The following is a 72,089-nucleotide window of genomic DNA, read 5'->3' as shown; positions in this document are numbered from 1 at the left end:
GAGAATGAGTATTCGTTTGCGATTTGACTTGATTATAATCTATATGTGGGAAAGTTCACTGAGGCATGACATAAAAGTTGTTAACTCACCATTGACATTTACTTGTGTTGGTTATTTCTTGTTTGAGTGTGTTGTGTTCGTTGTGTTTGTTTAAAATCTCGTGCTTTAACCTATTTTGCTCGAGGGCGAGCAAAAGGTTAGTATGAGGGGGTTGATATGTGTCGTTTTTACGTGTTTTATTGCATTGGTTTAGTTGTGTTTGCACTGTGCATGCATGCATTTCTTTTACTTTTTGTTCATTTTCGAGTAATCATTTGCATTTTATCATGTCTCACTTGTATGTGATGAAATTGGAGGAAAAATGGTCGGAAAAACCAAGAATGAAGAAAAGTGTAAAGTGTCGAAGACAAGGAACTTTGGACAGAAAGTTCGGCGCTCGAGCGGTAGATTTCTACCGCCCGGGCGCCACATTTGACTAGCAAAGAGAAGAAGACAGAAAGTTTGGCGCTCGGGCGGTACATTTCTACCGCCCGGGCGCGAGAAGGTGCATCCGAAGACAGAAAGGTCGGCGCTCGAGCGGTAGTTTTCTACCGCCCGAGCGCGAATGCTGCATGTGCCAAGGAGAATTACAGAAAGTGTGGCGCTCGAGCGGTACTTTTCTACCGCCCGAGCGCCGCCTATTTTTGGAAATTATCGTGCGCGATTCTCTACCTTATTTTGGAGGTGTGGTTGATATGGTAAGGCTATTGCACGTTTTTGGGGGATTATTCAGACGGATTTGCAGGAGCACAAGGAGTTTTTGGAGAGCCTTTGCACTTGGATTGAAGATTCGACGGCTTCCGGGCATCGTTCTTCGCGGATTTCGTCACGTCTCGTATTTCTAGTTTATTTTCCGTTGTTTAAATATTGTTTTGCTTATTTTCATTATGAATTCTAGTAGCTAATTTTAATATTTGTTGGGATTAAAGGGGATCCTACCCCAAACTTTTAGTTGATTAATTTATATTTTGAGTTGTGCTTTATTCTTGATTGTACTACGATTTTTGTTGTGTCGTTTGAGCGTAGCTAACTTTTACGACAATTTTATATCACGAGTGAGTTTGAGAGAATAACTAGTGATAGGATCGAGTAGTATAATCTGCGGATCTACAATTTGCATAGACATATGAAATTGGATACGTGCCGATAGTCATAGTCCTTAGGGTCGAAAACTAGGGGATTTCATCAATCGAAATGCGGTTCATTATTGATAAATAATTAAAGACATTTAATTACTTCATTGAGTGAATTAGTTTGCCATAGCTCGAGAGAGTGTGTTCAATTGAATAGGAAATCCTGTCGGAAGCGTAGAACACAATCGAACGAATTAATTAATTAATAAGGGGTAGGTGAACCAGAATTCCCAACAAATTCTTTTATCATTTGAAATTTAATCCATTTATTTAGCATTCATATTTCATCATTTAATCTTTGAGCTTGTTTATTTAAATTTTCTTGAATTTTATTAGTCATAAAACAAACAATCAAATTTCGTCGCTAAAGTTTTAATAACTAAAATAATAATTGTTAAAGACAGTCTCCAGTGGAACGATACTCGTATTCATATACACTATACTATTACTTGACATCGTGCACTTGCGATTACATTTTGAGCATACAAAATCATATTTTCTTGGGGAATTCATAGTGCAAGTTTTGCTCGATCAATACCCACCCTTGTAAACATATAAATAAGTTAATTATGCGTTTTAAAAGTAATCTAATCATTGAATAAAAATAACTGTAGTTACACAAAATCTAAACATATAAGTTAATCATGTGTTTTAAAATTCATTTAATCATTGAATAAAAATAATTGTAGTTGCACAAAATTTTATAATATGACTTTATCAAGGAGTTACTATTTAAAAATGAACACAATCGAATATATATAATTCTGACAACCATCGGAGTATAAAAAAATCATGAACATGTGAAACTACTGTTTAAAACCCCTGACTACTAATCATATATGCGGAAGAAATGCAAGGTTCTCGGATTATCAAGTGCACCCCCAGCTCCGCCTACAAAAACTTCAACGTTTCCATTCTCAACATTCTCATGATCACCTGTACCAATCACACCTAGTGAGTCTAAAGACTCAACACACATAAACCATAATCACAAGTAAATATACATATCAAGCAATAGCGAAAAGTACTGTAATTAAAATAAGTTTCATGATCTTAAAAAGCATGAACTTAACCATAACATAAACATATCCAAATCATGTTTCATCATATCATCACAAACTTGATCATTTTCCTTTATTGAATTCAGATAATTAGTTGTGACTTTCGTATCAGTTCTAAATCAATGGATCCATCTACGTATAACCACGGTACCCGGTGACGGAGACAGTTTTACCCATCCACTGAGCCTTGGACTTACATGTTCATGTTCGTGTTAGTCACAATCAATTCACCTCCTTAAAAAAACATGTTATTGTATTCATCACTGTAAAATTCATGCATATACATACGTTTTCTTAAAACCAAGCAGTCAACGTAGTATCAAGAATTAACATAAAAATCAATGTTCCATATCAACATATACATTTTAATTATGCAATATCTGTTGTCGGGGCACCGCCAGGACTGGTAACTTGGTGCACCCAAACATTTCAAACTACTTAAACGTACTTCTAATCATTCTTTAGACGTATTTTGAACCCCTTCATTAACCTCTATAATTCGTTTCAAGGCTTAGACAGAAGTCCCGTTTAACCCGAATAAACCCGAGACTTAATCAAATTTTAACCATAGTTGAACGACTCCTAACCAAGCCTCGTATGACTCAACTTAAACCATTTATAACCACATACATGTAGCTATAAATCATTGGAACCCCCAAAGCGAGTAATATCCACAAAAATCTCGGAAATACATGTACTGTACTGGCGCCTACGCACTGGCAGTGTAGATTTGCGGTGCTGGGTAAGTTCCTAGGCGCCATGTACCAGCGCCAAAGCCATATTCATGCATTCTAGTAATATAATTAAATAAACATGAAATCATGACTTAAACATGCATTTAATGCAATTCAGATAAATTAATTAAAATCCATAAGAAATTTGATAACGTGCATGCATAAGATTCACGTGGACCTGACCTTCAAATTTTTTTTGGACGTTATAGTAACGCCCTGAAAATTAAGGTCGAGAAAATTCGATCGGAAGCATAACAAACTATGAGTACTCGAGATCTAGCTCGATAACGATTAAAACGAGTCGAATTCGACTTCCTCGGACACTTAGCAGAGTAAAGCTCGATGTATAGTCTAATGATGTGTGCGCATCAAGTAGTAGCACGTTTAATCAGTAACAAGCAGAAAATAATCTCATAAAATTAACTTCTACTTAAAATCATTTCAATAATAAAAAATTATTTTTTGACTATTTCTTCTAAACAAACACTTGCTTTAAACACCGAAAAAATAAAAATAAATAAAAGAAAACATAAAGTTCCCTTAAATAGGCCCCAATTATTACTATTATTATTATTATTATTATTATTATTATTATTATTATTTTAATAAAGAAAAAATATAATTAGAATTTTCACTTCCTGGAAATCTTATTTTCCAAATATATACCATAAGTAAGTTGCCATAAAAAGGAAAACAATTTGGATTACAGTCGTCGATCCCCTTCCGGAAGAAAATTCGAAAGAGATAAAGTATTACAATAATTTCCATTGGAAAACCAAAGAAAATAAAATAAAATGGAGGAATTATTGTAAAATCTTCGCTTCAAGATAAATGGAGGGTTGTCAGATAATTAAATAAAGGTATTTATTTAAATTTCAATTTAGTTTTGAATTATGATGGTTAGTGACATAATTATAAGATACATGATTTCATAATATTTATAGTTTTAATATAACATATGATATTATCTGGTAAAAGGAAGATCGACAGTCGTGACCAATTTGATAGGTATATGTTAAGATATTTGACATTGTTGTGATTTAATTATTTGATAATTATTTAAAGTGAGTCTAGTTCATAGTCTATGATCACCACTTAAATTTGTATCCCAATATGCCATAAATATTTAATGTAAATATTAGAGTTAGTGGAAGATCAATATTTGAATATGTGGTTAAGATCATGTAGGACCGAGCGCTTGTCGCTTTACCAAAAGCTATATCTGGTGGTAATGATGCAACTCAAATCTTTTAAACCGCACAACAGCTCAAGCATTACGGTTCGATCACTCTACCAAGTAAGGACAATTATTGCACCCAACAATCTCCCTCCCAATAATTGAACTTGTAAATGCCCGTATTTCGTATTCATATTTTAGTGGAATTATAAAAAATTTTCTAAATAAATAATTATCTTGTCTCATTTATAAAATAAACATGTACATAATTTTAACTTTAATTTAACAGCGGAAGCAAATATTGTTTTCAACCAACAATTTTAAAAAATAATCCAACGTAAACATCAACTTAAAAATAATCCAACGTATTAAAACTGATTTTGAATAATGAAAGGTGCATAAACTAAATCATGAGGTCCTCGGGTTTACTACTGTTGTCCCAAGATCGCTCACTGGTCCACGCCCTCCGTCTCGACCTCATCAGTACCTACAACAATCAAGTCTAGTGAGTCTAAAGACTCAACATGTATATATCGTGAATAACAAGTAAATATATCATAAAATCGCATGCAACGTAAAAATAAAGTATTGTAAAGCGTACGGTGAAAATCGTATCATGAATAATTATAACTACGTGCATATCTGAAAATCATACGTAAAAGCTTTGCTCAATAGAGCTCTGTCATATCATATCATAATTTTCTGGTAGAGATAATGTTTCTAAGCAAGTGGCTCATAACATAACGTGAGCGCCTGATCAGACTAAACCATAGTATACTGGGCGGTAGATATCAATCACAGCCCTTGGATTGGATGTCTGTACCCATACATAATCATAAACCGGTCGTAAGTCACCGGGCGGAGAGGTCCTCGGTTGCGCCTACCAACTTCCAAACCCATAAACGTAAGGTGGCCACAAGACATATAGCATATATCTCAAAAATAAATATTTTATATTTTTATGCACGTAATATAATTATAACCTTATTTTACAGGATGAGTTGGATCGCTCACAGGCTTGCTGCGACTTACTACTAATATGTGACACATGCAATAAATCTTAACTTAACAAAATTTTAACAATAGCTAGAACCAAAAACGAGACGATTCGGACCAACAACTTGATTTTTAACCATGGCTTCGTACCAACCCGAACAAACATTAAACCGACGTTAAACCATGATTAAAAATACCCAAAACATACTGAAAAATATGCACAAGGACTGTAAAGCACGAAAATAGGTAAATGGAACTCAAAAACATAAAACACTCTTTCGAGAGTCATTTTGGCACCTTTCACCATAAATTCTCGTACGACCTCTAAACTCGACCAAATCACAAACGGCCAAAAACATGACTTTCCTAACTCATTAAGGTAGTGTCCAGTCCAAGGCCATGGGCTAAAAGCCAACAAACAACTCAAACCAACCTCATAACCGAACTCATAGTTGCTGTCAAAATGTAGCCGTGGCAGTTGGTGTATATGTGAAGTAAACACTGAAAATAATGGTTCTTGGATTGAACCATCGACCCAAGACTCTTACCAACATCCTAAGGCATGACTTGGACCATGGCCACGGGCTAAAAGCCAACCACAACCCAAGCAAACAACTAGGACATTACTAAGCTTCTACCGAGGACACAAAATTCTGTGCAGTGAGATGTATTGTTCTATTGTCTTGTGTCATTCCAGTGATCATTTGATCGACCATGGCTCGATCTAGACATGATGGAGTGTTGTATGAACCATGGCTATGGGCTAGGAGCCAAACATAATTCAAACCACACAACAGAAACCGAAACCATACTCATACAAAAAAATCAGAAGTTTAAAACCCATGAGCACTTGTCATGTTTATGTAAAAATCTGAGGGATCTATGAAACAAGCTTTGAAAAGATGGTTTGGTCATGTCCTAGACATGATAAGGAAGGCTTCTAACCATGGCTACAGTCCCTAGGATAGCCATGATTCGAACTCACTCCTTAACCAACCAAGAGAAGAAGAAACGCGATTCAATTCTGCACCTATGAAGAACTTGCTGTCATTTCTTTGTTCTTGAGTGTATGGACCGAAACAATTGAACCAAAAGCACTCTAACACATTCTAAATTATGCCTAGAAGCAGCCTTGGTTGCCTGGAAACGAAACAACTCCTGAAACCAACAAAAAATACAGCAACCGTGAAGCACAATCAAAAGCTGCTGTATAGATTTTTCGAATACTTGCTGTCCAAATTTCATTTTTGCCTCATAAATCCTGAGTATGCAATGTTTTAAAATATATATAGGACTTGATTGAAGAGAAAGGAAACCATATATACATGCCTGGAATTTGTTTTGACAAAAACAAATCAATACGACAATACGACGCGACGGAACGGAGTTGGACTTCCTTCTTGTTTCAGCTGTTGCTATCGTGATTCCTAAGCCGCTGGTTCTCTGTTAATTTCGAAGGTGAGGGTGTAGGCTTGTTAGGCAATGAAGAGGAGTGTTATAGGAGGTGTTAAAGGTGTCATTATAAGCATTATGGTGGGAGTTACAAGTCAAGGAGGTGAATGGTTTTGAATTGTTCCTTATTCCCCTTGTTGCCGTTGGTTTCTTGCACTTGTTTTGCTGTATATTTTCTATGATTTCCTTAGTAATTAGTTGGGGAGAAATGAGGTGTAGTATTGTGTTTGAATTACTACTAATTAGTGAATTAAAAATGGGAATGAATACTCCATTAAGTGCAATTATGAGTGGTTTGAATGGAGAGTTACCAAACCTTTGAAATATTTTAAATGTTGGACCCATTATTATTACTACTTTGCATGGTATTTTATTGTTTAAATCTTGTATTTTACTTGCTTAAAGTTTAGCACCCTCATTATATATTATAGTGAATTTACACATTACATTTAGGATAAATTATTGCATGGCATTCATGATCTCAAACTTAAATATTCAAATGCTATGATTAATTTCTTGAATATTTTATACCTAGATTAATTCATCCCCATATGTTTACATATTTTAATTTAAGCTTTAATTAAATATTAACCTAAAGAACTTAGTTACCATCTTAGCTCTAATTAATTTATTAAATCCCAAGGACATTCTTTTTCTTTAAATTAAATTATTCTTTGACTTAAATTAAATTTAAGAATATTTTCTTATTATTAATCTTATCTCTAATCTCCAGACTCCGGTCCGACCTCGCGTATTTATTCTGAAAAGATAAAACTAAACATCTACCTTTAAAATAAATAATCATGACTTAAAATTATTAAAATAAATCAAACACTTCATATTTATATAAAATATTAATTTTTAATTTAAATAGTAGCAATTATGCATGACTTATACGTAATCTGATTTTCGGGTTCTTCAGCACTCCTTGCAATCAATGGGAATCGAACCCGTGACCTTGACTATGATACCAATTGTAGGACCGAGCTCTTGCCGCTTTACCAAAAGCTATAGCTGGTGGTAATGGTACAACTCAAATCTTTTAAACCACACAGCGCTCAAGCACCACGGTTCGATCACTCTACCAAGCAAGGACAATTATTGCACCCAACAGATCATCAAGAGTTTTGAATATTGATGACATTTGAAATATTATAAGCTAAGGTCGATCACTCTACTAAGAAAGGAAAATTATTGCACCCAACAGATCCTCAAGAGTTTTGAATATTGATGACATTTGAAATATTAGAAGCTAAGGTAATATTGCATTTGCACCTCCGCATTTTCCTAGAATTCGGACTTGGATCTATATTTGGCTCATACAGATCAATTAACTCTCGGTTATCGATCATCTTTTATTATTTATAATGCATGTGATGTTTTATAAACAATAAACATGTGTATTATTTATAAAATAACAATGACTGTATCAATCGGGCAAACATACAAACAAACACGACACAAGATTTTAAAATTAATGATGAGACAAAAATTTCAAAATTAATCTCATGAATAAAATTAAAAATTTATATCAAGTCGACAAAAGAAAATTAAACCGAGCTTAAATTTTCCTTGACTTCCCAATGGTGATTTCATGATGAACGTTACCTATGGTTAGTGTCTGACTTATATTATTGGGGATGCCGGACGCCATAAAGATTGACTTCCAATGACATACTTAATGTGAACTACGTAGAAATACCATGATTTCGGCTCATATTATTGGGGATCTTATGGAGATCATCCACTAAGGTTCAACATTGATGGATCATACATAACACGTGAAGAGAAAGTGCATCATATTATTGGGCTCTCATCGAACACGAGGCAAAATACATGAAGACTTAAAGGAGTTGTAATTGGGCTTTATCTTTGAAAATTATGATTGGGTGATATTGTTCGAGATCATAATTTAGCAACTGGCCTTTGCGTACTCATTAAGGAAATTGAATTTCTCGTTTTCATTAGAGAGTAGTGAAAATATCAAAATAGCGAGAAATAATTCATAAAACAAAAATCATATTTGATGTCTTATAAAAAATTTATTCTATTTTCATTTCAGCATATTTACGATTTCATCATGAAGTCCTCTATAAGTTATACTCTATCAAAATAAGCTAACCAGACAGAATTACCAAGACTGGCTGAGGAATTTAAAATTGTTTTAAATTCCAAAAAAATAGAATAGGTTTTCAACAAGGCGGATCCAATAGAGGCTACTTCCAATGCCCTTGCTGAGGAATTGGCTAAAGTTGACAAATGGTAGGACCATGACTTGCAAGCTAGGAGCTATACATCATGCCTTCGAGAAGGTACCTCGGTCCAGATTATGGTTGATGTGTTGTCGCTGATAAATTAGACTTAAATTCCTACTCTCTAAATAAAATACAAGTGTAATGATGAGTATGGTCGAATCCACAGGGAACATAATATTTATTTCTTTCGACGAAAGACAATAAAGAATGGAAATTTTTTTGATCAGAAATAAATACTACAACTAATTTAGCTTGCAAGAAGAAATAAACAATCAAGAAAAATAACAATGAAATATAAAGTTAATATTACCAAACTTGATTTAGTGGGTTTCCATTGTTCAATTGTATCACTGGTTATCGGCTAACATAATATTTATTCATGCAGTTACAAGAAACTAACCTTGGAATTAAAGGAATAGCCACTAAATCCTTGTGTTTTCCTAATTTAATTTAACAAACCCAGCATTCAGTCAAATTTTATCAATAATCAATTGGGTTCGATAGTGTTCCATATTAATAAAAAATAGCATTTCAATTTTGTGAAAAAAGTTAATTCATTTATTTTCGTTGATTTATTTAGATTAAATATGTTATGATAGCACAACACACCTAATCTAATGCTACTTATGTACCAATCGTTAATGAAAATTACAGATAACAGAATTCATGGATAGCAGTAGAAAATTATATCGAATTAAATTGTCATATTAATCAACATATAACTTTCATAGAAATAAATCATAGACTAACAAATAATTGATCAAACAAAAATATTAAATTGAAGTGCAAAACGCCTCACAGTGATAAATTGAAATAGTAAAATTATCCATTGAATCAGAAATAAAAACTTAGCCTAGAGTTGCGGAGAGAAGATGAGAAATTTTTAGCCTAGGTAGAGGGAGAAGAGAGAATTATCTTGTCAAATTTTTGTGTGTGCCTCATTCTATACTTCTCGTATAGATGGTTAATTGGGCCAAAGGGAAAAGCTCATTAACAAAAAGAAAACCTAATATAGAAAATTTCTAAAAAAAGGGATATAGAGTTTTTATGAAATAAAACTCTCTCTAATATTTATTTATCTCAATAACAACATCCATTTCCAAGAATTATTTTTAATTCAAATACCATAATTAAAACTTTAAATTTTGGCATAATCTTAACAAATTTAGAGATTCACTTCTTGAAATTCTGCCAGCTTCAGTTTCACATACAACAGAATAACAGTCAAAAGGCGTGATCACGCTTTGTTCCATGACTTCTTCTGTTTTTGTCCTTCTTTCACAGCTTTACCTGGACAACTTCAAATGTGATAAAAATTATTTCTTTAACTCAAATTTTCTCCAAGACCATAAAAATTATTTTTACAACAAATAACAGTAAAGTGTATCAATTAAGGATGTTGGAAGTGAAAATAATGGGAAATATGATTACAAAAATACAAACTATTATGAGTCTATCAATGGTATAAGGATGATTGGACTCATCGAGAAGTTAGTGGGCCTGGACCTTTTCATCCCAAACAAATTGTCCGCGAATATTCTATTGTTGTCATTATCTTCCTCGTTTGATGGGTTTGTGGCAAACTTCAATATGAACAAATTGGAGGCTACTCTTGAAGAGTTAGTCAATATGCTTACCACATATGAAGCGACCATAAAAAAAAACATGTTTTCCTAGCTGGCTCCTCATCTGAGACAAAGAAAGGATCACAAGGGAATGTTATGATTCTTCCTAGAAACATAAACCCTTTAAGAAGCAGGCTTCAAACACTTCTAAAGACCCAAAAAGCCCAGTAAGACAAAAGATATTTTCTTCCACTACAAGAATCCTAGATATTGAAAGCACAACTGTAAGAAATATTTAGCGTAGAAGAGTTATGGCAATCGATTGTTTTATATTGAATTAAATAACTTATTGGGCATCAGATACTTGATGTGGCTATCATCTACGCAATGATTTTCAGGTGATGACAAGAAGTATAAGACTAGAGTCGGTGAGACTTCTTAAGGACGAACAATGGACAAGGGTTGTTGAAAAGGTCGTAGGGCATGTTTACTTATTAGCAAATAATAATTTTAAGTTACTTTTGAAATATGTTTTATATGTTCCTGACTTGGTTAAAAACATTGTTACCATTTTTATGTTTGATAAAAATGAATTTTTTTGTTTATTTGCTAAAGGTGTTTGTAATATTTACAAGAATGAATGTTTCATTGGAACATATAAATTACAAAACGATTTCTATAACTTAAAAAAAAAATATTCCAACTAATGTCCAAGTGGATATGATTTCAACAACAAACAAAAGAAAACAAGATAGTCTAAATAATGCACAATTGTGGTCCGCTAAATGTTAGTACGAGATATGGGCAATCTTACTTCATTATCTTTACTTATGACTTCTTAAGGTATGAGTATATGTGTTTATTGAAATACAAATCTGAAATTTATGAAAAGTTTAAAGAATTCAGAGTTGAAATAGAGAAATGAAAGAGTATTAAAACACTTCAATCTAATTGAGATGGAGAATACATAAGTACTGAATTTCAAAACTACCTTAAAAAGAATAATGTTCTCTCACAATGGACTACACCTGCCACACCTTAGCTCAATGGTATGTTAGAACGTCATAATCGGACATTGAATAACATGATTCGATCTATGATTGGATTTATTGAGTCGCCATACTTTTAGGGATTTGCACTTGACATTGCGGCAATGTCGTTGAACCAAGTCCATACACAGCCAGCTGCTAAAACTCCGTATGGGATATTAATAAGAAAGCTTCCCAAATTTTCTTTCCTGAGAATATAAAGATGTCCTGCATGTGTGAAGTAGGCGGTGAGAGACAAATTGGATAGAAAAGGAAATTTGTGCTAATTTGTGAGATATCCAAAGAGTTAATTTAGATATTATTTCTATGATCCCAATGAAACAAAGGGGTTTGTTTCAAGGAATGTCACCTTCTTGGAGAAGAAGTTTATATTAGATAGAAATAATGTTGTAATCAACTAAAGTATGATTAGCCAGTAAATTCGTCACGAAGGATATGTGTAAAACATCCCATGCATTATGAATACATATCTACAGGTATAGATAAAAAAGAATATAGTGACTCACCCAATCCAATTATATCGATACCAAACTTAAGAGATTCTCTATAGAGGAGTCCAAGAGAGGATATATCTGAATGTGTCATGGTGTGACTCTATCTAGGTTTATGTGCCTTAAGACTAACGATGAGATAGAAATCATGAGCTGCATCACCTATGCGTATGATGTTGGCAGATAATTTATGGTATGATATCTAATTAACTTGATATTGCATTTACACTGAGTGTTGCAAGAAGGTATCAGTAGAATCCAGGTCCATTGCATTGGAAAATCGTAAAATATATTCTTAAGTATTTAAGTAGAACTAAGAATTTTTTCGTGTTTTATGGGAGTGGAGAATTAAAATCGAAAGGCTATACTGAATCTATCTTCCAATCAGATGTGGATAAGTTGAAATCAACTTCTGAATTTTTATTCAAGCTCAATGGTACTGATGCCTCTTGGAAGAGCTCAAGTAAGACACCACAACGGATTCAACCACTTAAGTCGAATACATACCTGCATCAACTGCAACAAAAGAGACTGTTTGAATGAGGAATTTCATTCAAGAGTTTGGTGTAATTCCTTAAGGAGATGATCCAATCCCACTCTACTTCGACAACACCGATGACATTGCTGAAGCAAAGGAACCGAGGTCTCATCAGCGATCCCAATATATAATGGTTCCTGATAAGTGCAAGATTTGCGCTAAATTTATATTAGAATCCATTTTTAATTATGCTTGTTTCATACAGAATTATGCGTTTTTGTTTTGTTTTTGTTGTCATTTCAGGAATGGAGAAAATAGTGGACACGAAATCAAGTGGACTAAGAAAACAGAGTAGTGCGCAGCCGAGAGCACACCCACGGACAGAGGTGTGCGCGCGACCGCGCCACTTCATGCGCAGCCGCGCGCACATACACGCAAGTCATCAACCCGAGAGGCGCGCGCGGCAACGCCACTTCTCGCACGGCCGCGCGCTAAGGAGCATAGGCGAGAACCAGTAGCTTGCACGCCTCCGCGCAACATCATGCGCGACCGCGCGTGCACAGAAGAACATGAAGTCCCGAGAGGAGCGCACTGCTGCACCACAACTCGCACTACCGCGCGCGCGTAGCAGCAAGCCACACGACAGAATGGCACGCGCAATTGCGCGAGATCATGCGCCACCGCGTGCGCCGAGCGTCCAGAATCTTATAAAATGTGCGAGTTAGGTCAGAAAGAGGAATTCAGCCGTCATTGGAGAAAGGCTCGAGAAATCGGAGCGCATACACGAGACGAAGATTCAGAGTGCGAAGAACAGTCACAAATACGAAGAACAACGGATCTGGGGACGGAGACGACACTTCGGATTTGTTAACTTTTCTTTCGTTTCTTTATTTCATTGTGTAGCGATGTCTAGAACTACGAATATGTCTTGTTTTCGCTTTGATTTCGTGATGAACTAAATTTTCATTCTAGAGAATGACATAGTTTTGTCTATACGATGATTTGACGTGTATATTTTGATGATTGAATTCGTTTTTGTTTAATTGTGTTCTCTACATTTATTTCACTGCAATTTACTGACCATAAATTGTGTGTTGTCTGATTAATTCTGCAACTCGGGAGAGGGACTAGGATTATAGATCATTAGAGATGCATCATTGAATGTTTATATCGTTCGGAAGGCATATAACTTTAACGAATCTTCGGTAAGAACATGGTTTGCATCTATTAATCAAATTTAGATTTTTATTAGGAATAATGGAATCGAAAGTTGATTGATACAATTTATTCGTCACTTGAGAAAGAGGGAATAAAACGAGTAAGGGTTCTTGGCTATTAAATAATAGGAATTCATGAATTTAAATCCAACCACGAAGAATTATCGTGGAAACTTAGTGAAATCATTCCTCTAGATATTTTCTATCATTGATATTTCTCCATTCGGTAATTCGACTTATTATTTATTCGCAATTGAACTGTTTAAACACACCATTTCTTTTTTATTCTTCTAAATAAAATCGTGTATATTTTAATTACGAGCATTGATACATTTTTACAATTACACTCCTCGTGGGATCAACACTTGCACTCATAAATACATTTTACTATAACTTGACGTCGTGTGCTTGCGAGCAATCAAGAAAACATGCAACAAGTTTTTGGTGCCATTGCTTGGGAGTGTCAAAATTTAAATTTATATCCGTATTTTTACCAATTAGTCTAGATTTTAATTTATATTTTTTTATTTTATTATATTTTATATTTATTGAGTTGTCATTTTTTTTTCTGCTTTACAGTGCATGATAAGATCGCAAAACCCTGAATTGCTTATCTTTGATCCGGAGATTGAAAAAACTGCAAGAAGGTTAAGAAAATCAAGAAGAGAACAAATACAAGCAATGGCTGAACCCAGAGAAAATGACAGACAAATCCCGCCAGAGGCTATTCCTATCAGAGATCACTTCCGACCAGTGATCAACAATCATTACTCTGGTATTGCAAGAGGGACCATCAATGCCAATAATTTCGAGTTGAAGCCTGCTCTAATCAATATGGTTCAATAAAACCAGTTTGTTAGAACAGCCACTTCTGATCTTCATGTTCATTTGAAAACCTTCTTGGAGATCACAGATACGGTAAAAATTAATAATGTTTCTGATGATATTATTAGATCGCGCTTGTTTCCATTTTCTCACAAGGATAAAGCTAGAGGATGGCTCCAATCGCTTCCCTTGGGAAGTATCACGACATGGCAGGAGCTGGCGACGAAATTTCTAGCAAAATACTTTCCCCCTGCAAAGTCTGCACAGTTGAAGATTGAGATTAGCACGTTCATGCAGACTGATTTTGAGCAATTGTATGAGGCATGGGAAATATGCAAGGAACTGTTGAGAAAGTGCCCGAACCATGGCTTCGAAGACTGGTGCAGATTGAATTATTCTACAACGGTATAAATGGGCAAACACAAGGAACAGTGGACGCAGCAGCTGGTGGCACGATCTTTGCCAAATCTCCCGAGGAAGCTTATGACTTTCTTGAGCAGATAACTATAAACAGCTACCAGTGGCCATCCTAGAGGTCAGGAGTAAAGAGGACAGCGGGGGTTTATGTTGTGGATCCTATTACGTCACTCACTGATCAGGTATCTACACTGACCACTCAAATAGCAGCTATGAATAAAGTGAGCACATAAGAGACTGAGAATCTATCGCTTGTTGCTGAAGAACCATCTCTATCTGAAGAAGATCAGTATGTCAACAACAGAAATTTTGGTGGATTCGGAGGATATCAAGGTAACCCTCCCCCTAATACTTATCATGTAGGATTGAGGAATCATGAAAACTTTTCATATACGAATAATAAAAATGCGTTGCATCCTCCACCAGGGTTCAATAAATCAAAGGGGGAAGGAAAGCATTCATTTGAGGATTTGGTAGGAACGTTTGTTGCTGAGTCGGGAAAGAGGATGGCAAGGACTGAGTCTCGTCTTGATAAGATGGAGACTCACATGGGAAATATGGGTGCCACAATGAAATCTTTGGAAACTCAAATTGGACAGTTGGCTACCGCATTGAGAGATCAGAATAGGGGTCAATTTCCTAGTAACACCGAAGTTAACCCAAAAGAGCAGTGCAAGGCAGTCACTTTGAGGAGTGGAAAGGAATTGGAGGTACAAAGTCCTAAAGAGAGAGTGGAAAGTGAGAAGACAGTTGAAGAAGGTGTAACTGAGAGACCCAAAGTTGAAGTTGAAGTTGAACCACCTCCAGTATTTAAGCCAACTCTTCCATACCCGCAGAGGTTCAAAAAGAAAAATTGGGATGATCAGTTTGCAAAATTCTTAGAGATTTTTAAGAGTTTTTGGTTTGTTTTTGTTGTCATTTCAGGAATAGAGAAAATAGTGGACACGAAACCAAGTGGACGAAGAAAACAGAGTAGTGCGCAGCCGAGAGCACACTCACGGACAGAGGTGTGCGCGCAAGAGCGCCACTTCATGCGCAACCGCGCGCACATACACGCAAGTCAACAACCCGAGAGGCGCGTGCGGCAGCGCCACTTCTCGCACGGCTGCGCGCTAATGAGCATAGGCGAGAACCAGTAGCTTGCGTGCCACCGCGCAACATCATGCGCGACCGCGCGCGCACAGAAGAACATGAAGTCCAAAGAGGAGCGCGCGGCTGCACCACAACTCGCGCGGCCGCGTGCGCGTAGCAGCAAGCCACACGACAGAATGGCGCGCGTAATTGCGCGAGTTCATGCGCCACCGCGTGCGCCGAGCGTCCAGAATCTTATAAAATGCGCGAGTTAGGTTAGAAAGAGGAATTCAGCCGTCATTGGAGAAAGACTCGAGAAATCGGAGCGCATACACGAGACGAAGATTCAGAGTGCGAAGAACAGTCACAAATACGAAGAACAACGGATCTGGGGACGGAGACGACACTTCGGATTTGTTAACTTTTCTTTCGTTTCTTTATTTCATTGTGTAGCGATGTCTAGAACTAAGAATATGTCTTGTTTTCGCTTGGATTTCGTGATGAACTAAATTTTCATTCTAGAGGATGACATAGTTTTGTCTATACGATGATTTGACGTGTATATTCTGATGATTGAATTCGTTTTTGTTTAATTGTGTTCACTACATTTATTTTACTGCAACTTACTGATCATAAATTGTGTGTTGTCTGATTAATTCTGCAACTCGGGAGAGGGACTAGGATTATAGATCATTAGAGATGCATCGTTGAATGTTTATATCGTTCGGAAGGCGTATAACTTTAGCGAAGCTTCGATAAGAACATGGTTTGCATCTATTAATCAAATTTAGATTTTTATTAGGAATAATTGAATCGAAAGTTGATTGATACAATTTATTCGTCACTTGAGAAAGAGGGAATAAAACGAGTAAAGGTTCTTGGCTATTAAATAATAGGAATTCACGAATTTAAATCCAACCACGAAGAATTATCGTGGAAACTTAGTGAAATTATTCCTCTAGATATTTTCTATCATTGATATTTCTCCATTCGGTAATTCGACTTATTATTTATTCGCAATTTAACTGTTTTAAACACACCATTTCTTTTTTATTCTTCTAAATAAAATCGTGTATATTTTAATTACGAGAATTGATACATTTTTACATTTACACTCTTCGTGGGATCGACACTTGCACTCATAAATACATTTAACTATAATTTGACGTCGCGTGCTTGCGAGCAATCAAGAAAACACGCAACAGTTCCGCATAAACCAAGAGATTGTGAAAAGATGAGATATATCAGTAGAGAGAGTCGTCTCTGCACATAACGTTCTTGATCAACTAATGAAGCCCCTGCTGGGATAATTGTTTTAGAAGCATCGTGAAACAATGAATTTGAGATCTATGGGTACTTGGCTATATGGAAAGTGGGAGAATGTAAGAGTAGATGCCCAGCGAGGCAACTTGTGCTTGCACTATATTGACTCATATGCAAAAATAATATTTATTTTAATAATATTTTACGATTTTAGGTAATTATGACATTTAATTTATTTTCATGCTCATGCAAGATGCATAGATAAAGTACTTGAATATATAATAGGTACCATGAGTCGGCCTCTCAACTTAAAATATTGAAACTTATTAGGAAACATATTGTATATTCTAAACTGCTTCATAATCAATTCAGTCACCTAAAATAAGGATAAAGAACGCTCGAGTTTGAGACTAGTATTTTTTATTTAAACACCATGTTTCATTGGTAATGACATGTAGATATTCATTCATACAGATGAATGATCATTTGATGATGTACTAAACAACTAACTCTCAGATTTTCCAAGTGGTTATCACATATTGACTGGAAAGTTCAAAGTTATGATTGTACACCATTAGTCATTTGACCCGAGATAATGTGGAGGCTCTGTGTACTAGTATGCACTTTGATCTATTTTCTGACTCCATTAAGGGTCATTAGGTGGCGATGTTGAGTGTAGTTTCGAAATACGTAGAAGTCAATACATTGTAGTTGGAGATTCAGCACTCACCCATGCGTGAACTTATCTCATGTAATCTGATAGGTTAATAGTGCAAGGATTCTCTAGTCATAGTAAGACACATGCATTTTGAAAAGGGGTTTCCTCAGTTTCACGTGATATCATGTCATTTTTATTACTCAAAGATACATCACATCGTTATCGAATTCGTTTTCAACTCTCGATATACCAATAGTTGCACATTTGATCAGGATATATCTGAGTTGAAGGGACCGTTCTTCACGTTAACCATAACTTAATGTTCTTGCAGGTACTATCAGTGATATCTATGTGATCATGTGACGATGCTACTAGACGCTCTTACCATGATCCGATAGGTGCAATCAAACTTGATTTCCGACGTTCTTGATCAAGGGATTGATGAAAAGTATATGGCTAATTAGGGTCAGCTCGATTAGGAAAAAATGTTGTTCTCAATCACATGAAGTTATGAACCTACGACTATCTGTATTTCTAAACCATTGAGGTTCATACAAATATTGGATTATGTGTTCCTGTTGAGAAAGTCAAATTCAAGGAGCGACTGTAGTTTGATGGAGATAAAAAAATATTGCTTATAAAGGAGTTTATATGTCGATTCCAAATAATGGAAAATGTGGAAGATAGCTTAACAACAAATTATGTGAGGAGAGTGATACTGTATGTTTTAGTGAAAGAGTTAACAAAACTGGCTGCTGTAAAAATGGATAAGTGGAAAAATTTGTCCTTCGAAGTTTTCATTTTTCATTATATGAACTAGAATTGTATCGTCGACACATCAACGCTGTATTATCGTTGATCGGAACTATAATGAGTTTACAATTATTTATTTATGATCTATTAATTAAATAATAATTTAGTGGTGGTGACTACTAAGTGCAAAATGCTCACGGAACATTCTATAATAATAGACTAAATAATTAATAATTAAATAAAAATTATTTAATTTAAAATATAATTAAATATATATGTGTGAATCTGTAAATATGTAAATTGTATTATCAATAGTTGCTAATAATTTAATTATGAATGACATTTTCCAGAGTGAAAAATACATACATGAGAGTTTTTGAATAATGAAAAATAGTATTTTGATGAAAGGAGAGTCATGATTTCATCAAGAAGAGACTCTTAATATATGTGACATAACATTTTTTTTACACAATTCGAAACCCTTTCCTCCACAACATCGTCGTGTCACTATATCGCCGCTGGAATTTTGAAATTCTGGCGATCACATATCGACACAAAGTTCGTTTAGATTTCTATTGTGGTCTATACGAGAAATTCAATTTCTGAACGCAGAGATTGAAGGTGGTTGATTCCGGTAGATTGTTCATAAAAATTTATAAGAAAAACCAACTCCGCTAATTTCAGTCCGGTTTAGTGTTCATTATTCATAAATTCAAATGTAAATCAAATCTGAAAGACATATAATTTATTTAAATCATACAATACCCAAGGGATTTTTGATTGACAAAATACAAAATTTTTAAACTTTCGCTGCTCTTTGGTATGATAAAACGGTACATCGATATGGTGGGCATAGAGGTGGCACTGCGGGTGTGGAACATATCAAAGTTTGATATGCTGGCTCCACCCCACCCTAACCATATCTGTTTTCATCTATGAAGTGACACTCATCTATTGGATGTACAACTTGGATATGTTTCATCACATCCAACATATGAGTGCCAACTCGTTGTGGGCACCAAGGTGAGCACCGTAGCCACATCTATGCCCATCTATAAGGAGACAATCATATATTTTATAGTTTCAATATAATATCCAAAATTTCAAAATTACTATAAAAATGAAAAAATGTTGTAATTTTTGAGCCTGCCTATAAATATATACAAAAAATTTTGTGAGACGGTCTCATGGGTAAATTTTGTGAGACATATCTTTTATTTGGCTCAGTCATGAAAAATAACTTTTTTATGCCAAAAATTTTATTTTTATTGTAAATATGAGCATTGTTGATCCGTCTCACGAATAAAGATCAGTGATATCGTCTCATAAAAGACCTACTTAAGGGTATTCATTTTTAGGTTTATTACAAAAAAAATTAAAATAATTTTTTTTAAAGAGCCAGGTTATACTAAAGGAGGGAAAATTGCTTTATACTTTTTTCTTCATGTTTGAATCTTTGTTGGTTTGATCATTTATGTCATTGAAATTAAATTTTAGTCATGTATAGTTCATTTTAGGTATTTTCTTTCGCAATTTTAGTCTTTTTTATATGGAAGGTGCTTACGTGACACTTGAAATACTATTCATCATGTTAGCGCCAAATCATTTATGTCATCGAAATTAAGTTTTAGTCATTTAGAAAAATTGTAAAAACTCTAATATAACATATTAAAATTGAAATTTGAAAACATTATATTAGAATCAAAATCACTAAGAAAAAATTATATAAATGACCGAAATTTCAGTTTTCCTCTGAATAAATTAGTAGAATGCTCATAATTTGTTGTCTTTAACACATTAATTAATTGTACTAACAAATACAAGGCGACAATAATCATTGTAAATTCAATGGAACATTATGAAGCATAACATATCTATATATATAAAATTAACCAAACTTGTTAGCACTATCGGAGTCAATGTTCCTTAAACTTGACAAATTGGCATTTAATTCCTGTAAAATCAAATTATTAGAAGACATGATTTGAAGGGGCCATGTTCATAGTTTTCTTTCCATGACAATTAGGACCCCACTTATATAATGTAGAATTAATTAGATGCCAATTTATTATGGTTGAGTCTCATGTGAGACCGTCTCACGGGTCATAACCCGTGAGACGGGTCAATCCTACCCATATTCACAATAAAAAGTAATATTCTCAGCATAAAAAAATAATATTTTTTCGTGGGTGACCCAAATAAGAGATCCGTCTTACAAGTACGACCCGTGAGACCGTCTCACACAAGTTTTTGCCATTTATTTAAGAGCTAAACCAATCACTTTTGGCAAAAACTTGTGTGAGACGGTCTCACTGGTAGTATCTGTGAGACGGGTCTCTTATTTGGGTCACTCATGAAAAAGTATTACTTTTTATGCTAAAAGTATTACTTTTTATTGTGAATATGGGTAGGGTTGACCCGTCTCACCGTCTCACAGATTTTGATCCGTGAGACGGTCTCACATGAGACCCACTCATCACTTTTAAGCATTAGCAAAAGCATTCATTTCCCATCAATTTAGATACATTCACTTTCATGTATTATCGAACGAGAAAAAAAAATTAAATAAAAAAATATCCTGGAAATTGGAATATCATAATAAGTTGGTTATTTTTGTACATTTGGTCTTACTTCAAAGACATGTATTAGATCATATATAGTAACTCCGACATCATGTTAACAACATTTCATCACTTCAACAAAAAAAAAAAAAACTACTAAAAGTGCGAGCGACAAACTTTTTATAAAAAGACCGAATTTCGAATATTTTGATTACTAAAACCTAAAACAAGCTATAATTTTGGACATTTGTCCAAAAAATCTCTTATAATTTAATTCAAAATGATGTGATCAATAATTGGTACTCTTTTAAATATATGAGTAGAGAACATAGGACTCGATGGGTGCACAAAAATGCCAATCTTTTCATGTATATTTAAAGGCAAGTGGGGATCATTTCCAACGATTCCTTTTAATAAACTAATCATCCAACTTGCTAATTAATTTCTAAAAGTATAATCACTAATTAATGGGCACATGTAACCAAAGTTATCCATTAAAAAAATTAAAAGCAATTGCCTATATCAAAAATAACCAAAGTACAAAAATAAATATATAACATTAAAGAAATCGGCAGTCATTCCTCTCCATTGATTTTCCTTTCCCCTGCTAATGTTATTTGTCAATTTCTTTATATTACAAGCTGAAAATTTAAAGATTATCTAATTAAGAGTGTAATTTAGTACTAATTTATTATTGTAATCAAATAAAACAACATGGTTAGTCGATTCTCCCATATTTTTTAAATTTATTTTATTACAAGGAAATATGTTTTTCCGTCAACGTATCTCGTCGATAGATGTTTATATTGAGAGATATTTATGTAACTGTTAGACATTTTTTTGTTTCTCAAACAAGAAAAAATAGAAACTTTTTAATTAAAAATATACTCTCTTTTAGTTTTTGTTTTTTCAAAAAAAAAAATTACATTCTCTTTCTAGGGTTAGGTTAGGGTCTTCTCATGGGTAACCATTATATGTTGTTATTCTTTTCTCTTGAGATCCCCTCCTTCCTTCCATCTACAAGAAAAAACTGTTCTTGAATTATTTCAGAAAAAAATAGCTCTGGCAAGCAGATTTTTCCAAACCTGGAAAAACCCAAATCTTTTTCTTGGATGAATAGTAAAGAATTAGGGTTGCGGTAATCAACCTGAGATTCAGGAATGACGAAAAAGAGAATAGTTGTTCGAAAAGAAGCTTTTCAAAGGGCTTGCAGCTCTCAAGTTTTCAGGACCGTACGGTACGCCGAATGCCAGAAGAATCATGCAGCCAATATAGGAGGATACGCGGTGGACGGATGCCGGGAATTCATGGCGGCGGGCGAGGAAGGTACGGCGGCCGCGTTCAGCTGTGCCGCCTGCGGATGCCACCGGAACTTCCACCGGAGGGAGGTAGAGACTGAGGTGGTTTGTGATAGTTCTTCGTCTTCACCTTCTTGATTAAAAAAAAAAACACTCCAACATCAGATCATTACAAAAAAAAATTGGGTTTACCAAAAAAAATTGTTTCTCATAAAAAATGATTTAGAGACACAAGATTTACGGATATTGTCTTCCAAGTATGAATATGCATATATATGTATTGTATTGAAAAAGAAAAAATATACTCGAGCTAGTGAGAGAACTTTGGGTGCGCCAACATGTTTGTTCCCTCTGATTCAAAAAAATAGTTTTGGCCTTCCCTCAAACTTTTGTGGTCAAGGGAGATTTCATGGTCGTCATCGAGATCGAAATCGAGCTCAAGCTCAAGATCCATTACAGATCGAACCAATAGGTTATTAGATTCAAGATGTACATGAATAATTATCTGAATTTCTTTCTTTTGGTTAAGTTCATGTTCTTGTTCAACTTTGAATATTATGATCTTCAATTCTCCTATCACCAACAGTACTTAAAACTATAAAATTTCCCTCAAAACTATATTCCACGTTACGTGCTGTAGAATTTTATGAATTTAATACATACGAAAGATTTAATCTTAATTTTTGTTAACCCCTAAGTTCTGTCTCTGCTCCATTGCAGGTATTATATGATTTTCATAAATTTCCTGTAATAAATAAAAGCTACCCTACAACTTTTTTTCCACATTTTCAAAGGTTGTTCGTTTAAAAAAAATGGCAATTTGATACGTACGTTTAGCTTAGTATAGTTTAGGAAGCCATTCACAAGTTCGAACTCATGAAATCACTCGTGATGATCATCACGAGCTTGTTTTTTCTCGAGTCAGGATCGATCTTTCGAAAACCGGGATCGATCAGGCTTACCCAGTTTCATGTTCTTCAACATATTTGCTCCCCTATTTTCATTTGAAATTAAACCGATCAGTATATCGATCGATTTCGAGCTGACGATCCTCATATATCCTTCATTCATATATACAATATTTTTCTAGTATATCTCTACAAATTTCAATGATATGGATCCTCAAATACAGTTGTAATATCTCTACACCAAGCTGTGTGTTGAGATTTAATATTATTTCAATCCAATTAACCCAAAGAATAAAATAGGTTTTGGAGCCTTTACATCGAAGGAACCAAGGGACAGGATTATGCAAGAAATCCAACTGTCCATCTTCTCTAGGAGGACAACATTTTCAATTTATAAATACATCATCTTTTAATTTAAAACATTCAATTTTTTTTATATTTTTTTTTTGGTTATATAAATTAAGCTTAGGCCCACATGTCCACTCATGTTTTCTTGGCGGCCTTTTTAATGTAGTATCTTTAATTTATTTAATAAAATAAACAAGACCAAAAAATTGTTGAATCACATAAAGTTGACTAAGCTTTCGTGCTATAAAAATAATGTATTATTTCAATATATCCAAATCAACCTTCATAAATTCACTCATTTTATGCAATATCTTTTGTTATTGTGGGGACCCGGACGCTAATCAAGTTCTTAATCATCATTGGGACTAATTAATCAATTATAAAACAGGGTCTAAATTTTTTTTTTAAATGCGGAACGTAGTGAAATCAAACTAATATACATATCAGTATAAAATACAATACAAGTCCTGTACTGCATGCATCCAAAATAAACTAAGGTTCAACATCTAAATATCAAGTGTAAAAACCCTATATACATCCAAGTCCGAAGTTTCCACTCTATCACGATCTCTCCTCATCTCCTAGACCCTGATCATGTCCCACCTGTTGTCATGTACACATACAGACAAGACAACAGCCGGATAACTCCGGTGAGAATAAATCCCAGTATAAATCAACGAAACATGCAATCATATAAACAAATATAAAGCATGTAATCAGGTAACAGTAATATGTATCAAAATCTGAAACATAATTACAATTCTGCAATTCAGACTAGACTCAATCCTAGTCTAGGGATCCCGGTTTCCAGATGTGGTGTTCCTATATCGAATTCCGTAATAGAAGGAACCTTGATCCTATTACTCGATATAACCAAATATGGTGTTCCTATATCGAATTCCGTAATAGAAGAATTCCAATCCTATTACTCGATATAACCAAACATCCGGTGTCCTGACCTAACCGTCATGGACTGTAGCTCTATCGCTAATATTCCATCTTGAGACATCGTGCAATGTGCCCGTGGTGATTCCACCACTATCAGGCACTTCTGTCACAAGATTACTCGTCTGATACCTGCAATCTATAACTCAAGAGAACAAGTATATCAATCAAATCAATGCAAATATCAATGCAATAAAGTAAAGTATGTGATTTAGGGAAACTCAAGTCTAATCCGACTTAAGTCGATCTCCCAATACCACATTGACTTATACCTTTCTTTCGTCGGTTTCTGGCTCAGTCGAAGTCCTGAATTCACAGTCTGTCTGGCAATGACAATATCAATAATATCATGTCAATATACCTTTCAAATCAATAACAATCTGATCAATCTTGATTTAATTCAAAATCAACGACATAACGGTACAATTTCAATATCCCCGTCAATACAATATCCTCAGATAACAGTTATAATCCATAACTCATATCCAATACAATCCGTAATCCAATCATAATTCAAATATGTCCGGTATATATCAATATACCCCAGAAAATTCATAACAATTCCATAATCGATCCGTTTCTTAATCTGACTTCGATTCTATGACGTCTAATATGTCAAGAACAACATATATGAGTTCCATTCAATTCTGACAATATCATAATTCTAACACATTTCAAAATGTAGTAAAACTTACGTTCAGTTGTAGCCTACGTTGCTAGGAACTCAGTACCGAAGTCGGATTCAAAATCAGACGGACGGATTTCTCAGAGAAGGCGTAAGGATTTTCTGTGAACTTTCTCCTGACCCTACTTCTCGGTTCTCCCTTTTTGAGGAAGATTAGCATGTGTGTGTATATATATATATATATACCAACGTTGCATGATAGAGAAACGTGGCACAATTTCATGTATCTTGATCGGCACTCGAGCTGATTAATCTTTACCGCTCGGGCGCGAAGCTTTCTGTCCGAAGCATTTTCCTAATGCACCTTGGCGCTCGGGCGGTCACAAACTACCGCCCGGGCGCCACATCTTCTGTCCAAGACGTGCTTCTATGGAACATTGGCGCTCGGGCGGTCATTTCTTACCGCTCGGGCGCCACTGGTTCTGTCCAAAGATTGCACCCTTCATATAAATCTTATTTCGTGTCCCGATTAATCCTCTCATAATCATATCAATTATACTTCAATAATTACAGATTATTAGGATTAAATTTCCGGGCATTACATTTCTCCCCCCCCCCCCCCCAAGATACGATTTCGTCCTCTAAATCACAGGCATTTCATTTGTATCAATAAGGAGTATATACACAAAGCTGTATAAGAAATTTACATCAGTGAAAACAATGCTGGGAATTCTTGTCTCATATCAGATTCAGTCTCCCAAGTCGCTTCTTCTACGCCATGACGAGTCCATTGAACTTTCACAAGAGGAATCGTCTTTGTTCTGAGCTGTTTTTCTTTACGATCGATCATCCGGATCGGTTTCTCGACATAACTCAATGTCTCATCCAGCTCGGTCTCGTCTGGCTGAATCACGTGAGAATCATCAGGGAGATATTTCCGCAGCATCGATACATAAAAGACATCATGTATTCCAAATAATGAAGGCGGCAAGGCGAGTCGATAGGCACGATCTCCTATCTTTTCAAGAATCTCATATGGACCAACATATCTTGGAGACAATTTCCCTTTCTTGCCAAATCTGACAACACCTCTGAAAGGAGAAATCTTCAGAAATACTCGGTCTCCAGTCTCAAATACCAACGTTCGTCGTCTGAGGTTGGCATATTTGGCTTGTCGGTCTTGAGCTGCCTTCATTTTCTTCTGAATCAACTTTACTTTTTCAGTCATATCTCTGATCATATCAGGTCCAGTTTCAGGAACTTCAGAGTTATCATCCCAGTAAAGAGGGGATCTGCATTTCCTTCCGTACAACGCTTCAAATGGGGCCATCTCAATACTCGTTTGATAGCTATTGTTGTACGAAAACTCGCAAAGTGGCAATGCATCTTGCCAATTAGTGCTAAAATCAAGCGCTACAGCTCTCAGCATATCTTCCAACGTCTGAATCGTCCGTTCTGACTGTCCGTCAGTCTGTGGATGATATGCGGTACTCAGATGTAATTTCGTTCCGAGAGCTTGCTGCAAACTTTGCCAGAAGTGCGAAGTGAATCGAGAATCACGGTCTAAAACAATCGATTTCGGCACTCCATGCAATCTAACCACTTCTCGGACATAGATATCGGCCATCTGATCATATCTATACGTCATTTTGTATGGAATAAAACATGCAGATTTGGTCAGTCGATCAATCACGACCCAAATCGCATCACAACCTCGGGAGGATCTCGGTAACTGCGTCACAAAATCCATGGAAATGTGATCCCATTTCCATTCAGGAATGGACAAACTCTGCAACAATCCTCCTGGTTTCTTTCTTTCAGCCTTCACCTGTAGGCAATTCAGACACTTGGCTACAAAGTTAGTCACATCAGATTTCATTTGTTTCCACCAATATTGTGCCTTTAAATCATTATACATTTTCCTGCCACCAGGATGAATGCTAAAACGACTGTTGTGCGCTTCTGACAGTATTCGCTGTCTCAATTCTGAAACATTTGGCACAACAAGACGATTATTCACATACAAAATACCATTTCTCACCTGATATTCCGATCGATGTCCCGCTCTGACCATTGCAATCGAATTCTGTATGTTCTGATCACCTTCTGTGCCTCTTTGATTCTCACTATCGATGTCGGTTCAGCTCGAATCGCACATAATCTCAGAGGCTGACGATCTATTTCAAAAGCTAATCCAGACAAACAGCAGTTTTCTATCAAATTCGAAACACCTATCGTCGATAAGGATAGTGCACATATCTTTCGACTCAGCGCATCTGCTGCTACGTTGGATTTCCCTGGATAGTATTTGATCTCACAATCAAAGCCTTTCAATAAATCCAGTCATCTCCGCTGTCTCATATTTAACTCTGATTGTGAAAACAGGTATTTCAAGCTTTTGTGATCAGAATAAATCTCGAATTTCTCACCGTACAAATAATGTCGCCATATCTTCAGTGCAAAGACTATGGCTGCCAATTCAAGATCATGAATTGGGTAACGAGATTCATGGGGTTTCAGCTGTCTTGAGGCATAAGCAATCACATGCCCCCGCTGCATCAATACACAACCCAATCCTCGGTGAGAGGCATCGCAATAAACGACAAAATCACCAGTACCTGAAGGAATCGTCAATACGGGTGCACTGGTCAATCTCTTTTTTAATTCTAGAAAACTGGATTCACACTCTTCTGACCAAATAAATGGAGAATTCTTCTGATTTAACTGCGAAATTGGTTTGGCAATACTCGAAAAATCTTTAATGAATCGGCGATAATATCCTGCCAAACCCATAAAACTGCGAATTTCCGGCACAGAGGTAGGTCTCGGCCAAAAAATCACTACCTCAACCTTACTGGAATCAACTGATATACCGTCTCCCGATATAATATGACCCAGAAATATCACTTGTTTCGACCAGAACTCGCATTTCGACAGTTTAGCATATAATTTCTCCGCCCTCAAAATTCTCAATACAGTCCTCAGATGATTAGCATGCTCAATCATATTCTTTGAATAAATCAATATATCATCATTGAATATGATAACAAAATCATCCAAATATTTCTGAAAAATGCGGTTCATCAATCCCATAAATACCGCCGGTGCATTCGTCAAACCAAATGGCATGACAATAAATTCATAGTGTCCATACCTGGTTCTAAATGTTGTCTTAGATATATCAGAGTCCCTGACTCTCAGTTGATGATATCCAGATCTCAGATCGATCTTGGAATATACAGATGACCCTGCAACTGATCAAACAAATCATCAATACGAGGCAATGGATATTTATTCTTTACCGTTGCCTTGTTTAGCTGCCGTAGTCGATACAAAGTCTCATCGACCCATTCTTCTTCTCACGAACAATACTAGAGCACCCCAAGGAGATACACTCGGTCTAATATATCCCTTGGCCAGTAAATCCTCAAACTGTTCTTTCAACTCTTTTAATTCGATCGGTGCCATCCGGTATGGAGCTCTCGAAATCGGAACTGTTCCTGGCATTAATTCAATGCTGAAGTCTATCTCTCGAATCGGAGGCAATCCAGGAATCTCATCTGGAAAGACATCAGCAAATTCGCACACCACTGGCAAATCCGCCAATGATGGGCTCGATTTCAGTAAATCAACTGAATATACCAGGAATCCATCCGCTCCCTTCTGCAATAATCGAGTCATATTCATTGCAGATATCAAAGGAATTCTAGCACGAGAACCTTTACCATAAAATTTCCACTCCTCAGCCATCTCAGGTCTGAATCGAACTATCTTGTGGAAACAATCGACTGTAGCTCGGTGCTTGGTCAACATATCGATACCGACAATACAATCAAAATCAGATAAACCAAGCACAATACAGTCTAACTCAATCGTATGCCCATCGTACTGCAGTATACACGATTTAACAGATTTTACAGATATCAAACATGTTCCTAACGGAGACGTGGCAGACACTATTGCAGACAATGACTCAATAGGCAAAGAATGAATCAACGCAAATCGCTCAGATATAAATGTATGAGATGAACCTGTATCAATCAGTACATATGTAGGATAACCAGAAATAAAACAGTTACCTGCCACAACATCATCAGGTGCATCCTGTGCCTGCTCCTCGGTCAAAGCAAAAACTCTGGCCTGCTGTCTCGGAGGCTGGCTCACTGTCTGGCCCCCTCCTGGCCTCTGCTGTGACTGAGTAGGCGGTGCTGGCTGAAAATTATGCACGGCAGATGGTCGTCTACCTGTCTGAGCTACTGATCTCGATGACTCAGCTGCCTGTGATCCCTGGGCACTCCTCTGGGGACACACTCGAGCAAAGTGTCCTTGCTGTCCACAAATACGACAGCTGCCAACCATTCCTCGGCACAGATCTGTGGAATGCCTCCCTCCACAAGTACCACAGTACGGTCCTGTATAGCTCTGGCCTGACTAATCTGTCTAGAGCCACTCGAACTGGATGAGCTAGTTCCAGATTTCTTGAATTGCTTCCCTCTAGCCCTCAAGAAATCCTTCTTCCTGCTACTGCTGCTGCCACCTTCAAATCGAGGAGGTGGTTGTTGCTGTCCCGATACTGGAAGCACAAACGAAGCCTCTCTCTGTCTCATCAGACCTGCTTCGGCACCCTTGGCTCTATTCAAGGCATCGGTGAAATTGTTTGGCCTCCCGGTATTCACCAGGGTGAAGGTTTCAGGATTCAGGCCATTTATGAACTGGTCCGCAACGGCCTCATCATGTTCAGCTACATGGGGAGAAAATCGGAGCAGTGTAGAGAACTTAGCCACATAGTCCTCAATGTTTAACTGGTCTTGCCTCAAGTTTGCAAATTCGACTCCCTTGTCCTTCCTATAAGATACTGGAAAGAACCGTAGATAAAATTCAGACTTAAACACATTCCAGATAATGGCCGTACCTCGTTGTTCCAATGCCCGTTTCGTCGTAATCCACCAGTGTTTAGCAACATCGTGCAACTGGTGTCCGATCAGTTTCACCCTCTTTTCCTCAGTATATTCCAATGATTCAAACATCGCTTCAATATCGTCCAACCAACTTTCACATTCCACGGAATTCTCCGTACCTTTCAAAGTCGGTGGATGAAAAGACTGAAATCTTTTCAACAGTTTCTCCATCGGTGTAGGAGTCACATCCATGGGAGGATTCGATGTACTCCTCTGTTCTGGTATTCTTCTCGGAGGCATATCTGAAATCAAAAGGATTAGCAACCCCAACCCAAAGTTCTATTTCAGTCCTCCTCCGATCATCTTACTGCTGATCTAGAATCGGCTATGATTCATTCTTAATAATACATGTTTTCAAATCAAATCAGACAAACAGATAAACATGCATTATAAAGCAGTAAATCATGCTAGCAATCAAAAGCAGGAAAGAAAACACATTCTACCCCGCTCACTAGCTCCTATCTCAGTCTCAAGGATCTATCGCTCTGATACCACCTGTTGTGGGGACCCGAACGCTAATCAAGTTCTTAATCATCATTGGGACTAATTAATCAATTATAAAACAGGGTCTAAATTTTTTTTAAAATGCGGAACGTAGTGAAATCAAACTAATATACATATCAGTATAAAATACAATACAAGTCATGTACTGCATGCATCCAAAATAAACTAAGGTTCAACATCTAAATATCAAGTGTCAAAACCCTATATACATCCAAGTCCGAAGTCTCCACTCTATCACGATCTCTCCTCACCTCCTGGACCCTGATCCTGTCCCACCTGTTGTCATGTACACATACAGATAAGACAACAGCCGGATAACTCCGGTGAGAATAAATCCCAGTATAAATCAACGAAACATGCAATCATATAAACAAATATAAAGCATGTAATCAGGTAACAGTAATATGTATCAAAATCTGAAACATAATTACAATTCTGCAATTCAGACTAGACTCAATCCTAGTCTAGGGATCCCGGTTTCCAGATGTGGTGTTCCTAAATCGAATTCCGTAATAGAAGGAACCTTGATCCTATTACTCGATATAACCAAATATGGTGTTCCTATATCGAATTCCGTAATAGAAGAATTCCAATCCTATTACTCGATATAACCAAACATCCGGTGTCCTGACCTAATCGTCATGGACTGTAGCTCTATCGCTAATATTCCATCTTGAGACATCGTGCAATGTGCCCGTGGTGATTCCACCACTATCAGGCACTTCTGTCACAAGATTACTCGTCTGATACCTGCAATCTATAACTCAAAAGAACAAGTATATCAATCAAATCAATGCAAATATCAATGCAATAAAGTAAAGTATGTGATTTAGGGAAACTCAAGTCTAATCCGACTCAAGTCGATCTCCCAATACCACATTGACTTATACCTTTCTTTCGTCAGTTTCTGGCTCAGTCGAAGTCCTGAATTCACAATCTGTCTGGCAATGACAATATCAATAATATCATGTCAATATACCTTTCAAATCAATAACAATCTGATCAATCTTGATTTAATTCAAAATCAACGACATAACGGTACAATTTCAATATCCCCGTCAATACAATATCCTCATATCACAGTTATAATCCATAACTCATATCCAATACAATCCGTAATCCAATCATAATTCAAATATGTCCGGTATATATCAATATACCCCAGAAAATTCATAACAATTCCATAATCGATCCGTTTCTTAATCTGACTTCGATTCTATGATGTCTAATATGTCAAGAACAACATATATGAGTTCCATTCAATTCTGACAATATCATAATTCTAACACATGTCAAAATGTAGTAAAACTTACGTCCAGTTGTAGCCTACGTTGCTAGGAACTCAGTACCGAAGTCGGATTCAAAATCAGACGAACGGATTTCTCAGAAAAGGCGTAAGGATTTTCTGTGAACTTTCTCCTGACCCTACTTCTCGGTTCTCCCTTTTTGAGGAAGATTAGCATGTGTATATATATATACCAACGTTGCATGATAGAGAAACGTGGCACAATTTCATGTATCTTGATCGGCGCTCGAGCGGTTAATCTTTACCGCTCGGGCGCGAAGCTTTCTGTCCGAAGCATTTTCCTAATGCACCTTGGCGCTCGGGCGGTCAAAAACTACCGCCCGGGCGCCACATCTTCTATCCAAGACGTGCTTCTATTGAACTTTGGCGCTCGGGCGGTCATTTCTTACCGCTCGGGCGCAACTGGTTATGTTCAAAGATTGCACCCTTCATATAAAATCTTATTTCGTGTCTCGATTAATCCTCTCTTAATCATATCAAATTATACTTCAATAATTACAGATTATTAGGATTAAATTTCCGGGCATTACAGTTATTGCGGCATATTGGTCACTGAATTTACTATAACATTTATAAGAAATTTATGTGTATATATATATCCCTATAGGTTTGTTGACTATTTTACAAATGGTGGTACTGCCCTTATCTTATTAAATAAATTAATTTTCAAATTACTATAATACCATATCTCAAAAAATAAATTAACATATGTATCTAGAAATTTGACAAATAGTTTTGATATTATTGAATCGTATCTTTTTTAAAAAAAATAATACATTATACAAACAATAATTTCACAATTTTTTTTTAAAAAAAAATAGATTATTTGTAGTAGTATAATTGTTCTTGTTAAAGTACGTGTCTAGCGAGTCAACTTGTAAGTGGAGCTTTATTGATTTTTATGTAAAAAAATATTTATTTTAATAATATTTTATAGTTTTATCCCATTATGACATGTAGTTTATCTGTATATACATGTAAGCTGCATAGATAAAGCCTTTGAATATAATATAAGTATCATGAGGTACGGTGCACAAGTCACTTGGATCATGAAATTCATTAGAAAGTGTAATTTATATTCTAAATTCATTTCTAGTTGATTCAGTAACCTAAAACAGTGATAAATATCGTTCAAACTCGATACTAGCATCTGTGATGTTAACTTCATGTTTCATTGGTATCGGCATAGAGATGTCCACTCATACATATAAGTGATCATATGTTGATTGCACTGAACAACCCTACCTTGGACTTTCCAAGTAATTATCATTTATCGAGTGGATTAGTTCGCGATTATAGTTATACAAAATTAGTCCGTTGACCTGGGACAACATAGAGGCTCTACGTACTAGCACTGCACTTTTACTTGTTTATTGACTCCAGAAGAGTCGTCAGGTGGTGAGATTGGGTTTAGTCCCAACATACGTAGGAGGCGACGTATTGTAGTTAGATATTCACTGCTGACCTACATGTGTTGATATCCAATGTATCCTGATTAGTTAATAGTACAAGAAATTTCCGGCCATAGTAAGACAAATGCATTATGAAAAGATGTTTCCTTAATTGTACATACGATGCCACTATGATTACTCAAATATACATCACATTGTTATCGAATTTATTTGAAACTCTCAACATACCAATGGTTGCGTATTCGATCGGGATATATGTGTTGAAGTTACCGTAGTGTTCGCTAACCATAATTTATTGGTTTTTACATGCACTATCAAGGATAACTAGGGGATCATAGTGTAATGCTACTAGACGTTCTTATAATGATATGAATGATGCAATTATACGTGAGTACTTCTGCCGTTATTGATCAAGTGGTTGATGAAAATAAAAAGGTTAATTAGGATAAGATCTACATAAAGATCATCCAGTTCAAGCTTCTTGTGTTATTTTGATTCCCTCATGGTCAATGTCTTTACGTCCCACTCTCTTGACAGAACTCGTATTACCTTCAAAGCAAGCTCACGATTAGTATATTCTTTGTCAAGAGCGAAAAGTTCAATAACAATGCTACAAAATTACTCAGCAAACACATTTAGGTTGGGTCTTCCCCGGTTTTATTTTTCCATTGTAAAAATTTTGTATGGCCATAGTGCATTTGTTCCCTTTAGTTTGGTCATTCCCTTCACACAACTGAGTCAATTTATCTCAGATCTCATTTGCAGTTGAACACATCTTGATTGTGCTAAACATGTTATTTTCTAGAGTCTTGTATAGAATATCATTGGAAACGTTATCTATATATGCTTTCTTCTTTGCTTTAATTCATCCACTCAGGTCAACGCTTCTCCACCATCTGATCTCCATCTTCTGTTATTGCGATTGCGATGTTAATTAACTTTGAGGATCTTCATGAGTCCATCTATGATGATATACCACATGTTGTCATCCTAGGTAGAAAGATTTGTCTACATACGAATTTTTAATCATCATAGTATTCTTTTGAGAACATTGAAATCTCGTTAAAAGAAGTCGTGAATATATTTATCATAGTCGAGAAAAACTAGCTCTGACACTTATTAAGATCGTGTTTAGAAGATAGAGGATACATTCTTGAAACTCTTTTCGAAATATTTTAGTTTGTGAGGCACATTTATTATAATTACAGGTAATTATCAAAAAATATTGATTAATTTAAAACTGCAACGGAATATGGTTTAAAATAATTGAAATGAAACTCAAGGCATATAAAAAATTCGGCATGACCTCTCCGTAAATAGAACATACCAAAAATTTAAAATACCTATAAAAGAAAATGACTCAAGGAAGACGATGATGTACTCATAAATAGTTACACACAAGCGCCAACTAGAAATAAATCAACAATTCACAAGAAGCAGTTCAATAAAGTCTCCAAGGCTGTCAACAATATAAACTAAATCAAAAATCACAACAACTTCAAATAATCATACTGATGCATGAGACATCTCCCCGGTAATTAAAATAAGAAATATAGCTGAGAAGAACTCTAAATAATATATATAAACTAATTAGGAGACTCCAACATCTGACAACCTAATAATCATATCTCACTCAACAGGCGGCAGCCAGTGATCTCACGGAAGTTCAGAGGCTGGAGCTTGCTAGAAACTCGCTAGAGAAGCTCTAAACTCAGCTGAAAGTCTACTGAAACACAAGGAAGGTGTAGGGCTTCGACTAAAAACTCAAAGGTCATAAAATACCCCAGAAAATTAACCAAACTCTCACCTAAATCAAATCAAGAGCTCGCGCACAACCAGCTGGGAAACAAGACTCGCGCTTGGCTTTGATTTAAATTCGATCTTCTTCATTTCAGGTCGTTGTTGGCTGTTCAGTCTTCAGCTCCAGCTCAGGGTGGTCGAGATCCAATTTCCGAGCAGTGCGATGGTTGTACGAATGAGCAGAAGGTGGCCGATAAGTTCGGTTGGGAAAGGGTTTCAATTTTTCTTCTTTCTTCACTAATAATAGTAATTGGGCCAATTTATCCCTATTTTGTATTTATTTGGCTCTTATGTATTATTTAAACTCCAAATATATTTTATATCATCTAATTTTCTTATATTTTAAAATACATATTTTTAACACATTTACTAAATTTATTTGGCATAAATATTATTTTAACTCCTTAACTCAATAATTATTTAATTATGTCAAATTAATGGATAATTAATTTACAAGGCCTTACACAGCTTAAGATGGTTGTCAAACTAGAATCAACAGTTGTCAACCATAAAAGTCTTTTTTTTTACCGGAAAGATGCGGCTGGACCATTAAAAATGATTTTCAAAGTGCGAAAAGATGTGGCAGAATCTGGATAATGATATATTCAAATTATTAAGCTTTTAACAAATTAAATCAAATAACAGTAAATAGGATAATGAAAGCAACACAATAGATATTGAGTGAGTCTCATGTGAGACCGTCTCACGGGTCATAATCCGTGAGACGGGTCAACCTTATCCATATTCACAACAAAAAGTAATACTCTTAGCATAAAAAGTAATACCTTTTCATGGATGACCCAAATAAGAGATCCGTCTCACAAATACGACCCGTGAGACCGTCTCACACAAGTTTTTGCCATAGATATTTACAGAAGTTCAAAGATTTATTCCTTCTAAATATCTTTTTCTTCCATATAAGAATTAATTCATTAGAAGACTTTAATTTTACAACAGTTTGTACAAATCCACTTTAATTTAAAACTTATCTCTTGCCAATTCGTAGTACTACTTAAACAACAATACATCATTGTAAATGTAAATGAATCCTCATAAAAACTTATCTCTTGCCAATTCGTAGTACTACTTAAACAACAATACATCATTGTAAATGTAAATGAATCCTCATATTCAATCGATTCAACAACTCTTGACAACAATCAAACAACGACTTGAGAAGTTACGAGAAGCCCTGGTTGATCCTTGATGATATGTAATATAATTGAACATGATGTCATGTAAGAAGTTTAAAAACGTTTCAAATAAGTGTGTTCGGAAATATTAAGAAATTTGAGAGCTTGCAGACTTGTAAGTTGCTTTGGGCAGCCTCAAATGAATGAAAACACTCACAATTTATATTTGCCCTTGATTTTAATTTTCAAATCCTTGCAACATTCGACTTCTAATTTATTTGATGCAAAAGAAAATTTGTTAAGTCATTTCTTGATTCATCGTACTCTGCATTAAATGATTTGTTACCGCTTTGCCATAAATGGTAAAAAATGGCTCCGAAAAAATTTATATTTAAGAGAGAGAAGACTGCAACAATTCTTTTCATTCAGTTTTTTTGATGATCTTGTTTCTTGTGCATTGTTGTTTAAAAAAATCTTATGATATAAATAAGCTGGTAGGTAGGATTGTTTTGAACTTTGTGAAGTCCAGATCGAAGACCAAATGCACTGAGGCTTGCAGAGTTCGGTTGAGCTTGAGAAAAATCTAGTTCGATAGTAAGATGTCCAATTTGAATTATTACGACTGGACATATAATACAATTGAGCACTTATATGATCCAATATTGAGTAGTCCAGTTTTGGAAGACAATGCGGTTAAACTTCTTGAACTCCAGTCTGGTACCTGAAAACACATTAAAAGGCAGCTGAATTCTATAACAATTTGTTTGTTATCGTTAAATTTAAGGAATTATAACCCCACATTTTTACTAACTTTTATATAATATTACATCTTTTTATTTAATATCGAGTTCCTCCTTATTTTATTTAATATTAGATATCACAAAAAAAAAAAAATCTGCTATCACCCATCAGTAGTTGCACACAAATTAAAATTATGTCTGTTTAATTCAAATCTTATCAAAGTTGAAATGATCACATTTCTCATTTAATCCAAATTTATTTTAAAACAACTGATACTAGGATTTCTCTTCGGTTAATGGCAAAAACTTGTGTGAGACGGTCTCACGGGTCGTATTATGTGAGACAGATCTTTATTTGGATAATCCATGAAAAGTATTACTTATTATGCTAAAAGTATTATTTTTTATTGTGAATATGGGTAAGGTTGACCCGTCTCATAGATTGTGATCCGTGAGACGATCTCACATGAGACCTACTCTCGGTTAATTGGTTGCCTTCAAAAGTGAATGCATAAAAAAAAACAACTGCGATAAATTCTGCTAGCTGTATAACGCCATAATTAAATTTTAAAATATAATATATTAAATTTATTATTTCCACCCTAATAATTAATTAAAGTACTTAAATTTGAATTACTAATATATGGTTTATTTCAACTTGTTAAAAGTAATGTACATATGCAAATAATTAACACAAATGGTAAAATATTTGACAAAATTTTATAGAACTTTGAAATAAATATCGAGCCCAACTCAATGGCGCATTTTTGTCCGTTAAATCAAATTCGGGACGCCCGATCAAATACCAAAGCCCGAATTGTCCGTTAAATAAAATTTGGGAAGCCCGGTCAAATACCAAAGCCCGAATTCACGTTTTCCAGTTGGTTGGAATCTCCACCAAATTCCATTTAACTGAGTCTCCATTTTATGATGAATATGCACATCGAAATTCCAAAGTATTAGGTATATCTAAAATAAAGTTTTCTTTATTTGATAAGATTAACAGATGAATTATTTGATCGCTAAACTTATATATGAAATATTGTCAAAACAATCTTACGTATTTGTCTATTTTGTGTTTTGGTCATGTATTATGTTTTAGTTTTTAATATTTTTTGTTGGAGTGCTGACGTGACGTTATAAAATATTGATATGACACCAGAAAACGATGTCATGACACCATAAAATTCTGCCTTATCCGAGAACAAGTGAACAATCTATCAAAAAAAGAAAAATAATAAAAACATAACCTAATTTATTGTACCAAAACTCAAATCTGAATATTTTCATGACTAAAATACAAAATAGACAAACTTGATAGATGATTTTGGCTATTACCCTTATGTAAATATATGGATATATGTACGAGAAAACTATATTTCTGGCCTGTAATTTATATTTTTTTTTCTAGTTTTAGTCAAGTTAGCGTTGAATTTAGTCTAGTAACATGCATATTTTTTTTTATTTTTTGTCGTGTTACGACGAATTTTCATTTTTACTCTCGTAATTTTCATTTTTTGTCATTTAATTTGGTCTTTTTATTTTTTTTCTCGGAAGCTGACAAGTTGATCGAGACATGATTAAAAATAAAAATTCATAGTTCAGAACAAAAAATGAAAAAAATTCAAAAATAAAAGACTAAAAATAAAAATTTATTGTTGACAAGATCAATTTTTTTTTTTTAAAAAATACAAATTACACATAAAAAATGTGTACTTTTTTCTCGTATACCCACATAATGAAAAACGCATTGGTCATACGTAGTTGCGGACACGCAAATAGCCTTCTCGACCTACTCTACCAGTTGTCCCCTTTGATTATATAAATAATATTATGTATATTTTATATTAGAGTATGTCTTTTGTGACACGATCTCACGGATCTTTATCTATGAGACAGGTCAACTCTACCCATATTCACAATAAAAAGTAATAGTTGTATCATAAAATATAATACTTTTTTATTAATGACCCAAATAGATATCTGTCTCACGAAATAAAACTCATGAGACCGTCGCACACAAATTTTTGTCTTTATATTAATATATCGTGGCATTTAAGTCAATTTGTTTTGTATTTAAAATAAATACGTAGTACAAATTGTATCAGAGAGGATTAGAAACTGGGAAATACACGAGATTCTCCGCTCCAGCTGAAGGTAATTTTTTTGCCACCTTTTTCCTTTTTCAGTTTTCAGTCAATAAAAATTATGAATCTTGATGATCCAAATGAATGAAAAAGCAACAAACATTTACTGTTATGCATATGTTTATTTCTGGGCTGAACGGATTCTTGGCGTATTATTGTTGTTCATATTTTACCAATACCGGTCTTTGTGCATATATATGAGCGTGTGTTTTTTTTTTTTTTTTGCGGAGCTGTAAATAATGAAAACACTAAATGGTATCTGTGTTTTTGTTTCACATCTGCAGGTTGAATATTTGGATAATTTTACTGTATTTGCGTATGTGTTAAAGAGGATTTTTGAGGTGACAAGAGATTTGAGTTCTGATTTTTGCTTGGGGGGTTGATGAAGAAGGAGAGTGATTGTTGGAATTAGGATAGTAAAAATATCAAATTTGTTAAGGAATCCCTCACCTTGCAAATATCTTTAGAATCCCTCTTTAGTGACGGCAAGATTTTTTGGTTTTTGCATGTAGCCTCCAAAAATATTTATTTATAGTTTTTTATTGAAGATTGCCAAATGAAATTTGGGATTTAGGATCCGTATGTAAAGTAACTTTTCCTTTGATCTTGGTAAAAAAATATAAATTTTGTTCACTATTTAAAAGATTAAGCGATGTCTTCGGTTTCAGTAAAAAGAATGATACCCTCAAGGCTTCTTTCATTCCTAATTGCATTTTCGGTGTCGCTTTTGATAATCTCTTCGTTGTCCCTTCTTGAGTTGAGTGACGATTCTTTCATAACTAAATCAGTTCTTCAGTTTATTTTTGTTAACAATGCATCGACTTATTCAAAACCAAATGTTCCCATGTCCCTGATCGAAACTTTTGAGATAAAAGACATTGCTAGTGAAGAAGTGGGTAATCAAGTTTCTAATCCGATGAATAATGTAGAGGAACTGGAGAAGTATGAGAGGAAGTTATGTAACAAAGGTCGGGCTCGTCTTAAGGTGTATATGTATGACTTGCCTACTGATTTTCACTTTGGGTTATTGGGCTGGAAGGGAGGAAAAAATCAGATATGGCCTAATGTGAGTTACAAAAATTCAATACCATCTTACCCTGGTGGTTTGAATTTACAGCATAGTACAGAGTACTGGCTGACTCTTGATCTTCTTGCCTCGGTTACTGAAGATGTAACGAGGCCGTGTGGTGCAATTAGAGTGCACAATTCAAGCGAATCGGATGTAATATTTGTTCCATTTTTCTCATCTTTGAGTTATAACCGACATTCGAATCGTCATGGGAAGCAAATGCTAAGTGTCAATAGGTTGCTCCAAGAACGACTGGTGGACTTTCTGAGAGGTCGGAAAGAGTGGAAGCGATTGGGTGGGAGGGATCATTTGATTGTAGCCCACCATCCAAACAGTATGCTGGTTGCTCGGAAAAAGCTCGGTTCAGCAATGTTTGTGCTTTCAGATTTTGGGAGATACCCAGTTGAAATAGCAAACCTTGACAAGGATATAATTGCTCCTTACAAGCATATGGTAAGGACAGTTCCATCTGTGGATTCAGCTACATTTAGTGAACGACCCACGTTGGTGTATTTTCAAGGAGCAATTTATCGGAAAGATGTAAGTTTCTGTATCTACTTTGCCATTATTAAGAAACTCTTTTGATATTTGTTTTGGTTATGATTAATGCTCGTATGACATGTGGTTCAAATTAGCTTACCACTTATCCTTAGATGGCTGGCTTGAATAACAAATGGTAATTGTGCTTGATGTGTTTTTTCTTTGCTTTCGGGAATGTGGATTTGCTTATCAAAAGTGTAAATGATAAGGCCATCTATCTTTTGTTTCGTCACCCAAGATTTGTGAAAACTGAATCGTAACTGCCACATATTCCTGCTCTGAGATAGCTTACGCTAGAGTGCTTGGAACAACTAATACTAACAAATATATTGTATTCATGGATATTTGTTGGGTGCTCAGGGTGGTGTGATTCGACAAGAACTATACTACCTTCTTAAGGACGAGAAAGATGTACACTTCGCATTCGGAAGTGCTCAGGCAAACGGGATAAAGCAGGCTAGCAAAGGGATGTCGTCGTCCAAATTTTGCCTGAATATAGCTGGAGATACACCTTCATCAAACCGTCTATTTGATGCTATTGCGAGTCACTGTGTTCCTGTCATAATTAGTGACGAAATTGAGCTACCATTTGAAGACATCCTCGATTATTCAGAATTCTGCATATTTGTACGTGCTGTTGATGCTGTGAAAAAGGGTCACCTCCTGAGTTATCTCAGAGGTGTCACACGAGCAAAATGGACCAAAATGTGGGAAAGACTGAAAGAAGTTAGCAAACACTTTGAATACCAATATCCAAGTCAGCAGTGTGATGCTGTCGATATGATTTGGCAGTCAGTTAATCGAAAAAAATCATCCACTCAGTTGAACGTTCACCGGAAGAATAGGTACAGAAGATCTCAGATTGTCTAAGGAACCAACTGACTTCATAACTGCTCGCTCGGAATCAGAAATACGGTATTTGCATTAACAAGTTTGGTGGTAAGTGCTTGAAAATATGAAGACTAAGTTTGATTCTCATGTTTATGTTTCTCTGCCTCTTTACCATACCATTTTTAGGCACATTGTGTTGAAACATTTACTCAGACAAATTTCATATGGGATTCTTGATTAGAATTTGTAGATCAAGTTGTTGGTTCTTATTTTCAAGTTGGTCTAACAAACGAGAATTATGGCAAAATCATCAAAAGCTAGAGAAATATCAAAAGGAGATTTGAACTAAGATTCCATAATATCTGATATAATTGTTGCATACTTGTCCGAGTTACATTAAATGAGGTTTCTATATTAACAAAGGGCATTCATTTAAAGCAACATAAACGATTGAAAAAAGAAAAAAAAACAATTGTTTAAACGTAGAAGCAACAAAAATTGATCACCCTTACTTTCTGCATCCATTATAATCTCTACATTGACTTCTGCCTTTGAATTTGCAGCATATATACATCAACATTTGTTGTGAATAGGGTCTGGCCCTCGTCGAAACCTTCTTTTTCCCGACTGATATGAAGCGAAACTCATTGCAGGTGCTGGGGCGAGACCCGTAGGCACATTCATTTCTTGCAAGGCATCAAGATTTGGAATATGGGTACTTCTCGATCCGAAGACTCTGTCCGTTCGAATACACAAGCACCCAACACAAAAAAATATGAGAAGGATGATGATCTTGCAAGTCAAGCGGCTCATATTTTGCACTACAAAAACTTCTTGTTGAAAAAAAAAGAATGATGAAAGAATATTTGTTGTCTTGAACTGTGCTCTTTGTGTTTCTAATGCCATATTTGCATCTTGTTTTCTTGTGTGGTTAAAGCAATAAAGTACCGAAGGGGTCCCATAACATTTAGAGAAGATTTATCCCAATCACGAGCCTGTCAAAGTAGCAATAGGAAACTGTTTTAGAAGAAGCTGACAGGTTTGAATAAAAGAATGTTGGAAAGCATCATTGTTTAGAAGCCAAGAATCTTGCCTCGGTTCCTCACATTCAACAATCATGGTCTTTTTGCCTTTGCGCTTTTAGACCAGTTTCAAAAATTTGGAGGATAATGTTACCAAAAATGGTTCAAATTCATGTGTTTGCTTCGAGCGTTTTATTACTATTACTTACCAAAGATTCCATAGTTAGGATACATGTGTGTGTGCGCGCGCTCGCGTGCGCTAGTGCATGACACATCTATCTGAATGTGTGGCCAGTGAAAAAAATAGAGAAGTAAATATTTCTGTATATAAATTGGAAGGAGCTCAAGTCGCCCTCGAACACGTTGGAGTTTAAGCGATCATTACATTATTAATTATGTTTTTTTAAAACTATAACATTTTTTATCGAAGAAAATTATATTTTTAGTTTTGTATTTTTTTGTTTTTTTTTCGATTTTGATAATCTATATTATAACATTTCATCCTTAGTTTTGTATGTTTTAAATTTTGGCAATTATTGTCTTTTTTTAACTAGGATCAGCAGTGCAATGGTGAAACATTAACAGTATGTCGAAAAAAAGACTAAAATTATAATAACAAAACCAAAGATAATTGGTAAGATTGAAATTGAACAAATATATAATTAAAATTACAAAGAGACAATAATATTTCCTATTTATTATTATTTATAATATTTCCTATTTATTATGTTGATGTTGTAGAAAGATCGCAAGGGAAAAAAATGACTGAATGAAAGAATTGACATTTCATCGTAGAATTGATAGGCAAGCCAACCAAAGTTACATTGGATGGCAACGGCGGCAAAGTGAACATTCCTAAAACCAAATAAATGTTCCACCAAAATAATTTAAACTAAAATTCCTGAAAATACAAAGAATTTGCTTTATGCAGAAACCACTTTAGAATTGAGATATTTTATCGATCTATGCTCCAAAAATAAGAGTCTTGGTATCCTGTTCTTGATGGATATCCTTTATGCTTTATTTTTGTTGAGAGGGTTTTGTTAAAATTGATTTTCAAACTCGAAATTTTATCTCAAAATTGATATTTTACATCTTATGACAAGCATGAGGAAGTAGGAACTATAAGAGTTTCTTTCTCCTACAACATAATATTCTCCGATTACAGTAAAATTCGTACATTAAAAACATCTGAAAGTGTTACCGACTACGTTTACGTTACTTACTCACTAGCCTATAATATCATTATCACGTTTTTCATCGACAGTCCGTTGAGCTACCAAAACTTTCCACCTACGACCTTCACGCACCAGAAGACAATGAAAGATACACACCACAATGTCGGAAGCTTCAAGTGATCGCAATTCTGGAGATCTCGTGCGGGCTCTTTCCGGTCACCTCAAATCAGAAGAGTACGCTTCTCGACCGTGCTATTTCCGGTGAACAAACTCAAAGATTCCAAAATCAGAAGGTAAATCGAGGTAGTTGGAAATTTCTTATTCCGAAGATTTTTCGAATTTCGGATTTTGTAGGTAAAATATGTGCATGAAAAATCAAACACTCAAGCCGTCGGATATAAAAATCGGGTTCGGTGGCTGCCTTGATGTATTTTCGATTATTTTTTATTCTTTATTTATAATCTTGAATTGACATTGAATTGTGGCCTGATTACACGTAACTTATCTATTTTCCGTTGTTAAAATTTGGCTGCATTCTGAGAATTTATTTAATTAATGACTCAAGCAGATTATCTTATTTTGCACGAGCTAGGCAGCATATCGTTAAAATAATTTTTCGAATTTTGCATCAATTGTTTGTCGAGCTAGCCAGCATAGTATGTGTAGCAATTTTAATTTTGTTATTTTCATATTTATAGAATGGAAGAAAACAGCGGCGATGAACTGCATACATTCCCCAAGTTGGAGACAATCAAAAGCCAGAAATAGGGATGAAATTCGAATCTTTAGAGGAGGCGTTTTCGTTCTACAAACAATACACACGAGAATCTGGTTTTAGTGCAAGAATGAGCAATAGCAAAAAAAATAAGAAAACAAAAGAAATTATCTGGAAAAAATTTGTATGCTTTAAAGAAGGACATACAGATGCAATCAGATGGAGTAAACAATCAAAAAGTGATGAACCAGTAAAGGAAAGAGCTCGTGGTGATATTAGAACTGGATGTTAGTCAAAGATTTCAGTTGTGAAGGAACAAACTAGTCTAGGTTGGGTTGTTAATACCTTCATGGAAAGTCATAATCATCCACTATCAACTCCTTCAAAGGTGCATTTGTTACGCTCACATCGTACTATTTCTGCGGCAAAGAAAGCACTTAGTCAATAGTTTGCAGAAGCGAATGTACCTACTTGTCAACAAATGTGATTGTTTGAAATAGAGTTTGGAGGGCATGAACATGTAGGTTGCACAGAAAGAGATATAAGAGACTACGAGAAAACGCTTAGGGATGAGCACAAGGGTATTGATGCCGAAACATTGATTGATTTCTTTCTGTCTGAGAAAGACAAGAGTTCAACTTTCTTTTTTGATTACGAGACTGATTCAGACAATAGATTTATTCGGTGTTTTTGGGCGGATCCTGTATCAAGGAGGGCATACACTGCATTTGGTGATGTAGTGGTGTTTGATACTACGTATAACACCAAAAAATATGGGATGATTTTTGCACCATTTGTAAGAGTTAATCATCATCATCAGACCATTGTTTTTGGTTGTGGATTTTTGAGTGATGAGAAAATTGATTCTTTTGTTTGGTTGCTTAATATGTTTCTAGAAGCCATGCCTAAAGGAGCACCAAACTTGATCGTAACTGACCAGGATCCTGCTATGACGAAATCCATAGCTGAAGTTTTCCCTAAAACAATACATCGATATTGTTTGTGGCACATTCTAAACAAATTCCCAGATAAATTGAACCCGGTGACATTCCGTGACCACTATCAAAGCATAAAAAATGTCATTGTACATCCTACGACTTCTATTGAATTTGAGAGATCATGGGAAGAGGTTATGAATTGTGCTAACTTGGTAGAAAATGAATGGCTGTCATTGATGTTTGAGTTGCGACATAAGTGGGTGCCGACATATTCCAACCATGTATTTTCTGCAGGAATGTAAAGTAGTCAGATGTCTGAAAGTTCACATGAATTTTTCAAGAGGTACGTCTGTAGCAAGAACTCATTGGTGGATTTTGTAATTCGTTTCAATAAGGCACTTTGACAACAAAGACACAATGAGTTAGTTGCCGATCATACTGATATGAACGAGCGGCCAAAGGTTAAATCGAACTGGCCAATGAAATTGCAAATGGTGAATGTATACCAAAAATAAATGGTTGGAATTTCAAAATGAAATCAGTCTGAGTCATGGTTATTATGTGCAACAAGCATCTATCGGAATTGAGTTTGGGGTTTACAATGTCATTAATTTTCAAGGTTTTTCTTCTGCCAAACATAGGCTGCTTACGCATGACATACAAAGAGACGATATATCATGTAGTCGCATGAAATTTCAATTTGAGGGTATTCCGTGAAGGCATATGTTAGCATTTTTTCGTATCAACCAAGTGTTCCACTTACCTGGTCAGTATATACTCAAACGGTGGACAAAAGATGCAAAGATTAGCGTACTATACACTATTGCTGAGAAAAATGTGGTCGACGATCCAGAAAGGTGTTTGACGTCTAGACATATGAGGTTATCTTGTAAAGCTTCATCTTTAATTGATGTTGTATCTTTCAGTGATGAGGGGACAAACTTCTTGGCTGAACAGTTTGATTCTATTGATAGCAAAACAAAGGAAATGAATATTAATAGAACATTATGCAGTGGAATTCAAAGTAGGAGAACCTCGGATGGAGCCATTGGTATCATTGATCCTTCAGAAATTGGAACAAAAGGACGTGGGAAGAGACTAAAATCATCGAAGGAGAATTCAACATCAAGGGGCAGAAAGTGTCGTGGATGCGGGCGTCGAGGTATGTCACATGACAAACGCAACTGTCCAAATTTGAAAGACGGGTATGTATTGATTATTTTTTAAAAAAGTTAATAATTTCTTTAATATTAGTACGGATGACAAAGTTCGTTTATCAGGTCAACTGTAAATAATGATAACACAGATGAGAACTCAAATGAAGAAAATTTTGGATCAATAGATGGTAACTCAAATACATAAATTATTTTAGCATTTAAATTTTGTTTCTTTGATAATATTTTTCTAATCATCGTCTTCATATTTACAGGTAGTACAAACATGTGAACAACTAGAATGGGCTTTGATGACTGAAATTAATCTGTACGTATTTATGTTTCTGCTGCTGGTACTTGTATGGTGTTAAATTTTGATTACATATGTTTTCCTCTAAAATGTTTGTGCTATATTAAAGTTAAACTTTAATTATATATTTTGTTGGAAAGATGCTCCATTTTCGTTGCAGACTCAGGTTTGTTTTCCCCATTACTTTGTGTAAATTAATTTTTCAAATTTGGCACTACTCTTTTTAGGGCACTGGACAACATCACATGGGAAAAAAGCTTTCCACTCATCTGCCATCGCAACTTTACATAACCTTTTTCCTTTGGCACAATCTTAACTGGGTGACGAACGTTTTTAGTATTTGTTACTCCTAAAATTCGTCTTTTCATTGCAAAAAAAATGCTTAGCTTGAAAAGGTTTTCAAAGCAGAAGGTTAAAAAACTTGGAAAAGGAGGACTAGTTCTGAAGGAGAAGAACATACTGAAGTTCATGAGCCATTATCCTTTCGTACCACGAGTTTTATGCACTGTTGCTAATCAAACACATGTTGCAATACTTCTAGACACTTGAATTGCTTGCTCTATGACCTTAATAATTCACAATGGGTTGAATGAAAATTCTACACAATTCTGTGCTGCTTCGATTGTAATGGCTATAGAAGTTTCGCACGAGGGGCGTATTTTTGAGAGATTGCTTGAGTTTTACATGTTTATGCTGTTTGTAAGATGGAGCTCCATTTGCTCGGATATAAACTTATGTAGAAAAAAAAAATTTCCACAATTCTTAAATATAAACATCACATACCAACATGTCTTAGGTCTTACCCATTTATCCTATGCTGCTTACTGCTGCTACAAGTACGTAGAAAATGACTAAAACTTGATAATGTATTTTCCAATTAAACAAAGGTAACAACTTCCAACAACATATTTAATCATGGTCACTAATTTGTAGAGATTTCAAATTCTCCTCAATCGCTTCCAAATTCTTCTTTATCTCATCCAAGTTCTGTTCTATCCCTTGCAACTTCTTTATTTTTTCTGTCTGCGAAACTTTTCTCCTCGTATTTGAACTTGAAAATGTAGGTAAACTTGAACTTTCATTTGCACTAGAGTTGGAAGAAGTGCCTGCAGCTTGTTTTACCATAAATGCGTCATAAGCTCTTTCTGCCTCATCTCTATTTTTGAAAGACTGGTGGACATCACCCTTATGTTCGGTAACTTTAGAAGATGCTTCTCCCCACGTATCATAAATACCTGGTTCACGTCCAACAAAGACAATATATGTTTTCCCCTAAAATGTACAAAAATTCACAAAAATTTTCAGCATGGAGACACAAAATATTATAACAACAAACAATTAATAATTTATAACTCACCATTGTCAAAACTCAGCAAAACAAGTACAATAATGACTATGGTCCTGTGCATAGCAAAATGAGTTGGAACTAGAACATGTATAGTATTTCAATCCAAGCTTGTAATCACACGTAAAAAGGAAATTGCATGGGACAAAAGAATTCTTACCATTCAAATTTCACCTTAAATCGAATTAGAAAATGTCAAATCTTCCCTCTAAGATTATTAAATTTTAAATAGCCATTTTGAAATATTGAAATTCGATATATTACAAAAAACGAAAATGTCAAATGTTCCATTCCACAATTTTTTTTTGGACATGGAGTTCAAATTTTCAAAACATTTTATATACATATACGTATATATGTATATGAGAATTAATAGCCTGTTCAATAAATAGCCGCCGATTGGAATGTTTGTAATAACAAGTAGTTGGATTCCATAAAAGAACAACTGCCGATTGAATAGATATTGCACATTAAAATTTATGGCAATAGTCCAAGTGACTTGATATTTTATTTAGTCGGCAAACAATTGATGAAAAATTCAAAATAAGATAATCTGCTTGAGTCATTAATTAAATAAATTCCCAGAATGCATCCAAATTTTAACAACAGAAAATAGATAAGTTACGTGTACTCAGGCCACAATTCAATGTCAATTCAAGATTATAAATAAAGAATAAAAAATAATCGAAAATACATCAAGACAGCCACCGAACCCGATTTCTATATCCGACGGCTTGAGTGTTTGATTTTTCACGCACATATTTTACCTACAAAATCCGAAATTCGAAAAATCTTCGGAATAAGAAATTTCCAACTACCTCGATTTACCTTCTGATTTTGGAATCTCTGAGTTTGTTCATCGGAAATAGCACGGTCGAGAAGCGTACTCTTCTGATTTGAGGTGACCGGAAAGAGCCCGCACGAGATCTCCAGAATTGCGATCACTTGAAGCTCCCGACAGTGTGGTGTATATCTTTCATTTTCTTCTGGTGCGTGAATGTAATGCCCAAGAATTATAGAATTGATAAACCAAGATTGTTAATCTTCGTTAATGTAAGACTCGAAAGATATGAGAATGCATGACATGCAATGAGGGAAGAAAGATTTGAGAAACCAGGTGTTGCATGATCAGAAAACTAGAATTTAGAAGTTGCACAACCGCACCCGCGGTGCTAGCACGACCGCACCCGCGGTGCATGTGCAGAAAATGAAGTACAAATCCCGTAGACACACCGCACCCGCGGTATTAGACGGAGCGCACCCGCGCTGATGACACCGCACCCGCGGTCTTGCAAGAAGCGCACCCGCGGTCTGAGCTGCCGAGAGAATGGCTAGGATCACCGCTTGAGCGCACCCGCGCTCCTTACACTCACCGCACCCACGGTCATGCGTGTTGCATGAAAAATGATGCCACGTTTCATGAAGTGCATGCAGTATATATACAGAGGAATGACATGTTTTCCCTCAGAATTTCAGAAAAGGAGGTCGAGATTTTGATAAAAAATCCTTACACCTTTTTGATTGGCGATTGTGGAAGGACCGTTCATCAGAATTCGAATTTGAACGAAGTACCATACTCCTCTCGACTCGAGCTACACAAGGACGTAAGTTTTATTACGTTTTGAGATGTTTTGGAAATATGATGTTGTTAGAACTGTATATGGTTCAGATATGGTGTATTTGCTACCGTAGGTATTGTATAATCGAAGTCAGATTTACGAATAGACTGTTTATACAATTGTTATGATTTTCTGAAGATATTGATTTAGATTGAACACTAGATTGGTATTGTTCTTGATTCAAGAATGGAGAAATGATTATTCTCATATGTTCTGAATAGATTATTCGGTATAGTTGTGGAATCAGACTGAGGAAATTATACCATATGTCTGTGTTATGAATTAGATATGATATCAGTGATGTTGTGATTTACGGAGTTACAAGACTGTGTTAGTATGCCGTTGAAACATCAGTTAATTTAGATTGATCAGATTATATACTGAGTTGAGTATTGATCAGAACAGATCGTGAATTGAGTTACACATTGATACAGTGTATTTGATATTGTCATCTCAGACTTGATATGGACAGATTGGACTTCGAGACTTCGTCTTCGTCAGACCAGGACGACAAAGGTATAATTCATGTGATATCTGGGAAGACATAACTCAAATCAGATCTCATTTGAGTTTTCCAATAAAATCACATACTTGATTATTGTTTATCTTTTGATATGATTATGATTAGTTTATAGACTTATATTCAAATCTTTTGAAAAGAGCATGCTTTGTTTACAGATTGTTATACATTGCATTTGAGATAGGAAAGTTTGACAGATAGTCAGGCTTCTAGACGTTCGGTGTATCGTTACATAGAAGCAGACACCCTCCTATTGTAGATTATTCGATACAGATATGACCGAAGTCTAGGAATAAGACGTACGTCACCCCGATTGGGAGGGTAGGTGACAGACAGTGACGTCTTATTCACCCCGGGATCCCTAGGGTTATAGTTGGGTCGAGTCTAGACATGATTTGACTAGAACTGCATGTTTTTTTAGAGATGTGGTTTCATAGACTATGAAACCCATGTTTATTGCTTTCAGACATGATAGCACGGTTATATGATTTGATTTGAATTGCATGTTTATCTGATTGAGCTGCATGCTTATCTTGATTTGATTTCATAGATTATGAAATCTATTATGTTTAATTTTATTCATGATAGAATGTTTCATGATTTACTTTGTATATATGCATGTTTACCATGTTTTATACTGAGATTTATTCTCACCGGAGTTATCCGGCTGTTGTCTTGTTTTGTATGTGTGCATGACAACAGGTGGGGTTGGATCAGGGTCGAGATGACGATGAGAGAAGACGAGTTAGCGTGGTGATTCCGGACTTGTAGCAGACTTGGTTTATTACTTGAATTTAGTAATTGAACCTTAGACTTAGGTTGTACAGTAGTGTACTTTTCTACTGAATTGTAGTTTTATATAGATATGTATATTATTTAGATGCCATTACCTTCCGCACTTGTATTTTAAAAAGAAAATTTTTTTTAGACCCTGTTTATCAGAACTGATAATTAAATCCTAACGATGATTAAGAAGAAGATTAGCGTCCGGGTCCCCACAACAGGTGGTATCAGAGCGATAGATCCTTTAGATTGAGATAGTCAGAACTGATAGATCTTTTAGACTGAGATAGTAGAGAATGAGCGGGGTAGATTGAACTTTCTTCCTTGCATGTGATTGCTAGCATGAGATTTATTATAATGCTGAATTACATTATGGGTGCTAGCATGATTTACTGTTTTCCTTATTACATGTTGTATCGGAGTTGATTACAGCATGTAATTGTTAAGCCTGAATCAGAACTGAGTCTCGATCAGATGTATATGATCAGAGGAGGGCTGAGACAGATTGTATAGACTGTGTATTAACCGGTTTGATATTCAGATATACCGCCTCGGAGATTTCCAGAAAGGGGTAGTACTTCGTCTGAACAGCGAGATGCATCAGAAGCTCAGCTAGAAGAAAAGATGAAAGAATTTGAGTTATTACAGCTGCCGATTCTGAGTGGTACGGAGACATCTGAAGACTGTCAGAACTGGTTTGATGATATAGAAATCTTGTTTGATTTACTTGATTGTACAGATGAACAGAGAGTTAAGATGGTGCCTTACCAGTTACGAGAAGCCGCCAGGAGTTGGTGGATTACCAGTACAAGAATGTGGGCACAGAGAGGTACAGTGATGTCGTGGGAAATATTCAGAGCTGAATTCTATCGAAGATTTTTCTCAGCTTCGTACCGAGAGGACAAGAAATTAGAGTTTGAGAATTTGAGCCAAGGGCCGCTGAATATTGACCAATATATTGCTAAATTCTCTACTCTACTGTATTTTGCTCCTCATTTAGCTGGAAATGATGAAGCTATAGTAAATCAGTTCATCAGAGGGTTGAACTCAGAGGTAGTTGCATTTATGAATTTGCAACGACCTTACCATTTTGCTGACATCCTGAGTAGAGCAAAGAGAGCTGAGGCGAGTCTGATTAGACAATTGACAAGGTTGTGTGTGAAGCCACTTCAGGCACAGAAATCCCCTCTTCGATATGATCACGGCAGTACGAGTGGGAAGCAAGATTTGCTGAAGGCTCAGAAGAAGCCATTCAAGAAATTAGGAAGTGGTTCCTCGAGTTCCAGTAGTTCTAGTCCGAGCTATACTGGAGTGTATTGCAGGAGTTGCGGAGGGAGACATTTCACCGAGCAATGCCAGAGAGTGACTGGTAGATGCAATATTTGTGGACAGCCGGGACACTTTGCTAAAGTCTGTCCCCAGAAGCGTTCCCGAAGATCGTAGGGAACAGAGTTCACTTGACACCACAGATTCAGAATTCACAACAGGTACTAGTCTTTATGATTCTATTGCATATGTATTGATATATACTAATGCATTTGTTAAGAATATCTTTGACTGAGTGCATGGAGATATGCTGTATCTGTTGGGTTTGTATGTACTGTAGTATTGATGTCCTTGCTTGTTGAGGAAGTGTTGATATCAGAGATTTCTGTATATATTGTATACTACAGTAAGATGAGAAGGAAATAGAAATAGCTTATGATGTACTTGTGTTTCTGATTTGAACGCATTATTGATATGTATAGGCTGAACAAGTACAGAACTATGATAGATCCCAGCCAGGAAAGTATAAGATTCAGACCAGATATGGCTGATGAGTAGAGATTCACAGTAAGGATTCTAGATTTCGAATTCCTTTGATATCTGTGTTGTTTATGACTCGATTGATACAGAAAGGAACAGATGGTATCCTTATGTATTCAGTAGATATACTGAAATCGAGCTTAATATTGGCAGATCTGCCAGTATTGTACGAGTTGGCTGATATTGCCAGATAAGATTTCAGATTGCTTTATATCAGAAAGATAGAGTTCAGAATTGAATTGAGATCAGACATTGACTGTATGTTAGATTCAGTACAGAATGATACAGAATAAATTGAAAGATCAGTAGAAGAGTATTGACCACGAGTACATCTGATTTGTGATACTATTTGGCACGTGTCAGTATATTCAGAGATATTCTGATGAATTCTATGCTCATTATATCTATGAAATTTTGATATATTTGCAGTATCTGATTGACTGAATAGAATATTTGAAGATTGTAGTCAGAATAGATGATATCTGATGTTAGTATACTGATTGATTTTGAGACAGTTGATATTGTGATCAGTGACTGATCAGATACCGATATCAGACAGATCAGAAAGTCAGAAATGTCAGAGTTGTCAGAGATTGATATTATAGGAGTTGACAGATTATCTGATATAATTGTGTTTTGAACTGCTTGAGAATTATTGCTCTAAATCAGTATTTGAGATATCTTATATTGTTTTGGGGAGCATATGTTATTTGCAGATGAGATATACCAGTTGATCAGAATGATATGAAGATGTTTACCAGAAATCCTTGTTTTATGAGTTCATTGAACTCACTAGATCTGTATAGGATATTGATACTTCGTTTCTGATTTGATATTACTATTATTTTGAATCCGTTTATGATACAGATTTTATGAACCGTTGAGAGTATATACAGTTCAGCTTGTATCAGAAATGAATTCGAGAATTTCAGCAGTTCAGAAACGTGATCAGAGTGGTCAGAACAGTATTTCGATAATCAGAGCAGAGTATCGGTCAGGAAAACAGATATGTGATTTGGTATTTTGTATTAGACTAATTGTGTTATGATATCAGAATGTTTCAGAATTGTATAACAGAGTTGATATTTATAATCAGAGCCGAATACCATGTAGGTATTTTTCTTTAAATTTTATTATTAACTAAATTGTTTATACCGAATAGTTTGAATCTGAAATTACAGATAGTGTCAGAAAGGCATTGTAGTGGATTCAGTGTTCATTTTGCTGACTGAGAATGTATGAGATCTGAACAGACAGGTATGACATAGACAGATTAGATCAGTCGTGACAGAAGTTGTACAGAAATGTTGGCAGAAATTGTAATGATATGTCTGAATTGCTAACAGAAAAGACAGAAAGATAGAAATCAGAAGATTTAGTACAGATTTAGTATATTTATGATTCGATATGGGGAGTATATTTCGATGAATTTCTTAATAAGATTTTCCCGATATTTTCAGATTGTGATATAATATGATTATGATTGACAGATTATTCAATCTATATCTATTAGTTTGTACAAGATGATGTACAAACAGAACCAAATGACACAGATTGTTGTCAGAATATAGTCAGAGTGACTAGAATATAGAAGTAGATTGTATCAGATTGTGATTGTGATTAAGTTTGCAATTATGGCAGACCATACCATAAGTTATTTTGCAGATTATTCACAGATTGACAGACAGTCAGAGTGTACGATCCAGATATTGGAAGATATCCAGAGAACTGTGATGCTGGATGTTAGCACTAATTGATATGACTTATTATCACTGCGTGACAGTAACTATCAGCTTATCAGATGGGTAATGAGATAATTATAGGCAAGACAGTATACGGTGAATACTACATATTTCTTTTGAAGAAAATTCAAAAGAAGATAAAGATAGTTCAGAATGAACAGATTGAAGAAACCAACGTCGGATGATGACGATTGGTATTTGAAGCTGAAGATGGTATATGTCCTTGTTTGGGATAGACAGATTTGATAACAGCTGCTGGTACTGATATGTGATGAGCTGTAGATTGGTTTATACGGATGTTGTATACCAACATGGCACGATTGATTTTGTCAGAGTTACTTGAAGAAGTATTATGATAGCATACTTCATGAATTCGTATTCCAGATGGGAATCAAAGAGTTGAGTTCGAGTTGAACTCGAGTATACATTTCTTCTCGTATAGCTGAATTGATTTCTTGAGAGTTCGAGGACGAACTCAGATCTAAGAGGTGGAGAAATGTAATGCCCAACAATTATAGAATTGATAAACCAAGATTGTTAATCTTCGTTAATGTAAGACTCGAAAGATATGAGAATGCATGACATGCAATGAGGGAAGAAAGATTTGAGAAACCAGGTGTTGCATGATCAGAAAACTAGAATTTAGAAGTTGCACAACCGCACCCGTGGTGCTAGCACGACCGCACCCGCGGTGCATGTGCAGAAAATGAAGTACAAATCCCGTAGACACACCGCACCCGCGGTATTAGACGGAGCGCACCCGCGCTGATGACACCGCACCCGCGGTCTTGCAAGAAGCGCACCCGCGGTCTGAGCTGCCGAGAGAATGGCTAGGATCACCGCTTGAGCGCACCCGCGCTCCTTACACTCACCGCACCCGCGGTCATGCGTGTTGCATGAAAAATGATGCCACGTTTCATGAAGTGCATGCAGTATATATACAGAGGAATGACATGTTTTCCCTCAGAATTTCAGAAAAGGAGGTCGAGATTTTGATAAAAAATCCTTACACCTTTTTGATTGGCGATTGTGGAAGGACCGTTCATCAGAATTCGAATTTGAACGAAGTACCGTACTCCTCTCGACTCGAGCTACACAAGGACGTAAGTTTTATTACGTTTTGAGATGTTTTGGAAATATGATGTGTTAGAACTGTATATGGTTCAGATATGGTGTATTTGCTACCGTAGGTATTGTATAATCGAAGTCAGATTTACGAATAGACTGTTTATACAATTGTTATGATTTTCTGAAGATATTGATTTAGATTGAACACTAGATTGGTATTGTTCTTGATTCAAGAATGGAGAAATGATTATTCTCATATGTTCTGAATAGATTATTCGGTATAGTTGTGGAATCAGACTGAGGAAATTATACCATATGTCTGTGTTATGAATTAGATATGTTATCAGTGATGTTGTGATTTACGGAGTTACAAGACTGTGTTAGTATGCCGTTGAAACATCAGTTAATTTAGATTGATCAGATTATATACTGAGTTGAGTATTGATCAGAACAGATCGTGAATTGAGTTACACATTGATACAGTGTATTTGATATTGTCATCTCAGACTTGATATGGACAGATTGGACTTCGAGACTTCGTCTTCGTCAGACCAGGACGACAAAGGTATAATTCATGTGATATCTGGGAAGACATAACTCAAATCAGATCTCATTTGAGTTTCCCAACAAAATCACATACTTGATTATTGTTTATCTTTTGATATGATTATGATTAGTTTATAGACTTATATTCAAATCTTTTGAAAAGAGCATGCTTTGTTTACAGATTGTTATACATTGCATTTGAGATAGGAAAGTTTGACAGATAGTCAGGCTTCTAGACGTTCGGTGTATCGTTACATAGAAGCAGACACCCTCCTATTGTAGATTATTCGATACAGATATGACCGAAGTCTAGGAATAAGACGTACGTCACCCCGATTGGGAGGGTAGGTGACAGACAGTGACGTCTTATTCACCCCGGGATCCCTAGGGTTATAGTTGGGTCGAGTCTAGACATGATTTGACTAGAACTGCATGTTTTTTTAGAGATGTGGTTTCATAGACTATGAAACCCATGTTTATTGCTTTCAGACATGATAGCACGGTTATATGATTTGATTTGAATTGCATGTTTATCTGATTGAGCTGCATGCTTATCTTGATTTGATTTCATAGATTATGAAATCTATTATGTTTAATTTTATTCATGATAGAATGTTTCATGATTTACTTTGTATATATGCATGTTTACCATGTTTTATACTGAGATTTATTCTCACCGGAGTTATCCGGCTGTTGTCTTGTTTTGTATGTGTGCATGACAACAGGTGGGGCTGGATCAGGGTCGAGATGACGATGAGAGAAGACGAGTTAGCGTGGTGATTCCGGACTTGTAGCAGACTTGGTTTATTACTTGAATTTAGTAATTGAACCTTAGACTTAGGTTGTACAGTAGTGTACTTTTCTACTGAATTGTAGTTTTATACAGATATGTATATTATTTAGATGCCATTACCTTCCGCACTTGTATTTTAAAAAGAAAATTTTTTTTAGACCCTGTTTATCAGAACTGATAATTAAATCCTAACGATGATTAAGAAGAAGATTAGCGTCCGGGTCCCCACAACAGGTGGTATCAGAGCGATAGATCCTTTAGATTGAGATAGTCAGAACTGATAGATCTTTTAGACTGAGATAGTAGAGAATGAGCGGGGTAGATTGAACTTTCTTCCTTGCATGTGATTGCTAGCATGAGATTTATTATAATGCTGAATTACATTATGGGTGCTAGCATGATTTACTGTTTTCCTTATTACATGTTGTATCGGAGTTGATTACAGCATGTAATTGTTAAGCCTGAATCAGAACTGAGTCTCGATCAGAGGTATATGATCAGAGGAGGGCTGAGACAGATTGTATAGACTGTGTATTAACCGGTTTGATATTCAGATATACCGCCTCGGAGATTTCCAGAAAGGGGTAGTACTTCGTCTGAACAGCGAGATGCATCAGAAGCTCAGCTAGAAGAAAAGATGAAAGAATTTGAGTTATTACAGCCGCCGATTCTGAGTGGTACGGAGACATCTGAAGACTGTCAGAACTGGTTTGATGATATAGAAATCTTGTTTGATTTACTTGATTGTACAGATGAACAGAGAGTTAAGATGGTGCCTTACCAGTTACGAGAAGCCGCCAGGAGTTGGTGGATTACCAGTACAAGAATGTGGGCACAGAGAGGTACAGTGATGTCGTGGGAAATATTCAGAGCTGAATTCTATCGAAGATTTTTCTCAGCTTCGTACCGAGAGGACAAGAAATTAGAGTTTGAGAATTTGAGCCAAGGGCCGCTGAATATTGACCAATATATTGCTAAATTCTCTACTCTACTGCATTTTGCTCCTCATTTAGCTGGAAATGATGAAGCTATAGTAAATCAGTTCATCAGAGGGTTGAACTCAGAGGTAGTTGCATTTATGAATTTGCAACGACCTTACCATTTTGCTGACATCCTGAGTAGAGCAAAGAGAGCTGAGGCGAGTCTGATTAGACAATTGACAAGGTTGTGTGTGAAGCCACTTCAGGCACAGAAATCCCCTCTTCGATATGATCACGGCAGTACGAGTGGGAAGCAAGATTTGCTGAAGGCTCAGAAGAAGCCATTCAAGAAATTAGGAAGTGGTTCCTCGAGTTCCAGTAGTTCTAGTCCGAGCTATACTGGAGTGCATTGCAGGAGTTGCGGAGGGAGACATTTCACCGAGCAATGCCAGGGAGTGACTGGTAGATGCAATATTTGTGGACAGCCGGGACACTTTGCTAAAGTCTGTCCCCAGAAGCGTTCCCGAAGATCGTAGGGAACAGAGTTCACTTGACACCACAGATTCAGAATTCACAACAGGTACTAGTCTTTATGATTCTATTGCATATGTATTGATATATACTAATGCATTTGTTAAGAATATCTTTGACTGAGTGCATGGAGATATGCTGTATCTGTTGGGTTTTTATGTACTGTAGTATTGATGTCCTTGCTTGTTGAGGAAGTGTTGATATCAGAGATTTCTGTATATATTGTATACTACAGTAAGATGAGAAGGAAATAGAAATAGCTTATGATGTACTTGTGTTTCTGATTTGAACGCATTATTGATATGTATAGGCTGAACAAGTACAGAACTATGATAGATCCCAGCCAGGAAAGTATAAGATTCAGACCAGATATGGCTGATGAGTAGAGATTCACAGTAAGGATTCTAGATTTCGAATTCCTTTGATATCTGTGTTGTTTATGACTCGATTGATACAGAAAGGAACAGATGGTATCCTTATGTATTCAGTAGATATACTGAAATCGAGCCTAATATTGGCAGATCTGTCAGTATTGTACGAGTTGGCTGATATTGCCAGATAAGATTTCAGATTGCTTTATATCAGAAAGATAGAGTTCAGAATTGAATTGAGATCAGACATTGACTGTATGTTAGATTCAGTACAGAATGATACAGAATAAATTGAAAGATCAGTAGAAGAGTATTGACCACGAGTACATCTGATTTGTGATACTATTTGGCACGTGTCAGTATATTCAGAGATATTCTGATGAATTCTATGCTCATTATATCTATGAAATTTTGATATATTTGCAGTATCTGATTGACTGAATAGAATATTTGAAAATTGTAGTCAGAATAGATGATATCTGATGTTAGTATACTGATTGATTTTGAGACAGTTGATATTGTGATCAGTGACTGATCAGATACCGATATCAGACAGATCAGAAAGTCAGAAATGTCAGAGTTGTCAGAGATTGATATTATAGGAGTTGACAGATTATCTGATATAATTATGTTTTGAACTGCTTGAGAATTATTGCTCTAAATCAGTATTTGAGATATCTTATATTGTTTTGGGGAGCATATGTTATTTGCAGATGAGATATACCAGTTGATCAGAATGATATGAAGATGTTTACCAGAAATCCTTGTTTTATGAGTTCATTGAACTCACTAGATCTGTATAGGATATTGATACTTCGTTTCTGATTTGATATTACTATTATTTTGAATCCGTATATGATACAGATTTTATGAACCGTTGAGAGTATATACAGTTCAGCTTGTATCAGAAATGAATTCGAGAATTTCAGCAGTTCAGAAACGTGATCAGAGTGGTCAGAACAGTATTTCGATAATCAGAGCAGAGTATCGGTCAGGAAAATAGATATGTGATTTGGTATTTTGTATTAGACTAATTGTGTTATGATATCAGAATGTTTCAGAATTGTATAACAGAGTTGATATTTATAATCAGAGCCGAATACCAGGTAGGTATTTTTCTTTAAATTTTATTATTAACTAAATTGTTTATACCGAATAGTTTGAATCTGAAATTACAGATAGTGTCAGAAAGGCATTGTAGTGGATTCAGTGTTCATTTTGCTGATTGAGAATGTATGAGATCTGAACAGACAGGTATGACATAGACAGATTAGATCAGTCGTGACAGAAGTTGTACAGAAATGTTGGCAGAAATTGTAATGATATGTCTGAATTGCTAACAGAAAAGACAGAAAGATAGAAATCAGAAGATTTAGTACAGATTTAGTATATTTATGATTCGATATGGGGAGTATATTTCGATGAATTTCTTAATAAGATTTTCCCGATATTTTCAGATTGTGATATAATATGATTATGATTGACAGATTATTCAATCTATATCTATTAGTTTGTACAAGATGATGTACAAACAGAACCAAATGACACAGATTGTTGTCAGAATATAGTCAGAGTGACTAGAATATAGAAGTAGATTGTATCAGATTGTGATTGTGATTAAGTTTGCAATTATGGCAGACCATACCATAAGTTATTTTGCAGATTATTCACAGATTGACAGACAGTCAGAGTGTATAATCCAGATATTGGAAGATATCCAGAGAACTGTGATGCTGGATGTTAGCACTAATTGATATGACTTATTATCACTGCGTGACAGTAACTATCAGCTTATCAGATGGGTAATGAGATAATTATAGGCAAGACAGTATACGGTGAATACTACAGATTTCTTTTGAAGAAAATTCAAAAGAAGATAAAGATAGTTCAGAATGAACAGATTGAAGAAACCAACGTCGGATGATGACGATTGGTATTTGAAGCTGAAGATGGTATATGTCCTTGTTTGGGATAGACAGATTTGATAACAGCTGCTGGTACTGATATGTGATGAGCTGTAGATTGGTTTATACGGATGTTGTATACCAACATGGCACGATTGATTTTGTCAGAGTTACTTGAAGAAGTATTATGATAGCATACTTCATGAATTCGTATTCCAGATGGGAATCAAAGAGTTGAGTTCGAGTTGAACTCGAGTATACATTTCTTCTCGTATAGCTGAATTGATTTCTTGAGAGTTCGAGGACGAACTCAGATCTAAGAGGTGGAGAAATGTAATGCCCAACAATTATAGAATTGATAAACCAAGATTGTTAATCTTCGTTAATGTAAGACTCGAAAGATATGAGAATGCATGACATGCAATGAGGGAAGAAAGATTTGAGAAACCAGGTGTTGCATGATCAGAAAACTAGAATTTAGAAGTTGCACAACCGCACCCGTGGTGCTAGCACGACCGCACCCGCGGTGCATGTGCAGAAAATGAAGTACAAATCCCGTAGACACACCGCACCCGCGGTATTAGACGGAGCGCACCCGCGCTGATGACACCGCACCCGCGGTCTTGCAAGAAGCGCACCCGCGGTCTGAGCTGCCGAGAGAATGGCTAGGATCACCGCTTGAGCGCACCCGCGCTCCTTACACTCACCGCACCCGCGGTCATGCGTGTTGCATGAAAAATGATGCCACGTTTCATGAAGTGCATGCAGTATATATACAGAGGAATGACATGTTTTCCCTCAGAATTTCAGAAAAGGAGGTCGAGATTTTGATAAAAAATCCTTACACCTTTTTGATTGGCGATTGTGGAAGGACCGTTCATCAGAATTCGAATTTGAACGAAGTACCGTACTCCTCTCGACTCGAGCTACACAAGGACGTAAGTTTTATTACGTTTTGAGATGTTTTGGAAATATGATGTTGTTAGAACTGTATATGGTTCAGATATGGTGTATTTGCTACCGTAGGTATTGTATAATCGAAGTCAGATTTACGAATAGACTGTTTATACAATTGTTATGATTTTCTGAAGATATTGATTTAGATTGAACACTAGATTGGTATTGTTCTTGATTCAAGAATGGAGAAATGATTATTCTCATATGTTCTGAATAGATTATTCGGTATAGTTGTGGAATCAGACTGAGGAAATTATACCATATGTCTGTGTTATGAATTAGATATGTTATCAGTGATGTTGTGATTTACGGAGTTACAAGACTGTGTTAGTATGCCGTTGAAACATCAGTTAATTTAGATTGATCAGATTATATACTGAGTTGAGTATTGATCAGAACAGATCGTGAATTGAGTTACACATTGATACAGTGTATTTGATATTGTCATCTCAGACTTGATATGGACAGATTGGACTTCGAGACTTCGTCTTCGTCAGACCAGGACGACAAAGGTATAATTCATGTGATATCTGGGAAGACATAACTCAAATCAGATCTCATTTGAGTTTCCCAACAAAATCACATACTTGATTATTGTTTATCTTTTGATATGATTATGATTAGTTTATAGACTTATATTCAAATCTTTTGAAAAGAGCATGCTTTGTTTACAGATTGTTATACATTGCATTTGAGATAGGAAAGTTTGACAGATAGTCAGGCTTCTAGACGTTCGGTGTATCGTTACATAGAAGCAGACACCCTCCTATTGTAGATTATTCGATACAGATATGACCGAAGTCTAGGAATAAGACGTACGTCACCCCGATTGGGAGGGTAGGTGACAGACAGTGACGTCTTATTCACCCCGGGATCCCTAGGGTTATAGTTGGGTCGAGTCTAGACATGATTTGACTAGAACTGCATGTTTTTTTAGAGATGTGGTTTCATAGACTATGAAACCCATGTTTATTGCTTTCAGACATGATAGCACGGTTATATGATTTGATTTGAATTGCATGTTTATCTGATTGAGCTGCATGCTTATCTTGATTTGATTTCATAGATTATGAAATCTATTATGTTTAATTTTATTCATGATAGAATGTTTCATGATTTACTTTGTATATATGCATGTTTACCATGTTTTATACTGAGATTTATTCTCACCGGAGTTATCCGGCTGTTGTCTTGTTTTGTATGTGTGCATGACAACAGGTGGGGCTGGATCAGGGTCGAGATGACGATGAGAGAAGACGAGTTAGCGTGGTGATTCCGGACTTGTAGCAGACTTGGTTTATTACTTGAATTTAGTAATTGAACCTTAGACTTAGGTTGTACAGTAGTGTACTTTTCTACTGAATTGTAGTTTTATACAGATATGTATATTATTTAGATGCCATTACCTTCCGCACTTGTATTTTAAAAAGAAAATTTTTTTTAGACCCTGTTTATCAGAACTGATAATTAAATCCTAACGATGATTAAGAAGAAGATTAGCGTCCGGGTCCCCACAACAGGTGGTATCAGAGCGATAGATCCTTTAGATTGAGATAGTCAGAACTGATAGATCTTTTAGACTGAGATAGTAGAGAATGAGCGGGGTAGATTGAACTTTCTTCCTTGCATGTGATTGCTAGCATGAGATTTATTATAATGCTGAATTACATTATGGGTGCTAGCATGATTTACTGTTTTCCTTATTACATGTTGTATCGGAGTTGATTACAGCATGTAATTGTTAAGCCTGAATCAGAACTGAGTCTCGATCAGAGGTATATGATCAGAGGAGGGCTGAGACAGATTGTATAGACTGTGTATTAACCGGTTTGATATTCAGATATACCGCCTCGGAGATTTCCAGAAAGGGGTAGTACTTCGTCTGAACAGCGAGATGCATCAGAAGCTCAGCTAGAAGAAAAGATGAAAGAATTTGAGTTATTACAGCCGCCGATTCTGAGTGGTACGGAGACATCTGAAGACTGTCAGAACTGGTTTGATGATATAGAAATCTTGTTTGATTTACTTGATTGTACAGATGAACAGAGAGTTAAGATGGTGCCTTACCAGTTACGAGAAGCCGCCAGGAGTTGGTGGATTACCAGTACAAGAATGTGGGCACAGAGAGGTACAGTGATGTCGTGGGAAATATTCAGAGCTGAATTCTATCGAAGATTTTTCTCAGCTTCGTACCGAGAGGACAAGAAATTAGAGTTTGAGAATTTGAGCCAAGGGCCGCTGAATATTGACCAATATATTGCTAAATTCTCTACTCTACTGCATTTTGCTCCTCATTTAGCTGGAAATGATGAAGCTATAGTAAATCAGTTCATCAGAGGGTTGAACTCAGAGGTAGTTGCATTTATGAATTTGCAACGACCTTACCATTTTGCTGACATCCTGAGTAGAGCAAAGAGAGCTGAGGCGAGTCTGATTAGACAATTGACAAGGTTGTGTGTGAAGCCACTTCAGGCACAGAAATCCCCTCTTCGATATGATCACGGCAGTACGAGTGGGAAGCAAGATTTGCTGAAGGCTCAGAAGAAGCCATTCAAGAAATTAGGAAGTGGTTCCTCGAGTTCCAGTAGTTCTAGTCCGAGCTATACTGGAGTGCATTGCAGGAGTTGCGGAGGGAGACATTTCACCGAGCAATGCCAGGGAGTGACTGGTAGATGCAATATTTGTGGACAGCCGGGACACTTTGCTAAAGTCTGTCCCCAGAAGCGTTCCCGAAGATCGTAGGGAACAGAGTTCACTTGACACCACAGATTCAGAATTCACAACAGGTACTAGTCTTTATGATTCTATTGCATATGTATTGATATATACTAATGCATTTGTTAAGAATATCTTTGACTGAGTGCATGGAGATATGCTGTATCTGTTGGGTTTTTATGTACTGTAGTATTGATGTCCTTGCTTGTTGAGGAAGTGTTGATATCAGAGATTTCTGTATATATTGTATACTACAGTAAGATGAGAAGGAAATAGAAATAGCTTATGATGTACTTGTGTTTCTGATTTGAACGCATTATTGATATGTATAGGCTGAACAAGTACAGAACTATGATAGATCCCAGCCAGGAAAGTATAAGATTCAGACCAGATATGGCTGATGAGTAGAGATTCACAGTAAGGATTCTAGATTTCGAATTCCTTTGATATCTGTGTTGTTTATGACTCGATTGATACAGAAAGGAACAGATGGTATCCTTATGTATTCAGTAGATATACTGAAATCGAGCCTAATATTGGCAGATCTGTCAGTATTGTACGAGTTGGCTGATATTGCCAGATAAGATTTCAGATTGCTTTATATCAGAAAGATAGAGTTCAGAATTGAATTGAGATCAGACATTGACTGTATGTTAGATTCAGTACAGAATGATACAGAATAAATTGAAAGATCAGTAGAAGAGTATTGACCACGAGTACATCTGATTTGTGATACTATTTGGCACGTGTCAGTATATTCAGAGATATTCTGATGAATTCTATGCTCATTATATCTATGAAATTTTGATATATTTGCAGTATCTGATTGACTGAATAGAATATTTGAAAAATTGTAGTCAGAATAGATGATATCTGATGTTAGTATACTGATTGATTTTGAGACAGTTGATATTGTGATCAGTGACTGATCAGATACCGATATCAGACAGATCAGAAAGTCAGAAATGTCAGAGTTGTCAGAGATTGATATTATAGGAGTTGACAGATTATCTGATATAATTATGTTTTGAACTGCTTGAGAATTATTGCTCTAAATCAGTATTTGAGATATCTTATATTGTTTTGGGGAGCATATGTTATTTGCAGATGAGATATACCAGTTGATCAGAATGATATGAAGATGTTTACCAGAAATCCTTGTTTTATGAGTTCATTGAACTCACTAGATCTGTATAGGATATTGATACTTCGTTTCTGATTTGATATTACTATTATTTTGAATCCGTATATGATACAGATTTTATGAACCGTTGAGAGTATATACAGTTCAGCTTGTATCAGAAATGAATTCGAGAATTTCAGCAGTTCAGAAACGTGATCAGAGTGGTCAGAACAGTATTTCGATAATCAGAGCAGAGTATCGGTCAGGAAAATAGATATGTGATTTGGTATTTTGTATTAGACTAATTGTGTTATGATATCAGAATGTTTCAGAATTGTATAACAGAGTTGATATTTATAATCAGAGCCGAATACCAGGTAGGTATTTTTCTTTAAATTTTATTATTAACTAAATTGTTTATACCGAATAGTTTGAATCTGAAATTACAGATAGTGTCAGAAAGGCATTGTAGTGGATTCAGTGTTCATTTTGCTGATTGAGAATGTATGAGATCTGAACAGACAGGTATGACATAGACAGATTAGATCAGTCGTGACAGAAGTTGTACAGAAATGTTGGCAGAAATTGTAATGATATGTCTGAATTGCTAACAGAAAAGACAGAAAGATAGAAATCAGAAGATTTAGTACAGATTTAGTATATTTATGATTCGATATGGGGAGTATATTTCGATGAATTTCTTAATAAGATTTTCCCGATATTTTCAGATTGTGATATAATATGATTATGATTGACAGATTATTCAATCTATATCTATTAGTTTGTACAAGATGATGTACAAACAGAACCAAATGACACAGATTGTTGTCAGAATATAGTCAGAGTGACTAGAATATAGAAGTAGATTGTATCAGATTGTGATTGTGATTAAGTTTGCAATTATGGCAGACCATACCATAAGTTATTTTGCAGATTATTCACAGATTGACAGACAGTCAGAGTGTATAATCCAGATATTGGAAGATATCCAGAGAACTGTGATGCTGGATGTTAGCACTAATTGATATGACTTATTATCACTGCGTGACAGTAACTATCAGCTTATCAGATGGGTAATGAGATAATTATAGGCAAGACAGTATACGGTGAATACTACAGATTTCTTTTGAAGAAAATTCAAAAGAAGATAAAGATAGTTCAGAATGAACAGATTGAAGAAACCAACGTCGGATGATGACGATTGGTATTTGAAGCTGAAGATGGTATATGTCCTTGTTTGGGATAGACAGATTTGATAACAGCTGCTGGTACTGATATGTGATGAGCTGTAGATTGGTTTATACGGATGTTGTATACCAACATGGCACGATTGATTTTGTCAGAGTTACTTGAAGAAGTATTATGATAGCATACTTCATGAATTCGTATTCCAGATGGGAATCAAAGAGTTGAGTTCGAGTTCAACTCGAGTATACATTTCTTCTCGTATAGCTGAATTGATTTCTTGAGAGTTCGAGGACGAACTCAGATCTAAGAGGTGGAGAAATGTAATGCCCAACAATTATAGAATTGATAAACCAAGATTGTTAATCTTCGTTAATGTAAGACTCGAAAGATATGAGAATGCATGACATGCAATGAGGGAAGAAAGATTTGAGAAACCAGGTGTTGCATGATCAGAAAACTAGAATTTAGAAGTTGCACAACTGCACCCGCGGTGCTAGCACGACCGCACCCGCGGTGCATGTGCAGAAAATGAAGTACAAATCCCGTAGACACACCGCACCCGCGGTATTAGACGGAGCGCACCCGCACTGATGACACCGCACCCGCGGTCTTGCAAGAAGCGCACCCGCGGTCTGAGCTGCCGAGAGAATGGCTAGGATCCCCGCTTGAGCGCACCCGCGCTCCTTACACTCACCGCACCCGCGGTCATGCGTGTTGCATGAAAAATGATGCCACGTTTCATGAAGTGCATGCAGTATATATACAGAGGAATGACATGTTTTCCCTCAGAATTTCAGAAAAAGAGGTCGAGATTTTGATAGAAAATCCTTACGCCTTTTTGATTGGCGATTGTGGAAGGACCGTTCATCAGAATTCGAATTTGAACGAAGTACCGTACTCCTCTCGACTCGAGCTACACAAGGACGTAAGTTTTATTACGTTTTGAGATGTTTTGGAAATATGATGTTGTTAGAACTGTATATGGTTCAGATATGGTGTATTTGCTACCGTAGGTATTGTATAATCGAAGTCAGATTTACGAATAGACTGTTTATACATCTGTTATGATTTTCTGAAGATATTGATTTAGATTGAACACTAGATTGGTATTGTTCTTGATTCAAGAATGGAGAAATGATTATTCTCATATGTTCTGAATAGATTATTCGGTATAGTTGTGGAATCAGACTGAGGAAATTATACCATATGTCTGTGTTATGAATTAGATATGTTATCAGTGATGTTGTGATTTACGGAGTTACAAGACTGTGTTAGTATGCCGTTGAAACATCAGTTAATTTAGATTGATCAGATTATATACTGAGTTGAGTATTGATCAGAACAGATCGTGAATTGAGTTACACATTGATACAGTGTATTTGATATTGTCATCTCAGACTTGATATGGACAGATTGGACTTCGAGACTTCGTCTTCGTCAGACCAGGACGACAAAGGTATAATTCATGTGATATCTGGGAAGACATAACTCAAATCAGATCTCATTTGAGTTTCCCAATAAAATCACATACTTGATTATTGTTTATCTTTTGATATGATTATGATTAGTTTATAGACTTATATTCAAATCTTTTGAAAAGAGCATGCTTTGTTTACAGATTGTTATACATTGCATTTGAGATAGGAAAGTTTGACAGATAGTCAGGCTTCTAGACGTTCGGTGTATCGTTACATAGAAGCAGACACCCTCCTATTGTAGATTATTCGATACAGATATGACCGAAGTCTAGGAATAAGACGTACGTCACCCCGATTGGGAGGGTAGGTGACAGACAGTGACGTCTTATTCACCCCGGGATCCCTAGGGTTATAGTTGGGTCGAGTCTAGACATGATTTGACTAGAACTGCATGTTTTTTTAGAGATGTGGTTTCATAGACTATGAAACCCATGTTTATTGCTTTCAGACATGATAGCACGGTTATATGATTTGATTTGAATTGCATGTTTATCTGATTGAGCTGCATGCTTATCTTGATTTGATTTCATAGATTATGAAATCTATTATGTTTAATTTTATTCATGATAGAATGTTTCATGATTTACTTTGTATATATGCATGTTTACCATGTTTTATACTGAGATTTATTCTCACCGGAGTTATCCGGTTGTTGTCTTGTTTTGTATGTGTGCATGACAACAGGTGGGGCTGGATCAGGGTCGAGATGACGATGAGAGAAGACGAGTTAGCGTGGTGATTCCGGACTTGTAGCAGACTTGGTTTATTACTTGAATTTAGTAATTGAACCTTAGACTTAGGTTGTACAGTAGTGTACTTTTCTACTGAATTGTAGTTTTATACAGATATGTATATTATTTAGATGCCATTACCTTCCGCACTTGTATTTTAAAAAGAAAATTTTTTTTAGACCCTGTTTATCAGAACTGATAATTAAATCCTAACGATGATTAAGAAGAAGATTAGCGTCCGGGTCCCCACAGTGAAGGTGGTAGGTGGAAAGTTTTATGCGTACCTTTTTTGTTGATTTTTTTTTTTAATTTTTTAAAAATAGAAAATAAAAAAAGCGTGCACAGTTTGGCGCCAGCTATGTTGTCGCCTACAAAAACCCTGCACCCATGGGGTGCATGGAAAAAATAAATGTAGAATTATCTAACAACAGTTTATTGCTATAATAATTTTATTTTTAAAAATAAGGATTGAGTGTACTTCATCATCCATTTAGCTATTTAATTTTAGCACCATGGTTGCGCTAAATGTTAATTCAAACTAATTAGCTATAATCATCAAATTAATTTTAGGGAGAGTTCGTAAGAGTTTGTATTTATTTTGAAATGATTTTTTCAGATATTATAAAGAAGTGAATGATAAACAAAAGTAGATTGAAAATGAAATTAAAAGTTAATAGAAGCTAAAGTTTGAGTTTTGGAGAAAAATTGTTTTCAATCTTTTTTTTTTATGGTAAATACTTGTAATATAATTAAGAATCATTCATGTCATTTGCTACAAGGCTTACCTACCAAAATGGAAGGTTCCCAAGCGCCCACACAAAGGGAACAGGGGAAGAAATATAAAAAAAAAAAACAATGGAATGTGCAACTACATTAGCTGATCTTGGCACATGATTAACTCTAATTCCACGAAAATCAATAAGTAACCTACGAACTTCATGAGCAATTACACGTGTAACTCAAGTCCTCAAATGGGGAAGTGACTGCTTGCACCGCCAGTAAAGAATCCGAAGTGACTTCTTGAATCTGTAAGGAAAATTCTTTCGCCTTCCTGAGTCCCTCTCTCATTGCTTCAAGTTCTGCATACACAACTGATGGTCTCTTCTTTATTTGATGTCCAAAAGCTAGTACAATCTTCCCTTCATGATCACAAATTGCTCCACCCACCAAAAAACTATTAGAGTTTTCATTGTAGGCCGCGTCTGTTTCTAGCCGTAGTTGGTTAATCTCAGGTTTTTTCCGACGTCTTCTGTTAATGTATGAGCTATGAGTTGGTACAATACTAAGGGCTGTGCGAGCCTCTTTATAATCATTCAACATGTGAAATTTCCAATCTGTGTCACCAGTAGCTAAGTTTCGTTTATCCTTGTGTAAAAGCTGTAGCCTTTCATGCCAAAGTGCCCAGGTGCGGATCACAAAGATTTCAAACTCCTTCAAATTGAGTTGCTCTTTCATCCACAAGAAAATATCCACAATATGATCTTTTAGCTCTTTGGAGAAGTATTTTGAATACCGTATCTTTCCAACACGACTTCCTTATCGGGCACTAGAATAAGGCATGTTCAGTTGTATCAAACCCAAAGTTACAGAGACAACAATGGCTCGGGACTGGAACATGGTGAGCCAAGAGATTTACCTCGGTTGGGATTATGTTATGAAGAGCTCTCCACCAGAAAATACAAACTTTCAGGGGGATCGAGAGTGCCCATAAGAATTTCCACCAACTTCTCAATTGAATCTCAGAACAATTCGGTGGGGCTTCATAGCAACCAATTTCCCTCTTATACCCATCACGCACCGAGTAGCATCCTTTCGGGTCTTGCCTCCAGAATCTTGAGTCCTCTATTAGCTCACCTGCGATTGGGATGTTCAGTATTTCATCAGCAATATAGGAAGGGAAGAGTGGATGTATCAATGTTTCATTCCATGCCCCTGTCACGCCCCGAAACTCGAGATTTGACACCGGCGTTGTTTAACAATCACACAATCGAAACAACAAGCCTTTCGTAGCACAGTGTAAACCGAACCAGTTTATCATTCATAATTTCCACGAAATAAAATTGTCTTTACAATAACGAAATCCAACGAAATAGTAAATAATGCGGAAGCGTCTTACAATTCTTTAAATCAGAAAATTCGAAATAAACCTATTACTAATCTGGCGAATCACCAACCCCAAAATTGTTCCGACTCTTCGTCCTCAACCTGCTCTTCGGACTTATCTGGGAGGGGAGAGTAAGGGGGATGAGTACTTTGGGAATACTCAGTAAATGGGGGATATTGAACACAACATAACAATTTTATAACATTTTCGAAACATATCATAAACGTACAGCATGCCTTTCATAATCGTAACATAAATTCCATAACGTAATAACACTGTGATTTTTCACCTTTAACAGTTCACTGACGTCAGTCCCTAAGTTTTGATCCTCTAAGGGGGCGAGGTCATAAAACGGTTCTATCCCACCGTTAAGGGCCATATGTTGGAATTCCACCCATTTTCAGGGAATCCTCACAGTGTCAAACATAAACGTAAAAAATTTCGAAAAAAAAAACGTATAGACAAAACGACGGTACTCGATCGTATTTTTAAACCAAAAACCGAAATTTCTCACATATGCACAAACCGAAATTATAAATTGTAAAACAACCCATTTACTATGTTTATTGATGCTAAAGACGTGGATGCTCAACTCGAAAATTGGATCGCTCCTTGCTCCTCCTTCGGACAAAACTTCGGCTTAATTTCTTGGACGATTTTTGGGCAATATTTCGGCTAAGGGGAGGCTGCAGAAATTCGAGATTTTTCAGCAAGGGATTTCGAAAATATGGGGTAGAGAATGAGTAGAGGTGGTGTGGTATTTATAGGT

At 35.8% G+C, this 72,089-nt stretch overlaps 2 protein-coding genes across 6 annotated transcripts; both read left to right on the top strand.

Annotated features, from left to right (window-relative positions):
- The first annotated feature begins 22,060 nt into the window (after positions 1-22,060).
- On the top strand, positions 22,061-23,064 carry LOC140824570 (mini zinc finger protein 2-like). Its single transcript, XM_073186143.1, has one exon. The coding sequence runs from the start codon at positions 22,356-22,358 to the stop codon at positions 22,629-22,631; it is 276 nt and encodes a 91-aa protein (XP_073042244.1). The 5' UTR covers positions 22,061-22,355; the 3' UTR covers positions 22,632-23,064.
- Positions 23,065-39,222: 16,158 nt separating this feature from the next.
- Positions 39,223-42,682, top strand: LOC140822931 (probable arabinosyltransferase ARAD2). 5 transcript variants are annotated; one of them, XR_012116069.1, is made up of 4 exons: positions 39,223-39,329; positions 39,604-40,928; positions 41,289-41,867; positions 42,413-42,682. XR_012116069.1 is itself a non-coding variant. In XM_073183925.1 (4 exons), exons 2-3 carry the CDS (start codon positions 39,972-39,974, stop codon positions 41,796-41,798), a joined length of 1,467 nt encoding a protein of 488 aa, XP_073040026.1. In that variant the 5' UTR covers positions 39,223-39,329; positions 39,604-39,971; the 3' UTR covers positions 41,799-41,843; positions 42,413-42,682. The 5 variants fall into 5 exon arrangements, 3 of the variants coding, with proteins under 3 accessions (XP_073040026.1, XP_073040024.1, XP_073040023.1); XR_012116070.1 differs by having other exon boundaries at positions 42,323-42,682; XM_073183925.1 differs by having other exon boundaries at positions 41,289-41,843.
- The last annotated feature ends 29,407 nt before the right edge of the window (positions 42,683-72,089 follow it).

This window comes from Primulina eburnea, chromosome 2 (genome assembly GCF_022965805.1).
Source record: "Primulina eburnea isolate SZY01 chromosome 2, ASM2296580v1, whole genome shotgun sequence".
Taxonomy (NCBI): domain Eukaryota; kingdom Viridiplantae; phylum Streptophyta; class Magnoliopsida; order Lamiales; family Gesneriaceae; genus Primulina; species Primulina eburnea.
This window is presented reverse-complemented; position numbering and strand designations above follow the sequence as displayed.

Coding starts and splice junctions, on each gene's coding strand:
- LOC140824570 (XM_073186143.1), top strand. CDS start 22,356: ATGACGAAAAAGAGAATAGTTGTTCGAAAAGAAGCTTTTCAAAGGGCT.
- LOC140822931 (XM_073183925.1), top strand. CDS start 39,972: ATGTCTTCGGTTTCAGTAAAAAGAATGATACCCTCAAGGCTTCTTTCA. Junction 40,929..41,288: donor GAGCAATTTATCGGAAAGAT/GTAAGTTTCTGT, acceptor TTGGGTGCTCAG/GGTGGTGTGATTCGACAAGA.